Source organism: Notolepis coatsorum (genome assembly GCF_963971535.1).
Source record: "Notolepis coatsorum genome assembly, contig: SCAFFOLD_947, whole genome shotgun sequence".
Lineage (NCBI taxonomy): Eukaryota > Metazoa > Chordata > Actinopteri > Aulopiformes > Paralepididae > Notolepis > Notolepis coatsorum.
In genome coordinates this window covers 15,001-80,313 of record NW_028173095.1, presented here as the reverse complement: position 1 = coordinate 80,313, position 65,313 = coordinate 15,001, and the positions used below count along the sequence as shown (strand labels likewise).

At 46.1% G+C, this 65,313-nt stretch overlaps 1 pseudogene across 1 annotated transcript; it reads right to left on the bottom strand.

The window, feature by feature from the left end:
• Nucleotides 1-22,722: 22,722 nt before the first annotated feature.
• Nucleotides 22,723-59,367, bottom strand: LOC311247893 (short transient receptor potential channel 7-like; annotated as a pseudogene). The gene is made up of 8 exons: nucleotides 59,197-59,367; nucleotides 58,974-59,084; nucleotides 58,606-58,683; nucleotides 58,330-58,333; nucleotides 57,888-57,970; nucleotides 57,451-57,667; nucleotides 31,840-32,073; nucleotides 22,723-22,990 (listed from the first exon to the last, which is right to left on the bottom strand). The product of its transcript is annotated as a short transient receptor potential channel 7-like (transcript).
• Nucleotides 59,368-65,313: the final 5,946 nt, after the last annotated feature.

Below are 65,313 nucleotides of genomic sequence, written 5' to 3'. Positions count from 1 at the left end.
GACTAGGTACAGGAGGGTTGATGGTGGCAGAGCAAAAGCTCTTATTTGCCAGATTTACAGTTAATTTACATGTTAAAGAGAGACTGATTGTATGTTTATAGAGAGACATTTATAAAAACTATTTAATAGTTACAGTTGATATAATTGAAATAATAGTTCAGCCTGCATTTGTTAGATGTGATACACTGGTTTTGTAAAACCACTGGCTGGCTGCTCTAATGCTGTGAGCATCATAGACTGTTGCTTTACCATACTTGATGGTACAGAAGCTGAAGCACTAGTTTAACAATTTACGTTATGTGCAGAGAAACAAGTTAAAAACAATTTATGCACTTTCAATAAAGCGCTTAAAAAAAACTGTTGGGGGAACGACGACGACTTCGTAACCTAGTTACTTTCAAAGTAACTAAGTTACTCTGATAATCAAGTAATCAGTAAAGTAACTTAGATTACTTTTTAAAGGAGTAATCAGTAATCAGTAATCAGATTACTTTTACAAGTAATCTGTGGCATCACTGGTTGGGAGTGGGTGGTTTGGGGGTTTAGCATATGAGTTAGTAGTGAGAAGGATACAAAGAAGTGGTCTGATACACAGAGGGGAGTTACCGTGGTGTTAATCATGCCGGAGTCACAGGAGAATAATAAATAATAATAATAATAATGAATTGGATTTAAAGAGAGAAGAGCCTTTCTCAGACTCAAGGACACTACAGTACAAAGAGAGAGAGAAGGTGTATAAAAGAAAGGCTAAAACAAATATGAATATATATATATATGTATAGTAACAACAGGAAAAATAAAACAAATGAGATAAAAAAGGATCATAAATAATAAAAGGATAATGAGGTCCAGGGGAGTTGCCGGATTTGTGGTTGGGAGACGTGACAGTGGGAGGTCAGGTTGACCGATAGAAGCGGGCCTCCTGCCTATATGACATGACCACTACATGCCTCGACCACATTGTCATCATCCATAGCCCCAAATACATGTGATAAACTGGATCTTTAGAAAATGACCGGAAGCTTTTGTTTGGACTGTAGCAGTTGAGCCTGCCTGACTTTTCACAGGAAACCCTGCTTTTATCTCCACTCCAAAGATTTGCACTACATCCATACCTCATTAGTTTACTCAGTTTATTTGATCAGCGGACAGTGCATATCAATCAACAGTTATACATTTATAAATTAATACAAATAAAAACAAATGTAAATATGCCAAATATTAAAACAGGGTTGCTACAGTAGTTTTCAGTTGTAGTCCCTGGGCTAGATGTTTAAGCCAGAAAAGAAACAGAAACATAGAAGGACATTAAACCTATTATGAAAAAAAACACCCTATACCCTAAGTTTGTACCCTATCTCATTTCTGCATTGTACCTCACTGTTACTCATTTTACTCTGTGTTGTATATTGTATATGTATATTGACTTTACTTACTTTTACTTACTTACTTACTTTCTTTTTTACTGTATGTACTGTAGCACACTCCCAGGGGCGCTTTCAGAAATAAGCATTTCATATAAAGTATTCTGTATTTTGTTGTGACTAGGGATGCTCGATATTGGCTTTTTTACCGATACCGATATTCCGATATTGTCCAACTCTTAATTTCCGATACCGATATCAACCGATATCAACCGATACCGATATATGCAGGGTTCCCCCCCCCAAAAAAACTGAATAATTTCAGGTAACTAATAATTTCACTGGATATATATATAACAAATATTGTTATTGTTTTTTTCTTTTTTTAAACCGATATCACATTTTACTGCCGATATCGGCCGATAATATCGGTCGGCCGATAATATCGGACATCCCTAGTTGTGACATATAATAATAAACAAACTTGAACTTGAAACTTGAACTCCTTCATCCACTGCAGGCTCACTTGAGCTCCCTATCGTTGCTTAAAAGAACATCACAACAGACACAACACACATTGGCTGCTGACGGCACAGGAAGTCGCACACTGTACTGTAGCTGAGAGGAATAGAATCGATTTGACACGCACACAACTGATGCTGATGATGATGATTTGACACGCACAATTCATGATGATGACTTAAGACACGCTGTATCTAAGCAGAAATTACGTGAGCAATTGGGGGGTGAGATTTGAACTTCATGGTCAATAAAATCCCAAGCAGGGTGTCTAATGAAAAGGTGGAATATCTCCAAAGATCTGCTTTCCGGTGCTGATGGCCCCATGCCCATTTTACATTTAGTCATTTAGCTGAAACGCTTTTATCCAAAGTGACTTTCAAGTTCTGTACGACAAGTCATCAGGAAGGGCACAACTCTATCAGCTGAGTAACAATGTTCATCAAAGTGTTGAGTGCTACTTAGACTGCCCTGTCAAGGCTAACCGCAGTAACTCGAAAAAGTCAAAATTGTGTGAAATTGACCTTGTCAATAAATGTTTTATCTTGTGACCAAGTTTCAGATGTTAATGTCGCTCAGTTTTGGAGATATGGGGTTTTAAAAACTGCAGTAACTACAAAATCTCAAAACCCAGGCAGACCGCAGTAACTTCCAAACAGTGAAAAATGGCTTTAAAGTGTTTTGACTTGCCATCCAAAATGTGTTATAGGTAGATAGATGATAGTACCCAGATTTAACATGTATTAATGAAGTAATCTTTAGGCATACGAAAATATGACATAATTATTTAAATTAACCCCAAAAAAAGACGATACTGCACTCTGCTGCACGATTTCCTTAAATAATTATACAGGTAATGTACAGGCAAAGTGCAGTAACTTCAAATACAATGTTGTTTTCCCTCCAGCTTTCATAACTTAACCTAGCCATTTTGAAAATGAAATTTAACACCTGAATATATTGGAATGATGATGATCCAAATAAAATGGCTAGGTTAAGTTATGAAAGCTGGAGGGAAAACAACATTGTATTTGAAGTTACCGCACTTTGCCTGTACATTACCTGTATAATTATTTAAGGAAATCGTGCAGCAGAGTGCAGTATCTGCTTTTTTGGGGTTAATTAAAATAATTACGTCATATTTTTGTATGCCTAAAGATTACTTCATTAATACATGTTAAATCTGGGTACTATCATCTATCTACCTATAACACATTTTGGATGGCAAGTCAAAAAACTTTAAAGCCATTTTTCTCAGTTTCACTGTTTGGAAGTTACTGCGGTCTGCCTTGACAGGGCATAACAGTGTAGGTTAGTTTATTAGGACAAGTGCATGACAGTAAGGTTAGTTAGGGTTAAAAACATTTTTTATTTCAGATAAGTGCGTCTTTAGTTGACGGCGAAAGATTGGACGGGTTTCGGCTGTCCTAACTGGGGTGGGCAGTTCATTCCATTGTGGGGCAAGGACTGAGAAAAGGCGGCTTCTCCTTGATGACCCTCCCGGAGCTCGGATAGGAGTGCCTTGAAGGGCCTTGAAGCGGATTCGTGCAGCAATGGGGAGCCAGTGCAGGTCCCTAAGAAGTGGGGTGACATGGGCCGACTTCGGTAGGTTTGAGATCAGGCGGGCCGCTGCGTTCTGAATGAGTTGAAGAGGCTTAGTGGCAGTGGCCGGGAGGCCAGCGAGCAGTGCGTTGCAGTAGTCGAGGCGGGAGATGACTGTTGATTGGACGAGGAGTTGGGTGGCTTCTTTTGCCCATGGATACCTCTGTAGACTACTAATCACAGGTAGGCTCCATCTCAACAGTTATGTTATGTATTATGTTACAATGTTATGTCACGTAGCCTACAGCTTTATGATGCAGTTATGCTGTTTTGTCTCGAGGCTGGAGTACGCTGGAGGTAGAGCAGACTTCTGGTAATCGTAAAGGTTCCCTGTTCGATTTCGGCTCCTCCCGGCAGCGCGTCAAAGTGTCCTTGAGCAAGACACTTAACCCTCTAACTGCTCCTGATGAGCAGGTTGGCACCTTGCATGGTCACCTCCGCCGTCGGTGTGAATGTGTGAGTGAACGGGTGAATGATAAAAGCTGACATGCAGTCCATTTACCATTTACCACGAGTCCAGGGGAGCCAGTAGCTTTTCACCAAAACCCATTAGGTAAAAGTTGTGTCTTCTCACATTGCATATTATTTTAATTAGACATAAAACATGTAGCCTATTATTACTATTATTACCATGTGGTCAGCCTTTGTTCTATCCCACCTTTCATGTGACAACCGATAGCTGGATGCCCTGTCAGTCAGCAAGCCTTCACATCACACACACATGCACACACATACACACATGCACACACACATACACACACATGCACACACATACACACATACACACATGCACACACATGGCGTATGTGTGAGTGGTGAGTCACCATGTCTCTGTGGGAGGGACTCCAAAAGACCAATCATTGACTCTCTTTTCTGTCCGTCTCTTTGTGTCCCTTTCTGTCTGTCTCTATCTCCTTTTCTCTCTCCTTTTTCTCTCTCTCTCTCTCTCTCTCTCTCTCTCTCTCTCTCTCTCTCTCTCTCTCTGGCACCATTTTTGATTACGAGGTTACCTGGAACATTTTGGCCCTGGGACTACATTACAGGGAACGTTATGTTCTCTCAGCCCACTGCCGGTGTAAAGACGACGGGCGAGGATTAGGCAGATGAGTCATTGTGACGTGTGAGAAGGGTCTCCGGGCATGCCGGCGTCTAGAACGCGAAGGACAATTCTCTCTGCTCAGATCTTCGGGATCACAGCTACATGAAGAGACCAATGTTTCCTGCATACTCCTTTTGCCGTGTATAAATGGTAAATAAATGGTAAATGATGCATTTATATAACAGCATTTATCCAAAGCGCTTTACAATTTGTTCCTCACATTTTTCACCCGTTCACTCACACGTTCACACGCCGACGGCGGGGGGCGATCACGCGCAGGGTGCCGACCTGCTCATCGGGTGCAGTTAGGGGTCAAGTGTCTTGCCCAAGGACACTTCGACACGCTGCATGGAAAGCAGATGACATTGACAAAATGGGTGTCCAATGTCTCTACCCTGGTCCCTCAAAAGGTCCCTGCTGTTGAAAAGGGTCTCTCTCTCTCTCTCTCTCTCTCTCTCTCTCCTCTCTCTCTCTCTTCTCTCTCTCCTCTCTCTCTCTCTCTCTCATTGGCATGAAACGCCTCAGTATTTGTAGCTAAATCAAAATGGTGGCAAACCATCTTGACAATAAAACAGCAAAAAACATGTCTCTCCTTTCCTTTCTTTAACACTATCATAAAAAACCCACCCACCCTCCATATCCCTCTCTCTCTCTCTCTCTTCTCTCTCTCTCGTCTCTCTCTCTCGTCATCTCTCTCCATCTCTCTCTCTCTCTCTTCGCTCTCTTTCTCCCTCCATATCTCTCTCTCCCTCCATGTCTCTCTGCCTTCCTCCATCTCTCTCCCGCCCCCACTGTGTCATAACCTCCGTGGCTTTCTCTCAATCTATTCGTTTCATCATCTGCCATTTCTCACTAGATTCTCCTCCTCTCAGCCGCTCCGTCCGGCGCTCTGCGGCTAGCGCTCTCCCACGGGCCGGGAGGAAGGACCTCTCTGCCCCCCTCTCATCAGGAATACATTAAATCTATCCTCGCCTCTCTCTCTCTCTCTCTCTCTCTCCTCTCTCCTCTCCTCTCGGTCTCTCTCTCTCTTCTCTCTCTCTCTCTCTCTCTCCTCTCTCTCTCTCTCTCTCTCTCTCTCTCGCCCTTCCCTCTCTCTCCCCTCCCCTCTCTCTCTCACTCTCTCCCACTGTTTCCCCCCCTCTCTTCCTCTCCTTCCCTTTCTCCCTCTCCCCCTCCTCTATTTCTCTCTCCCCCCTCTCTCACTGCCCCCTCTCTCTCTTTCTCTCCCTCTCTCCTTATTTCCCTATCTCTCTCCATCTCTCTCTCTCTCTCTCTCTCTCTCTCTCTCTCTCTCTCTCTCTCTCTCTCTCTCTCTCTCTCTCTCTCTCTCTCCTCTCTCTCTCTCTCTCTCACTGTCTAAATACATGATAAATACAATACAAAATACAATATACAATAAGTGCAATCATAATATAACAACATTCTCTCGTAATTTCTTCCGCACGTCATTAGGTCAGTTCAGTATAAGATTTAGAGGTCCTACTATTTGGAATTCAAAACCCTCCAATAAAAATTTGCTCATCTATTTCATCACTCAAATCCAAGCTTAAATATACATTATTAAATGAATAGTTTCAATCTCATAAAACCATTCATGTCACTTTGTTTTACAGTTTCATGTTAATTTGTTTAGACTCATTATTAATGTTGTTGTTTTTGTTATTATTATTATTACTTTGATTATTATTGTTATCATTATTATTATCTTATTATTATCTTACCGATTCGCGGCCAACCACGTATTGAAGGCCAACCACATATATATACGTGGTAAACTCGGTTTTGCTTTTATTCCATTTTAATATCCTACTCAATGTTCCAGAGCTGTATTTTCACTGGAAACGGCATATCGGGACTCCGAAAGTGCAGTACCGGCCAGATCCTGGTATTGGCGCTGTCTCGAGAATGCAGTTTCCCCTGTTGCAGACCGGGTGTCACTTCTTTTTCGCTCCAGGTTAGCGTTTCTGTTAGCCTGAAGCGAGGGCTTCACCCGATCGCCTGGAATACTTTTTGCGACGCCGAATTCAGTATGCAGTAAAGGAATATAGCATCAGCCAATGGACATATCGATCTACCAGATGGCGATCAAATAACTGGGAAATTCTTTTTGGAATCCAACCGGCCACAGGTAAGAGCGATTTGACGTCAATTTCAGTCTGATCGGGCTTTGTTCTCATAGCCATCCACCCGGTCAGCGTATGATGTTGCAATAACGAATGCCGTTATTGGTAATCAATAATCAGAAACAACTTCCCCCGCCCCCCCCCCTTTCATGCATTCATGGTGGAACATGATACAGATCATATGCATTTTGATTTTTAACTCTAGCTTGTGTAGGGCTGAAACGATTTAACGTTATTAGCTTAGTGCCCTATAACTAGCTTTGCAGGAATTACCCCAGAACATTGCGGTATATAGTTCATATTCACAACGCTATAAAACGGGAACATATACCCACACCCACACAGTAGTGCATGTGACAGAGATTAGGGCTCACACACTGACCAAACCGGTTTACCTAGTAGGGATAACGGATCACATCACAACATTTAGATTGGATTTGAGCACATATAAACCACTCATCTGGACATTAGAGGACACACACGACAGGACAAGCTGTGTGGCAGAGAGATTTTGATATCCTGTGAATGCTTTGGAGAATTACATTGCTGCTGTTTGCCAATAAAACAAACTTTGACTCTCGGACCATTGCTCCACAAACCACTTGTTTCCAGCCTTTTCTTCTCCTCCGAACGGATCCAGAACCTAGTGTGCCAAATTAAGTCACGTTATCTTCTCTCACGTCTCATGTCTACCCTCATGCCTCCCCCCCTCATGCCTCCCCCCCTCATGCCTCCCCCCCTCATGTCTTCTCTCACATCTCCCCCCCTCATGTCTTCCCCCAAGCGTATACATTTTCTATTTTTCCACCTAAAACTCACCAAAAATGTGTTTCATCCAAACACAAACACAATCTTGTTATAACTAAGATATTTGCTGAAACGACTGTAGAACTAACTGTAGAAATGTCTTTGAGTGGAGGGGACCTTTAAACGGTCCTGAAATTGCATAGATCGGGTATTGGCTGTAAATCAGAGACTCTTCCAATGTGCCCAACTATATTAATGTGTGATGATGCATGAAACAGCAGTTAGCATAACATGCTAGCAGGATAACATCATGCATGCTGACTATAACAATATGCTTACAATAAGAACATACTAATTACTTAGCACAACTCTGGAACTCCCTCCCCGCAGAACTCTGCAACGCCCCAACTCTGGACTCATTCAAAAAACTCCTCAAAACCCACCTCTTCAACTTGGCCTTCAACCCCTAATTTCTCACTTTGTATGTTGTGTCTGTCCACTGTGTTTGTTACTTTTGTTGTTTTTTCCCCCTATGTAAAGCGACCTTGGGTCTTCTGAAAGGCGCTATATGAAACTAAGTTATTATTATTATTATTATTATTAGAATGCTAACCCGCTAATATGCTATGCTAATATGCTAACATCTGACAACTGATGACTGACACCATACAAATACAATATCAAGCTCACATAGTATATTCTACACTGACAAGTTAACATGTCGGTTTTTTTTTTTATCCATCCATCACTTTTTTAAATATACAGTCATGAACCAAATAACCTTTCCTCTGCAGGTCCTACACATTATGCAAAAACAAAAATCGCTCGCAGATAGGATAGTATTATTGTTCTCACGCAACATGGAAATGTTGTTGACACAGCAGGGAATCATATGCTTATAATTACTTCTACTAGATATGAAACTCTTTGAATTTAAATCATTTCGAGGAACCAATGCTTCAGAGAATGTCATCGGAGCGTTTACAGAGAGGAGCGTCCCCTCAGCCGACAAACAAGACATTTGCATATGGAGTCACGGGTGGTAGAGTTGCAGGGAATTGCCACCGCGTGTCACAAGCTGAGGCGAAGCATCACGGCGGATGAACGATTCCTTGTGTCTGAACAACGCCTCTCGCACACAAGGGGAACCGCGGTAAACAAAAGTGAACGCAACACTGCGCGCGTGCCAAGGCTTTCAGCGACGTGAGTTCAGCAGAGACACCACTCTCACTCTGCCTCTTGTCTCCCCTCACGTCTCCCCCCTCATGTCTTCCCTCATGTCTTCCCTCACGTCTTCCCTCACGCGCGCAATGTTGCGTTCACTTTTGTTTACCGCGGTTCCTCTTGTGTGCGAGAGGCGTTGTTCAGAAACAAGGAATCGTTCATCCGCCGTGATGCTTCGCCTCAGCTTGTGACACGCGGTGGCAATTCCCTGCAACTCTACCACCCGTGACTCCATATGCAAATGTCTTGTTTGTCGGCTGAGGGGACGCTCCTCTCTGTAAACGCTCCGATGACATTCTCTGAAATTATTTAAATTCAAAGAGTTTCATATCTAGTAGGAGTAATTATACCCATACTATTCCCTGCTGTGTCAACAACATTTCCATGTTGCGCATGAGAACAAGAATACTATCCTATCTGCGAGCGATTTTAGTTTTTTGCATAATGTGTAGGACCTGCAGAGGAAAGGTTCTTTGGCTCTTTGGGTCATGGCTGTACATTTGATGGTAAACAGGCCATTACTTTGTGAGATATCCTATTCTCGGTTTTGCCTGATGGTGGCGCTAGAGGAAAAAGTGATGGATGGATTTTAAAAACATGTCAGTGTAGAATGTACTATGTGAGCTTGATATTGTATTTGTTTGGTTTCAGTCATCCACCTCATCCTCCCTTTGTGCTGCTAACTGGGAGTTCCGTTCAATCAAGAGAGTAGGAGGGTTTCTCTCTAGGAATCATTTCATGCTTGATGCATGCCTGTCTCTCTCACTTCATTTTCTCTTTGTGTTCCCTGCCTCTGGCTGGTTTCCTTCATTGTACAATACAATACAAACCCCTCACACACAATAACCCCCTCCTGTCACACCACACACAGAGAGAGAGAGAGAGAGAGAGAGAGAGAGAGAGAGAGAGAGAGAGAGAGAGAGAGAGAGAGAGAGAGAGAGAGAGAGAGAGAGAGAGAGAGAGAGAGAGAGAGAGAGAGAGAGAGAGAGAGAGAGAGAGAGAGATGAGAGAGAGAGAGAGACAGACAGACAGACAGACAGACAGACAGACAGACAGACAGACAGACAGACAGACAGACAGACAGACAGACAGACAGACAGACAGACAGACAGACAGACAGACAGACAGACAGACAGACAGACAGACAGACAGACAGACAGACAGACAGACAGACAGACAGACAGACAGACAGACAGACAGACAGACAGACAGACAGACAGACAGACAGACAGACAGACAGACAGACAGACAGACAGACAGACAGACAGACAGACAGACAGACAGACAGACAGTGTTGTAGTACTAGAGTCAGTCCGAGTCCTGGATTCTGATTTTCAGGACTCGTGACTCGACTTGGACTTGGGACTCGAGCATTGATTGCATTCGGACTCGGAAGGTGCGGACGAGGACTCGGACTTGTTAATTGATAAATGATAAATAAACGTTTTTTTGTTGTTGTAATATGCCATAATCATTTTGCATACGATATTGATGCATTTTTTTGGCTATTTGTTTGGCTATTGCTAAGTAAATAAACTCCCTTTGAAACGGTGACCGCTGTGTAATTTATGTTTAACGTAGACCGTGTTTTATTTTTGACTGGAGTGGAGTGGACTCTACCTTGATGACTCGGACTCGGACCATTTGTAGATGTATTTTTAAGATTAATTCATGCTGACGGTCAATCGGTGTCTAATGTTGGGGGTTTAGCGGGGGCTCGTTTACCATTTTCATGGGTGGATGGGCTGAGGCCTAGGGCTGGTGTGCTTTTTGTGAATCTATGAATTGTGTGCGGGACTGGTGTTTTTCTCTGGTCTGCATTCCCTTAACATTTGTGTGTATGGGCTAGCCCATTCTTCAGTGTGTTGGTGGAGTTTTAGTTCATTTATTCATTTACCCCTTCATGGGTGCACACCACAGGTTGTTGCATTCCTACTAGTGAGGCAGTGCTTCACTAGTAGTAGTCTTTTGTCTGCAGCCACCAGTGGTGCTCCGTGCTTGTGAAGCAGGTGGCATCAGTCCTTTGCCTCTGACATGGTGGAACGGTGTCCCGCACAGCCGACGCCATGAGGCGAGTGGTGGGCCAGCCGACGTCGAAACATCGCGTGAGGTTTTGAGGTTATTAGCTTTTGACCTAGCCGCAAGCTATAACCGCAGGGAGGGCTAGGATGTTGTCAACGCTTGTTTACAGACATCTTTGGTTGGATCAGTCTCCCCTTGAGGAGGAGAGAAGGGGTTTCCCTCCTCAGGGCTCCCCTCTCCGCAGAGGGACTTTGGTCTTTCCGCAGGAGCGCGGGCGGTATTTGACCTAGGTCCCACACCGCGCAGCCAGAGGTGAGGGCGCCTCCTCGCCAGCGGCTGTGGCGAGGCCCCCAGCCAGCGGCCATGTTTCCCCCGCCTGAGGTACCCTGGACACAAAAAAAACAGGCGATCGCAAGGCCGACAGCCTTGGCGGCCGAGGGATCGGCTACATTAGATGAGCACGCCCTAAAAAAACGTTGCCATCTAGCTGTGTCTAGCTTGCTCTCCGGTCACCCCCCCCAACACCAGCGGGATACGGGCTCTGATTTGTTCCCTTCGGCTGCGGGCCGCGTGCTTTCAGTGAAGCACGAGCGGCCCCACGTTTCGCTTCTCATGGGGACAGGGGCTGACACCCAGTTTCTGGCTAGGCCTGGGTCTGTCCGTGAGAATGCTATGCTGTCAAGCGGCTCCCACGCCACACGTTCTGCGTCTGTGTTTGGTGAGCCTGGTGTTGTGTCTGTCAACAACAAAGGTTGTCAGCGGGGGGAACTCGAGGCCCAGGGGGTCGCAGCGCGAGTTCCACCAGCCCCGCCCTCGCCAGGCCGGGTATCACGAAGACCGGCGGTGGTCAGGCAGGCGCGTGTGATTTGGGTGGTAGTAATATCACTGCAGGGCTACGGTGTGTAGGAACCCACCCTATCGGGCAGTGTGGGGACCTCACGCCTTGCATGTCCAGCTGTAGAACAGTTCCTCAGCAATCCATGCCGGAGAGGTGCTCAGTGGGGGAGCTTTTGTCGTCCAGTGTGATGTCAGCTTCCCCCGTATCAACCCGGCCCTTTCTGTCGGGGTCCCCCCTTGGGTGCGATTGCCTCGTTGGTAGTGTCAGGGTGCGATGTCCCAGCTCCACGAGACGCCCTGCTCGCGCGGTTGGCGAGTCCAGGGTTGGCAACGCACAGCGGGTGGGACCGGGCCGCCTATCTACGGTTCCTGGCGGACCAGCGGCAAGTGGCGGCGGGTGCGCTTGGGATTATCATCACATATGGCTACAGCAGTGCCATATATCGAGGTGGATGGGGAGAACGCTGAGGCGGGGACTTGTGTTTGCACAACCCCACCTGTTTTCAGGTTTGGTACAGACCCTATTGTCAGGGTCAACAGCAGTGACAGCTCTGGCCGACGAGATCCAATCTCTGTGGGCGAAGCAAGCCATCGTCGTGGTCCCAAAGGAGGACACGATGCGTGGCGTTTCCTCCCGGTATTCTCTGGTGCACGAGAAATCGGGGGGGGGGGGGGGTATCAGACCCATACTGGACCTGTCCCATGGAAGGTTCAGAATGTTGACCGTCTCCCACCTGTTAGACGCTGTCAGGTGGGGGCCTGGTTCTCCTCCATAAACCTGTAGGATGCGTATTCGCATCCCGATCTTCCATCCTAGGGCTTACCTACGCTTCCTTTGCAGGGCTTAGCGTACGGGTACCAGAGGCTGCCGTTCGGCTACTCTCTGGCTCCCCGCATCTTCACCAAGTGCGTGAAGACCGCGCTGGGGCCTCTGCGTCGTCGGGGGTTACGAATTCTGCCCTGGACGACGTTCTGGTCCTTGGCCGGTCAGGGTAGATCGCCAGGTCTCATACCAGGCTGGTGGTGTCTCACCAGCCTGGGTTTTGCTGTAGACTGGAAGTAGAGTTCTCCTCTTCCCAGTCAACGGGTGAAGTACTTGGGCTTTTTCTAAGCTCAAGGTCTATATGGGCATCCCTCTCGGAGCGGCGGCGAGTGGTTGGGTTCTCGGCGCGCTCGGGAGGTTCCATCCTAGGACAGTTACGGCGCTGTCCGTGATGCGCCTGCTGCTGGGGTCCCTCTTGGCCTCCTCTTCATGAGGAGGATGCAGAGGTGTTTTTTTCCAGTATGGAAATGGACCCGGTGTGAGACATATGGAAGCGGCTGAAGGTTCCCATGTCAGTACTGGGGGACCTCATCTTCTGGCGAGGGTCTGGTGCCCTCACCTGCGGGGTCCCTTTGGGCAGCAGGCTGTCACACGTCACGGTCTTCACCGACGCCTCCCTCATGGGATGGGGGGGGGACGTGTCGAACCAACGCAGTAGGGGGCAGCTGCCATGCTGCCCGGTCTGCACTACATTCAATGTGTTGGGATTGAAGGCAGTCCTTCTGGTCCTCAAACGGCTCGACCACCTTGTGGTGGGCAAGCATGTTGTGGTCAGGACGGACAACACGACGTCAGCGTCGTATATTGTCAGACAGGGAGGAGTGCGCTCCCCCCGTCTGCACCGGGCGGCGGTCGGGCTCTGGCTATGGGCTTCTCCATCTGCTCTGCCTGAGGGCTCTCCACATCCCCGGCAGGGTGAATGTGCAGGTGTGATGTCGCGGGGTGGTCCTCACCCTGATGAGTGGGGACTACGTCCAGACATAGTCGGGCAGGTCTGGGACCGATTCCGTGGCCGTCCGGGATTCTGTACACTTTCCCTCCCTTACACCTATGTATGTCGGGAGCGCGGGACTTGGTCCTGGTCATGCCGGGCCGGGGCTCAGCTGTGTGGTCCCCGGCCCTGATTCAGCTCTGTGTGGCCCCGCCGTGGCCTGTTCCGTGGTCACCGCGGGCCCTCTCTCAGGCACGCGGAACTCTGTTCTGCCTCCTGTTCTGGGGCAGCCTCTGGGCTTAGCTGCTGACTCTGTGAATCTGGTGGGGATGCGTCTTGACTATTCTGTGGTTAACGCTATCCGGTACGCGCGCGCTCCGTTCCTCTACCGCGGCTTACGCTGGGGAGTGGCGTATGGTCGAGTGTGGGGGCGGAACATTGTTCAGCCACCCTCTCGTGGAACATTCCTGCTTGGCGCTCTGCGTCTCAAGCCTGTGGAACGTTCTGTCTCCGAGTGGGTCCTCCAACTGGTCCTGGGCCGGTTGTCGGAGGCCCCGTTTGAGCTTCTTGAGCAGGCGCCATTGGATCTGCTGTCTTGAAGACCGCATTCTTTTTGGCCATCACCTCCGCTAAACGCGTGGGTGAGCTGTGTGCTCTCTCGGTGCGGCCTGAGTGCCTGTCTATTCGGCCGATAGCGGTGCGACTCTGAGGCCTAATCCAGTCTTTGTGCCAAAGAATATCCGGAGCTCTTTCGCTCCAGGGATATTGTGGTTCAGGCGTTCGTCCGCCTCTTCACGCTAGTGAGTTGGAGGCGGGCCTTCACGTGTCCTGTCCGTGCACTGGGGGTTTACCTCAGGACTCTGGCTCTCAGGGCTTCCGTTCAACTGTTTGTTTGTTACAGTGGCTCTTGCGAGGGTGAGGCGCTGTACAAGCAGCACCTGTCACATTGGTTGTGCGGGGGCGTTGCCTTTTGCTGCACGTTGGCTGAACAGGTCCCCCCTCGGGCTGCTGCCCTGTTAGGGGGTCCTCGGTGGACGACATCTGTGCTGCGGTCTCCTGGTCCTTCCCGGGTCCCTTTGTTAAGTTTTCCCTTGTGGACATGACTGGGGGTTCTGTCTACCAGGCGGTTCTGAGGTCTGAGACCTCCCCTGCGTCCCGCCTTTGGTGGGCTAGCAGGGGTGTGTAGGTGTGTGCCACGGGGTGATGTGTCACACGTGGTCTCGCCTGTGCTGTGCGTTTTTCAGGGGTGTCTGGTTCCCCCTTTTTCACACTTTGGTGGAGTTGACTGCCTCCCCCCCTTCGTTAGGACGGGCGGGTGGACGGGACTCCCCTCCTCCCTGGTAGTGGGGTTTACGGGTCCTCAGGGGGTACACTTGTCGGGTCACGCGTCCGCTCTGCCCCATATCTCATAATGGCAAGAGCGAGAGGCAATGACCAGTATGATATATAACGAAAGGTTATCCTATAACCTAGTTATATGAATACTGGCAGAGCGTCTCGCTCTTAGCGCCCTGAGGTCCCTTGGTTGGGTTTTCAATGTTGGAAACTTTTTTTCCCGAGGAAGGTAGAGTGTGACCATGTCCGGCGTCTTATAGCAGGACGCGGGGGCGTGGCCTGGTCACGTGCATGAGTGAAAATTGTTTGTTCATGAGCACAGTAGGTGCTAGGAGATAAGAGTTATCTCATAATGGCAAGAGCGAGACGCTCTGCCAGTATTCATATAACTAGGTTATAGGATAACCTTTCGTTCATTGAATAATAATATTCTCTTTAATGGAATTATCTGGAGTGCAGGGCTTCAGGGGTGAACATGTACCTACTGGGTTAGTCTGGTTCTGATGGAGGATCAGGAGTCAGTCTGGTTCTGATGGAGGATCAGGAGTCTGTCTGGTTCTGATGAGGATCAGGAGTCAGTCTGGTTCTGAAGAGGATCAGGAGTCAGTCTGGTTCTGATGGAGGATCAGGAGTCAGTCTGGTTCTGATGAGGATCAGGGCTGCACTACTATTGCTGTCTCTATGTTTTGCTTTTCTTTTCATTTATTTTTCAGTTCATCAGTTGAATCTGATAACATTTGAGCACTTTTAGATGTTTGTATGGAGCACAACATGACACTGATTTAGCAAAGTCACATCGCAGTCCAGCTGCCCATCTGTCCTGTCCTGATTGTGATTTATGATTATTAGGGATGTTCAATATTGGCTTTTTTACCGATACTCTTAATTTCCGATACCGATATCAACCGATACCGATATATATGCTGGGTCCCCCCCCCCCCCCCTAAAAACGGAATAATTTCAGGTAATTAACATTGCATTTTTCTCTTGTCGTGGAATTAACACAACATTATGCATACTTTTGACAATAAAAAAAATCAGAATGTGTTCTTACTTGCTTGCCTGTGTAAATAGAGGTTAAATAACAACCGATACCGATAATTTCCGATATCACATTTTAATGCCAATATTGACCGATAATATCAGTAGGCCTATAATATCGGTAGGCCGATAATATCGGACATCCCTAATGATTATGTATATGTGTGCCTGCCATATGTGTGCCTGCCTATACAGTGTTTATACATGTATAGCTTTGATTTGTCCCTGTACACTGTTTTTTTTTTTATAGATGCACGAATGCCTAGTGACTGAATGTACAGAATATGTTTTAAACTGTTTTTATATTAGCTTTAATGTCCTTCTATTTTTCTGTTTCTTTTCTGGCTTAAACATCTGGCCCAGGGACTACAACTGAAAACTAGCAACCCTGCTATATTTACAGTTCTTTTTTTATTTGTATTAATTTATAAATGTATAAACTGTTGATTGATATGCACTGTCCCTGACCAATAAACTGAGTAAACTGAAACTAAATTTGATCATCCATGTCTCTTATGGAGGGTTGAAATGAGCCTCAAGTTTTCACTCTACCACACACACACACACGCGCGCACACGCGCACGCACGCGCACACGCACGCACACAAAAAAAGCAGACCCATATAATCCCCGTCCATTGTTCATCCAGGAATTCTACCCTGTCGAGACCTGGAACCACACTGACCCCTAGCGGCGAGACAGAGAACAGCAACCCCCATTCAGCAGATCCGAGGTGATAGGCGAGAAGCCTCTCTCACTGCGGCCCCCACCTCCAGACAGGACTATTGAACATCTGTCTTGAAACGCAGCAAAGTGGTCTGGCTCTCTCTAAACACCCAGGTCCAGTCATATCCATGAACAAAATAAAAACATCATTCTGTTGGAAGAAGTACGGACAGGAATTTCTGTCTTGTCTTGGTCTGTTTTATCTGTCTGTCTGTTTGATTGATTGATTGAAAACTTTATTAACAGATTGCAGAATGGGTACAATACAGTACAGCTCAATACACACAATTGTTAAGGGGATGCAGACCAGAGAAAGACTTTCGTCTTGTTTACATCAGGGTCCCCCATTTTCAATTCATCAGGACATATATGACATACTTGACATACAGATAGTCAGTACTGCTACATCTATACATTTATGACATACCAGATTTGCAAATACAGTACTGTTTGTGATAAAGAAGGAGTCAAGAAAAGGGAGTATATACATTTGACGTAGAAACTGTACATTGGAGGAGGTTGGGTGGGGGGGGTTGGGTACATTGGGATATTGACAACCATACTGGGTAATTTACATTGGAGGTGGTTGGGGGGGGGGGGGGGGGGAGAAATACTGTATAAACAAGCAAAACTGTACAATTGAGGGGGGGGGGGGGGGGAGACACTGTACAAACAAGCAAAATTGTACATTGGACTATTGACAAAACCATACTAGGTAAATGACTGTACATTGGAGGGGGTTGGATTAGGATATTTACAGGGGCCAGTTTTGAATTGCAGTCTCCCGTAGGTGTCCCTTGAGAGAGGTTTTGAAAGTGGGTAGTGTGTTGTTATTATAATACTTAAGATTGGTCCCGCCCTGTTGTGGGAGTACCCGGACCGAGGACCGGGGGTACAGGAAGGGTGCTTGATGTACGGATGCACAAGAGAGACAGTGCCTTGATGTACGGATAGACAACGTAAATAAAAGCCAGTAAAGAAACCCTAGCCTAGCCTGTTTATTCCTAGTTAGGAATACTGGAAACAACAAACATAACATGGTGTCAGATAATGGAACTGGCGACGCAGAGTTGAATCGACGTCAAGAAGGAATGTGCTGGATTCCGAAGGCACAAATGTGCGCACTGCTAGCGAGAGGATCAGCATGCGAGCATGTCTAGTGAAAGTGAAAGTGATCAAGCTAACAACGTGAGTGAAAACGTTTCAACCAATCAAGAAGGAGACCAAGAAAATCCTGCACCCGTAGTGTTTCCCGTCATGGATAAGCTCAGTCCTCCCACACCCATGCAGTTCAGTGGCAATCTTGCTGATAATTGGAAGAGATTTAAGCAGAGATTTAGTATTTACTTGGCTGCAAGTGGGGCGGGGGGAGGAGATGAGAACAGAAAAGCGGCTATATTTTTGCATGTAATAGGAGAAGATGCATTGGATATTTACAACAGCTTTCAGATAGATGAGGGAAATATAACATTGACTGAGCTAGTGACAAAGTTTGAGGAGTACTTTGTGCCCAGTAAAAATGTCACTTTTGAGAGATATAAGTTTTTCTCTGCCAGTCAGAAAACAGGTGACAGTTTTGATCAGTACTTAACTGAACTACTTACGTTGAGCAAGTCATGTGAATTTGAAGATTTAAGAAACTCATTAGTCAGAGATAGAATAATATGTGGAATTCCTGATAATGGGCTCAGAGAAAGATTACTACGTGAACATGATTTAACGCTAGAGAAAACAGTTCACATGTGCAGAGCAGCAGAAACCACTCGTGCACAAGCAAAGGAGCTGCGCACGGATGAGTCGGCAGCAGTGCATGCCGTGAAAAGAGAGGGACAGCGCCCAAAACAGTTTGTAAAACAAAAGCCTACAGAGCAAAGTCCCAGGAGTCCAAACAGTAGATGTGGAAGATGTGGAGGCAAGCATATGTCTAGGGCATGCCCTGCTTATGGGAAAGTCTGCCACAAGTGTGGGAAGGATAACCACTTTGCGAAGTATTGCAGAGCTGAGGCTTCAGGGATGAAAGTGAACACAGTGGAAGAAGAGCCAGAGGAGTTCTTTGTGGACTCAGTAGTACAGTCTAGCATGGCAGAGGCGGCAGAATGGATAGTCCCATTAACTGTGAATGAGACCATAATTCCATTTAAGATAGACACTGGTGCACAGGTCAACCTGTTGTCCATAGACGATTACAGGACCCTCACAGTTAAGAGCAAAATACACCCTGTGAAAGTAAAAGTGACTGGTTATACAGGAGAGACTGTTCCAGTTAAGGGGTGTTGTGTAGTGACTCTAAAGCACAAGGGACAGCAGTTAAGGGCACAGGTGCTCATAGTAGAGAAGAGCGTACAGCCAATCCTAGGTCTGAGTACTTGTGAAAAGCTTGACTTAGTGAGGAGGGTGTTTGTAGTGAATTCCCAGACTAGCACAGACCACAAAGCAGTCATGCAGGAGTACAGCGATGTCTTTGAAGGACTAGGATGCTTGCCTGGTGAGCACAAGATATGTGTGGATGACACAGTGACTCCTGTAGTGCATGCGTGCAGAAAGATTCCATTTGCACTGAGAGACAAACTAAAAAAGGAGTTAGCCCGCATGGAGAAGATGGGCGTCATAAAGAAAATAGATGAGCCAACAGATTGGGTGAGCTCACTAGTAGTATTGACGAAGACAAATGGATCTCTACGCACCTGTCTCGATCCACGGGATCTAAACAGGGCTATAAAGCGTGAGCATTTCAAGCTTCCAACAAGAGAAGAGATCATGTCACAGTTTGCCGGTGCTAAATGGTTTAGCAAGCTGGATGCGTCAACAGGCTTCTGGCAGATGAAGCTGGATGAGGCAAGCTCAAAACTGTGCACGTTCAATACACCAGAAGGAAGGTTTCGCTTTCTGCGTTTACCTTACGGTATTCTGTCTGCGCCCGAAGTTTACCACAAGACAATCCATATGATCTATGAGCACATAGAGGGAGTGGAGACCATGATGGATGACATCATCGTGTGGGGATCCACAAGAGAAGAACATGATGCACGGCTGAGGGAAGTACTGAATCTGACACGCAAGTCCAATCTGAAATTAAACCGAGACAAGTGTGAGTTTGCAGTGAAAAGCCTTACCTTTGTGGGAGATGTGATTTCAGAGCAAGGTGTCAAGCCGGATCCAAGGAAGATGTCAGCCATAGTGAACATGGAACGTCCACAGAGCAAAGAAGATGTGAGGAGATTTCTGGGAATGGTCACATACTTGGCTAAGTTTATCCCCCAGTTGTCTGCCCAGTCAGCACCACTCAGAGGGCTTCTAGAGCAGAAGAACGAGTGGGAATGGTCTCATGAGCAGGAAGAATGCTTCAAAATGCCACAGGTGACAGTCCCAGAGACAGACTCTCAACAACGAAGCACTGCAGAGGTGTTAGATGCTCCCAGGAGTGAGCAGTTTTGTCAGAGTTCCCCAGACCGCAGTGACTCTGTCATGCCAAAAGGGGGCAGCACGCCCTCTGAGACCTGCTGCAGGCCTAAAAGGAATGTTAAACCTCCTGAGAGACTTATTGCACAGTGCTGAAAGGCATGTGGACTGGGGATGTGGATAGGGTAAAGAAAAGAGGACACTTGATGATGAAGGTTAAATAATAATAAAAAAAAAAGAGGATTGTAAAGAAAGATTTGATGCATATGCTTATTGTTTGAATGCATACGTTCATGTTTAAAATGTATGTTTATTATTGGAATGTACAGGTTTAAGAACAGTCGGAAACGAACGTTTTGTTATAGACGACTACAGGAAAAGAACAAGTTGTTTCTGTTTAAAAGAAGGGAAGATGTGTTGTTATTATAATACTTAAGATTGGTTCCGCCCTGTTGTGGGAGTACCCGGACCGAGGACCGGGGGTACAGGAAGGGTGCTTGAGGTACGGATGCACAAGAGAGACAGTGCCTTGATGTACGGATAGACAACGTAAATAAAAGCCAGTAAAGAAACCCTAGCCTAGCCTGTTTATTCCTAGTTAGGAATACTGGAAACAACAAACATAACAGGTAGTGATCCACATTCCTTTACAGCTTTGGGTAGGGCGTTCCACATTGATGTGGCATAATTGCGAAACGTGTTTAGTCCCTTATTTGAGCCGAATCTGGGTTTAACATGATTTGTGGAGCTCCCTCTGGTGTTGTGATCGTGGTATTCACTGACCTTTGGGAAGTATTTTGACATGTACATGGGTACCTTGGTCGTGTAGTGTATCTTGTAGACCAGGCCCATTGCAAGTTGCTGTACTCTGTCGTCTACTCTAAGCCATCCTAGGTTGTCAAAGTGGGCAGGGGTGAGGTGGGTTCTAGGAGTAAGGTCAAGCAGTAGTCTGACCAGTTTGTTTTGAGATGTTTGTAATTTTGTTTTTAGCGCCTTTGAGGTGCTTTGGTACCATGAGGTGCAAGCATAGTCGTAGTACCCTTGAATGCGTGCTCCTGCCAGAGTCTTCAGGGTATTCTTGTTTACCAGAGAGGAGATCCGGTACAAGAATCGAGTTCGTTGGTTGACTTTTTTTATTACATTGGATGCCATTTTGTCACAGGAGAGATTAGCCTCTAGGATGGAACCCAGGTAGGTAATTTCATCTTTCCTTGTGACAATATTGTCACCCACTGTAACTGAGAAGCCGTCGGTCTTGCTGAGTTTGTTATTTGAACCGAAGAGAATGGACTCTGTTTTGCCCATGTGTAATGATAGTTTGTTATCAGCGAGCCATATGCAGATTCTGCCTAGTTCCGAGCTGAGGGTTTTTTCAACCTGACACCAGCAGGGCTGAGTCGTCCGCAAACAGGAACAAGTTGCAGTCACAAGCTGACGACATGTCATTTGCATAAATTAGGAACAGTAGCGGTCCTAGTATGCTTCCTTGTGGAACACCACAGCTCACTGTGAGGGGGGGGGGATAGGGTACCGTTTACCTCCACCATCTGTTCCCTCCCCTCAAGGTAGGATTGCATCCAGCTCACTGATAGACTATCAAAACCAATTGCTTTTAGCTTGTCAATCAGAATGGAGTGATTGACTGTGTCAAAGGCCTTTTGTAGGTCCAGCATGACCATGCCGCAGTATTTGCCCGCGTCCACCTCTTGTTTGATGTGGTCATTCAAATAGAGAAGGCATGTGTCAGTGGAGTGGGATGTTCTGAAGCCAGATTGGAATTTGTAGATTAGATTTTTTTCCGCTAGGTACTTTTCGACCTGTTCGTAGACAATTTTTTCCATGACTTTCGAGATGGAGGTGAGAATAGAAACAGGGCGGTAGTTGCCTGGGTCTAATTTGCTGCCCTTTTTGTGCAGAGGGGTCACCCTCGCAATTTTGAAGTCCTTGGGGACGTGTCCCTGTTTTATGGAGAGGTTTATTATGTGTGTGATGATTGGGGTGATAGTGGCTGCTGAGTCTCTGAGGAATTTGGAGGGGATGTTGTCATGGCCAGTGGCCTTGTTAGGTTGGAGGGCGCTCAGTTTATTGAGTACCTCATCTGTTGTTACCATTTCCAGCTTGTCTGTCTGTCTGTCTGTCTGTCTGTCTGTCTGTCTGTCTGTCTGTCTGTCTGTCTGTCTGTCTGTCTGTCTGTCTGTCTGTCTGTCTGTCTGTCTGTCTGTCTGTCTGTCTGTCTGTCTGTCTGTCTGTCTGTCTGTCTGTCCGTCCGTCCGTCCGTCCGTCCGTCCGTCCGTCCGTCCGTCCGTCCGTCCGTCCGTCCGTCCGTCCGTCCGTCCGTCCGTCCGTCCGTCCGTCCGTCCGTCCGTCTGTCTGTTGCCTGGTTCTATCTGGGTATATGTGAGCAGCCAAGGAGAGCCAAGGGCTGGCTGTTAAATCACTTCTGCCTCATTACACAGCAAGGAGAGAGAAGCCTTAATCAACTGGAAAGACAGACAGCCAACAGCCAGACATACAGACAGAGAGACAGATATACAGACGGACGGACGGACGGACATACAGACAGCATGTTACAGAACTGGTTAAGACTGGTTTCCTACTGTGGCACAGATCAGCATGTTACAGAACCGGGTTAAGACTGGTACCTATGTAACGGTTGTGACAACGTCACCTCAAACTTCGATGCCCCCGAGGGAGTTTTCGAACCCGGGTCTCCCCACGCCGCGGGCAACAACAACAACACAGACCGCTGTACCAAGAAGTGAACTCACTGCTTTGTATCGTGTCTATGTGTCTTTTGAGGATGAGAGTGAGTTTAACCCATAAAGCACCGGCCACTTCACATCCATTACACCTATGCTGTTTCTAGTGTGCCGAGTACACGTGTCCACAGCCAATCACACGCACAGATATACCCCCGCCCCCTCCCTGGACTCACGTGGTGAAGGCCGGGTTGTACTTGGCTCCCAGGTAGTAGGAGTACAGGTTGAACATGCCAATCATGAAGGCCACGAACACCATGATGAAGATCACCATGAACTTGAAGATGTCCTTCACCGTGCGGCCCAGGCTGATCTGCAGCGGGCCGAAGCTCTCGTTGGCCGGCAGGATGTAGGCGATGCGGGAGAAGCTCAGGACCACGGCGATGGCGTACAGGCCCTCCGAGATGATCTGAGGTCCGACGGACGCCATTTGATCCTGGCTATTGGGTTGGTGGAGAGGGTGGGAGTGGGGGGGGGGGGGGGGGGGGGGGGGTTGGAGAAGTTATTTAGTTAATCAATCAATCAATCAGTCAAGTCAAGTTAAGTCAAGTAATTTATTTATAAAGCACAGTCAGTCAGTCAGTCAGTCAGTCAGTCAGTCAGTCAGTCAGTCAGTCAGTCAGTCAGTCAGGGTGTGTAGGGTTGGGTACCAGCCGAATGACATCGGTACTACCGTGTACCATTTCACGTTGGATCAATCTGAACCACATTTCGGTACCTTACCTGTTTAGTATAAGAGTGTAATATACTAGACAAGAGGGAGCCTTTTCCCACGCACTGTATATACTGTATTACCCGTCTCTTGGGTCTTTGTAAAGACCAGACGAGGTCAGAGGAGTTTGATAATATTTACTGAGGATGGCGAGATAATGTTGGTATTTAAACATTTCAAATGGAAATTAATTTAATGTAGCCGCACTGCTAGACATGACAGTATGTCTGTCTGTCTGTCTGTCTGTCTGTCTGTCTGTCTATCTGTCTGTCTGTCTGTCTGTCTGTCTGTCTGTCTGTCTGTCTGTCTGTCTGTCTGTCTGTCTGTCTGTCTGTCTGTCTGTCTGTCTATCTGTCTGTCTGAAGCACTGTCTGTCTGTCTGTCTGTCTGTCTGTCTGTCTGTCTGTCTGTCTGTCTGTCTGTCTGTCTGTCTGTCTGTCTGTCTGTCTGTCTGTCTGTCTGTCTGTCTGTCCATCTGTCTGTCTGTCTGTAGAGAGAGATGGATGGCGAGAGGGAGAGTAGGAGAGGAGAACCAGACGGCAGAAGGGGTTATTGGCGAGACAGAGAGGATTTGGGAAGAGATTGCACAAGGAGAAGGAAGGACAGAGGGAGGGAGGGATGGAAGGAGGGAGGGATGGAGGGAGGGATGGAGGGAGGGATGGAGAGAGGGACAGGCTGGTGAATTAGAAGGAGATGAAGGCAACAGAGGAATGAGGGAAAGTCAGCCAGAGACAAAATAGGTCGATAGGAGAGTGACAGACAAAAGGAAGAAACAAATGAGAGAAAGAGAATCAAAGAACTCTCTCTCTCTCTCTCTCCTCTCTCTCTCTCTCTCTCTCTCTCTCTCTCTCTCTCTCTCTCTCTCTCTCTCTCTCTCTCTTGCTGTCTCTCTCTCTCTCTCTCTCTCTCTCTCTCTCTCTCTCTCTCTTCTCTCTCTCTCTCTCTCTCTCTATAAATACAACTATGTCCCCTACTGAGCTATGTACCAACATTAGAGGTTAGTGTAAAGATAATGTAGCACTACAATATGAAACAGTCACTGAGCTCTGTACCATCATTATACTGTAGATTAGTGTAAAGACAGCACTACAATGTGAAACAGTCACTGAGATATGTATATAACATCATTATAGATCAGTGTATAGATACTGTAATACTACAATGTGAAACAGTCACTGAGATATGTATATAACATCATTATAGATCAGTGTATATATACTGTAATACTACAATGTGAAACAGTCACTGAGATATGTATATAACATCATTATAGATCAGTGTATAGATACTGTAATACTACAATGTGAAACAGTCACTGAGATATGTAACATCATTATAGATCAGTGTATATATACTGTAATACTACAATGTGAAACAGTCACTGCGATATGTAACATCATTATAGATCAGTGTATAGATACTGTAATACTACAATGTGAAACAGTCACTGAGATATGTATATAACATCATTATAGATCAGTGTATAGATACTGTAGCACTACAATGTGAAACAGTCAGTGAGATATGTATATAACATCATTATAGATCAGTGTATATATACTGTAATACTACAATGTGAAACAGTCACTGAGATATGTATGTAACATCATTATAGATCAGTGTATAGATACTGTAATACTACAATATGAAACAGTCACAGAGATATGTATATAACATCATTATAGATCAGTGTATATATACTGTAATACTACAATGTGAAACAGTCACTGCGATATGTAACATCATTATAGATCAGTGTATAGATACTGTAGCACTACAATGTGAAACAGTCATTGAGATATGTATATAACATCATTATAGATCAGTGTATAGATACTGTAATACTACAATGTGAAACAGTCACTGAGATATGTAACATCATTATAGATCAGTGTATAGATACTGTAATACTACAATGTGAAACAGTCACTGAGATATGTAACATCATTATAGATCAGTGTATAGATACTGTAATACTACAATGTGAAACAGTCACTGAGATATGTAACATCATTATAGATCAGTGTATAGATACTGTAATACTACAATGTGAAACAGTCACTGAGATATGTATATAGCATCATTATAGATCAGTGTATAGATACTGTAATACTACTATGTGAAACAGTCACTATGTATATAACATCATTATAGATCAGTGTATAGATACTGTAATACTACAATGTGAAACAGACACTGCGATATGTAACATCATTATAGATCAGTGTATAGATACTGTAATACTACAATGTGAAACAGTCACTGCAATAACTCTAGAGTTTAAGGGAGACTGGGTGGCTGGAGAAACTCTTCACCAACAGAAGACGAGATAATTTGAGAGAAGAGGAGATAAGTTGAGAAAAGAGGAGAGGAGCTGAGAGAAGAGGAGAGGAGAGCAGAGGAGAGGGGAGGAAAGTTGAGAGAAGAGGAGAGGAGAAGAGTTGAGGAGAGGAGAGGAGTTGAGAGGAGAGTAGAGGAGAGGAGTTGAGAGAAGAGGAGAGGAGAGGAGAGCAGAGAAGAGGAGAGGAGGAGGAGAGGAGAGGAGTTGAGAGGAGAGAAGAGGAGTTGAGAGTTGAGTGGAGAGGAGAGGAGTTGAGAGTTGAGAGAAGAGGAGAGGAGAGTTGAGAGAAGAGGAGAGGAGAGGAGAAGAGAGGAGCTGAGAGTTTAGAGAAGATGAGAGGAGAGGAGATGAGAGGAGAGGAGTTGAGAGGAGAGGAGAGGAGTTGAGAGGAGAGAGAAGAGGAGAGAAGAGGAGAGGAGAGTTGAGAAAAGAGGATTGGAGAGAGGAGAGGAGGAGAGGAGAGTTGAGAGAAGAGGAGAGGAGAGGAGAGGAGAGGAGAGGAGAGGAGCTGAGAGTTGAGAGAAGAGGAGAGGAGCTGAGAGAAGAGGAGAGGAGTTGGGAGTTGAGAGAAGAGGAGAGGAGCTGAGTGTTGAGAGAAGAGGAGAGAAGAGGAGAGGAGGAGGAGAGGAGGGGAGCTGAGAGTTGAGAGAAGAGGAGAGGAGAGGAGAGGAGAGGAGAGGAGAGGAGAGGAGATGAGAGGAGATGATAGGAGGAGAGGAGAGGAGAGGAGAGGAGAGCAGTTGAGAGAAGAGGAGATGAGAGTTGAGAGGAGAGGAGCGCAGAGGAGAGGAGATGAGAGGAGAGGAGACAAGAGGAGAGGAGATAAGAGGAGCTGAGAGTTGAGAGAAGAGGAGAGGAGAGGAGAGGAGAGGAGGAGGAGAGGAGTTGAGAGTTGAGAGAAGAGGAGAGGAGAGTTGAGAGAAAAGGAGAGGAGAGCAGAGGAGAGGAGAGGAGGAGGGGAGGAGAGGAGTTGAGAGGAGAGAAGAGAAGAGGAGTTGAGAGGAGAGGAGAGGAGTTGAGAGTTGAGAGAAGAGGAGAGGATAGTTGAGAGAAGAGGAGAGGAGATGAGAGGAGAGGAGTTGAGAGGAGAGGAGTTGAGAGGTGAGAGAAGAGGAGAGGAGATGAGAGGAGAGGAGAGGAGTTGAGAGGAGAGAGAAGAGGAGAGGAGAGTTGAGAAAAGAGGATTGGAGAGGAGAGGAGAGGAGCTGAGAGTTGAGAGAAGAGGAGAAGAGAGAAGAGGAGAGGAGAGGAGAGAAGAGGAGCCTGAGAGTTGAGAGAAGAGGAGAGGAGCTGAGAGAAGAGGAGGGGAGTTGGGAGTTGAGAGAAGAGGAAGAGGAGAAGAGCTGAGTGTTGAGAGAAGAGGAGAGGAGGAGAGGAGAGAAGAGGATATGATAGGATAGGAGAGGAGAGGAGAGGAGAGGAGAGGAGAGGAGATGATAGGAGGAGAGGAGAGAGGAGAGCAGTTGAGAGAAGAGGAGAGGAGAGTTGAGAGGAGAGGAGAGGAGAGAAGAGGAGAGGAGATGAGAGGAGAGGAGACAATAGGAAGAGGAGAGGAGATAAGATGAGCTGAGAGTTGAGAGAAGAGGAGAGGAGGAGGAGAGGAGAGGAGAGGAGTTGAGATTTGAGAGAAGAGGAGAGGAGAGTTGAGAGAAGAGGAGAGGAGAGGAGAGAGAAGAGGAGAGGATAGGAGAGGAGGAGGAGAGGAGAGGAGCTGAGAGTTGAGAGAAGATGAGAGGATAGGAGAGGAGGAGGAGAGGAGAGGAGCTGAGAGTTGAGAGAAGAGGAGAGGAGAGGAGCTGAGAGTTGAGAGAAGAGGAGAGGAGGGGAGGAGGAGAGGATAGGAGAGAAGAGGAGAGGAGAGGAGAGAAGATGAGAGGAGGAGAGGAGAGGAGAGAAGAGGAGCTGAGAGTTGAGAGAAGAGGAGAGGAGCCTGAGAGAAGAGGAGAGGAGTTGGGAGTTGAGAGAAGAGGAGAGGAGAAGAGCTGAGTGTTGAGAGAAGAGGAGAGAAGAGGAGAGAAGGAGGAGATGAGGGGAGCTGAGAGTTGAGAGAAGAGGAGAGGAGAGGAGCTGAGTGTTGAGAGAAGAGGAGAGGAGGAGAGGAGGAGGAGAGGATAGGGAGAGAAGAGGAGAGGAGAGGAGAGGAGAGGAGAGGAGAGGAGAGGAGAGGAGATGAGAGGATATGATAGGAGGAGAGGAGAGGAGAGCAGTTGAGAGAAGAGGAGAGGAGAGAAGAGGAGAGGAGATGAGAGGAGAGGAGACAAGAGGAGAGGAGAGGAGATAAGAGGAGCTGAGAGTTGAGAGAAGAGGAGAGGAGGAGGAGAGGAGAGGAGTTGAGAGTTGAGAGAAGAGGAGAGGAGAGTTGAGAGAAGAGGAGAGGAGAGAAGAGGAGCTGAGAGTTGAGAGAAGAGGAGAGGAGAGGAGCTGAGAGTTGAGAGAAGAGGAGAGGAGAGGAGGAGGAGAGGAGAGGAGAGGAGGAGGAGAGGATAGGAGAGGAAGAGGAGAGGAGAGGAGATGAGAGGAGGAGGAGAGGAGAGGAGTTGAGAGAAGTTGAGAGTTGAGAGAAGAGGAAAGGAGAGGAGAGGAGAGAAGAGGAGCTGAGAGTTGAGAGAAGAGGAGAGTAGATGAGAGGAGTTGGGAGTTGAGAGAAGATGAGAGGATAGGAGAGGAGGAGGAGAGGAGAGGAGCTGAGAGTTGAGAGAAGAGGAGAGGAGAGGAGCTGAGAGTTGAGAGAAGAGGAGAGAAGAGGAGGAGGAGAGGATAGGAGAGAAGAGGAGAGGAGAGGAGAGGAGATGAGAGGAGGAGGAGAGGAGAGGAGTTGAGAGAAGAGGAGAGTTGAGAGAAGAGGAGAAAAGAGGAGAGGAGAGTTGAGAGGAGAGGAGAGGAGAGAAGAGGAGAGGAGAGAGAAGAGGATAGAAGAGGAGAGGAGAGTTGAGAGAGGAGGAGAGAAGAGGAGAGGAGAGGAGAGAGAAGAGGAGAGAAGAGAAGAGGAGTTGAGTTGAGAGGAGTTGAGAGGAGTTGAGAGGAGAGGAGTTGAGAGGAGAGGAGTTGAGAGAAGAGGAGAGGAGAGGAGAGAAGATGAGAAGGAGAGAAGATGAGAGGAGTTGAGATGAGTTGAGTTGAGAGGAGTTGAGAGAAGAGGAGAGGACGTTGATGTGTTGAGAAGAGCGGAGAGGAGAGGAAGAGGAGAGGCAGAGAGAGGAGGGGGAGTTGAGAGAAGAGGAGAGGAAGAGGATAGGAGAGGCCGGGGAGAGGAGAGAAGTCGAGTAGAGAGGAGAGGAGAGGAGAGGAGTTGAGTTGAAAGAAGAGGAGAGGAGAGGAGTGGAGAGAAGAGGAGAGCAGTTGAGTTGAGAAGAGGAGTTGAGAAGAGAGGAGAGGAGTTGAGTCGAGAGGAGAGGAGAGGAGAGGAGAGGAGAGGAGAGGAGAGCAGAGGAGAGGAGATAAAAGAAAGGATATTGGAAATGAAAAAGCACACACACACCAAGGCTATAAAACGCGACAGAAGATCATCAGTGTATGTGCACAGCAGACAATAAGGATAGTATGTAAACATTGGCATTTATCCTCGGTACATAGAGGCTGTTCAAAGACCTGCATGGTGTCAATTAAATGTAAACAGCTCACTCAGGGGGGCGACAGCAGAGAGCCTGCAGCTGTAGCCATCGGCTGCACCTACTGACCCCCGTTGTCATGACGACATCTCACCACCAGATGACGGCAGTGATAAAGGTTCACCAGGAAGGGTGGTGTGAAGGTACATTACAGTAGCTTGCAGCAGCAGCAGCGTTTAACGTAGAGTCATTAGGGGACTTGTTCTGGTAATAATGTAAATGCTGTATGCGTCCTCTCTCCCTGTGTTACACAGGCTTGTTTTTTTTTAAATAACCTCAGATGGGCGTGCAGGGGAGGACAAGTGAGCCAGTTGGTCCTGTGCTGAGGCCGTTTGTCTTCATTGACTTGAATGTATTCTCAAGGTTTTCTTTGACATCACATTGAAGGAGACGGAGCGAGGGATAGAGGTGTGGACACGCCGGCCTCGATCGAGGCTCGGGTCGCGTGGAACGAGTCTCGAGTCTCGAGTCAGCATGTTGTGTCAAGTCTCGAGTCAAGTCCCAAGTTTCAATGTAGAGTCAGTCACAATGTACAGCCCCAAGTCAATTCAAGTCAGGTTTTCAGCGGCAAGTAACAGAAACTGTGTATATTGATAGTATGTAATTTATGTGGACACAAAAACATGAATTCCAGTGTGTGTGTGTGTATGTGTATGTGTATGTGTGTGTATGTATATGTATATGTATATGTGTGTACATATGTGTATGTGTATGTATCAGTGCATGTGAGCGGATCGGAGCGCGAGCGGCGCGGGGCGCGGAGCGGCCGGTTTTGACGTGAGCGAGGAGTGGGTTTTAAAATGAGTCGGCGCGACGTCCGGAGCGAGAGTTCTCCTCCGCTCCAATCCACTCCAGGCCGCTCACAGTGGTTTAACACTGATGTAATATATACATGCAGTACAATGCCAAAGCAACAGATGGCGATGTACAAACATGAAGGCCATTTTCAACCAATGAGAAGGGTGAACCTGTGATAGGCTGTTCGTTCAGGCTTTGTCACTGTAGAGACGCCCACACTCACTCTAGTTAGAAAAAGTATATCGACGCCATTGTTGTTGACGTTAGCTTACATGCTAACGTTAATGGCAGCGACCATAGCATTGTGGCTCGGCTAGCCTATCATCGCTTAATAGAGATAGTGAATGGATAAACAACGTTATTTAACATTGCAGAATGGCTACAATTACAATGCGGCTCAATACAAACAATTGTTAAGGGGCCCAGGGGGTGTAGACTGTTGTAGTTTGAGCTCATTTACACCATGCTCCAAAAAAAGAAGAAAAAAAACTGCCGAGCGATCTGGCGCGGGGAGCGGGGAGCGCTCGATTCAAGGTGAGCGGGGAGCGAGCGGAGAGCGACTTGGGGGCGGGGTCAACATGAGTGATTAGCGGAGCGGACCAAGCTTTAAAGAGCGAAGAGCGGATTTCTCGGCCGCGCCGATCCGCTCACGTGGTCTGGTATGTATATGTGTGTGTGTGTGTATGTATGTATATGTGTGTATGTATGTGCGTGTGTACTGTATGTGCGTGTGTATGTATGTGTATGTATGTACAGTATATTTGTGTATGTGTGTGTATGTATATATGTGTGTGTGTGTGCATGTTTATTTGTATATGTGTATATGTGTGTATGTATGTGTATGTATATGTGTATATGTGTATATGTGTATATGTGTATATATGTATGTGTATGTGTATATATGTGTGTATATGTTTATGTGTATATATGTATGTGTATATGTGTGTATATGTGTATGTGTATATATGTATGTATATGTGTGTATGTGTATGTATATGTGTATGTATATGTGTATATGTATGTATATGTGTGTGTATATGTGTATGTGTATATATGTATGTATTATGTGTATGTATATGTGTGTATGTGTATATGTGTGTATGTGTATATGTGTGTATAAGTGTATGTGTATATATGTATGTGTATATGTGTGTATGTGTATATATGTGTGTATATATGTATATGTATGTGTGTATATGTATGTATATGTGTGTATATATATATGTGTGTATATGTGTATATGTATGTATATGTGTGTGTATATGTGTATGTGTATATGTGTGTATATAATGTGTGTATATGTGTGTACTGTATGCTCCAGTAGGCCCCTCCCCCTCCTCTCCGTCTCACCGTAGGTGAAGTAGGCCCCTCCCCCTCCTCTCCGTCTCACCGTAGGTGAAGTAGGCCCCTCCCCCTCCTCTCCGTCTCACCGTAGGTGAAGTAGGCCCCTCCCCCTCCTCTCCGTCTCACCGTAGGTGAAGTAGGCCCCTCCCCCTCATCTGCGTCTCACCGTAGGTGAAGTAGGCCCCTCCCCCTCCTCTCCGTCTCACCGTAGGTGAAGTAGGCCCCTCCCCCTCCTCTCCGTCTCACCGAAGGTGAAGTAGGCCCCTCCCCCTCCTCTGCGTCTCACCGTAGGTGAAGTAGGCCCCTCCCCCTCCTCTCAGTCTCACCGTAGGTGAAGTAGGCCCCTCCCCCTCCTCTGCGTCTCACCGTAGGTGAAGTAGGCCCCTCCCCCTCCTCTGCGTCTCACCGTAGGTGAAGTAGGCCCCTCCCCCTCCTCTGCGTCTCACCGTAGGTGAAGTAGGCCCCTCCCCCTCCTCTGCGTCTCACCGTAGGTGAAGTAGGCCACCTCCTCCGGCAGCGCGGCGGTGCTGATGTCCTCGTCGGGGACGTGTAGGTCCACGTACAGCTGGGCCTTGGACGCCTTCAGGAAGGCCATGAAGCGCGCCGTGAAGGACGCCACGAAGATGGACAGCATGCCGAAGTCCAGGACGTTCCACAGGTGCATGACGTACTCCCTGGGGCCGTCCGTCCAGATCTCTTTGCACTCCGACCAGATCATACCTGACGACGGGGCACAGACACTTGTTATTTACGAGCGGGTAAAGGAGCGGGCGGCGCCCCCTGCTCAACAGTGTGACGCACGACTCGGTCAGAACTGAGGCAGCCCCACCCCGGCCACTCCCAGTAGTTAAGGACTTAGATGAAGCTTGTGTGTGTGAATGTGTGTATAGGGGGGTGGGTTACTGGGAGGGCTCAGTTTGTTTATTGTATTTTCATTTATCATTTATTTAATTAGTGTATCTGTATTACAAGTACCTTTACATTTATTTAAAGTCATTTTTGTTTATTACATTTTTTATTTTTTTTTAGCATTTTCGTAATCCATCAGAGATGTAAGCCTTGGGCCTCTACACAGAATACTTCAAGCCTGTTTGTATTGTTTTATATTTTTGTAATTTTTATTATTATAATTATTTTTTTGTATTCATATTTCAATGTCAATCTTTCAATTTCAATGTCTTTTTGTCATTTGTGTAAAAAGGGGAAAAAAACAATAAAAATATCTTAAAAAAAAAAATTACGGAGGCAGGGCCGGGAACAGCCTCAGCTAGCTAGCGTTAGCGCTGCTCCTAGCGGCCTGTTGATGTAGCATCAGCTAGCTAGCGTTAGCACTGCTCCTAGCGGCCTGTTGATGTAGCATCAGCTAGCTAGCGTTAGCGCTGCTCCTAGCGGCCTGTTGATGTAGCATCAGCTAGCTAGCGTTAGCACTGCTCCTAGCGGCCTGTTGATGTAGCATCAGCTAGCTAGCGTTAGCACTGCTCCTAGCGGCCTGTTGATGTAGCATCAGCTAGCTAGCGTTAGCGCTGCTCCTAGCGGCCTGTTGATGTAGCATCAGCTAGCTAGCGTTAGCGCTGCTCCTAGCGCCCTGTTGATGTAGCATCAGCTAGCTAGCGTTAGCGCTGCTCCTAGCGCCCTGTTGATGTAGCCTCAGCTAGCTAGCGTTAGCGCTGCTCATAGCGACCTGTTGATGTAGCATCAGCTAGCTAGCGTTAGCGCTGCTCATAGCGACCTGTTGATGTAGCCTCAGCTAGCTAGCGTTAGCGCTGCTCCTAGCGGCCTGTTGATGTAGCCTCAGCTAGCTAGCGTTAGCACTGGTCCTAGCGGCCTGTTGATGTAGCCTCAGCTAGCTGTGCACTGTGTGGCTGCCCAGTGCCCCACTGTTCCTGAATAGTTAGCATGGGCCAAATGTAGAGGATGCATTTCTCCAAGGGGATTAATAAAAGTATACTAAATAAGTATGTAGTGAGGTTACATGGCTGGCTGCTCATTAAGAGTGCGTGTGGGTGAGTGAGTGTTAATAGGATATGCAGATGAAACTCCTCATCATTCAAGCATAGCAAGACCAGCAGGAGCCTTTCTTAAGTAGTGTAACATCTTATTTCTGATGGGACATACTGTATAATCTTCTTTAGTGCATGCAGAATAATATTTTCTGAATTCGATTTAATATGTCTGTTTATGCAACTTCTTTCGTTGACCTCTCCTGTCTTTGACGATGAGTAGCTATTTGGTCGATTCATTTCATTTTCGCTGAGCACGGTAGGGGACGCCGAATTAATTTAACATTTAATGTGACGTCCTCTCTGAATTCATCACCACATCACCACACCTGGCTCTCATCGTCTGTCTCCGTCTCTCTGTGTCTCTTTCAGCCTCTGTCTGGTGAGGAGAGACTGAGACCAACCTGACAATGAATAACAACGTCTGTCCTCCCAAAATGCTTGCTGAATTGTTGCTACCATCAAATATTCAGTCAGATAATAATAATAATAATAATAATAATAATAATAATAATAATAATAATAATAATAATAATAATAATAATAATAATAATAATAATAATAATAATATAACCTAATTGTCTACTCTTTCTTTAGAATGGTTTATTTGGTTAATACAGCTAAAACATAGATTGCTGTCGCTAAGATAAGATAAAACAAGACAAGACAAGACAAGACAAGACAAGACAAGACAAGACAAGACAAGACAAGACAAGACAAGACAAGACAAGACAAGACAAGACAAGACAAGACAAGACAAGACAAGACAAGACAAGACAAGACAAGACAAGACAAGACAAGACAAGACAAGACAAGACAATACAATACAATATAAGGTAAGATACTCCTTTATTGATCCCTGGGGGAAATGTTAGTGTCATAGAAGCATGGGGAAGGGGAGGTACAGGTATGGGCAGGGTAATAGTAGAAGACATAAATATAGGCAATACAATTAGATCTGAATATAAAAAAGATTTACATATGAGAAGAATAGATATAAATAAACGTTATAAACAATATAATTAACTCTGAATATAAGAATATGAGAAAGTTACAGTGTAATCAACAGTGAAGATGAGCAGTGGCGTCATTTCAGTAAAAGCCAAGGTATGGTGAGGAGGGAGGGTGAGGGGGGGGTGAAGGGGGTGTTTCCCCCCCTAGGTGGATTTTTTTTGTCAAATCAGTTGTGCAATAGTCACTTTTGGTGAGTTGTTTCTATACAATTCACTTGTATGACATTTAGGTACCGTATGACACAGGACTACACAATCATTTTTAATATAGAAATGTGTCAACTACAATATTTTGCATACAAATTATGCAGAATGTAATATCATAACTGTCTTATTATTTTTCTTGCAATTGAGCCAATTTTCCTTAGGTACGGTTTTGAGGTGTGTGTTCAACAGAATATAGTATCAAAAACACATTCACAAAAAGTATGGGTTACTGAATGCTGAACTGCACTGTTATAATCACTAAGCCATTGTAAGACCTTACCTGTGTCCCTGTATCACTTGTCTCTGCTGCCCTCTGATTAAAAAACGTCTGTATGTCCATTTTCCCTTTTTTTTTGGCATATTTCAGTTAGTCACAGTAAAAGTCACCTAGTAAAAGTGAGATAATTGACAATATCAAAACATGCTAGGGCTGTACCGAATAGTTCGAAGCCTCGTTCATAATGTTGACATTCAAATTCTAAATCAACATAAAAAATTGTAATAATAAAAAATAAAAAATAAAAAAATCTACTTTTTTATTTTATTTTTTCATTTTTAATTTGCCAAGGTATGGCGAGTGCCATACCTTGCCATACCAAAATGACGCCCCTGAAGATGAGAGTCTGTATGCCCTATCGGTTATACTATACGTTACAATAAAGATGTAACGTATGGTGTGAGTGGTTTTCATTCACGTAAAAAAAAAAACCCATGTCAAGGCCTTACGGCTCAAACAGTGGAATGGGTTCACTGTTTGCTGAAACAGTGCTGGAACGCCAACATATCCCTCTAATCCAACACAGCTGTCGCCCGTATCTCTCGCCTGGATGCGTTGCCGCCTGCATAGCTAACTACACTAATCTTCTTCCCAACTCCCTCCTCTCACTGTGTCTGTCTCTGTCTCCGAGTCCGCAGGGAAGATGGAGAGCCAGGTTGATAGCGGGAGACCACCACACGTCCCCTCTGATAGATGTAAGTAAGTAAGTCAAGTTTATTTATATAGCACTTCAGAGATAACTCACAAAGTGCTTTACATACAGCAGAAATTAAATATAAAAATAAAAAGCAAGAACCATTCAAGTGATAAGAGACAGAACAAAAACACAATGCATCACAAAAAATAAAAAAAATACATATTTTATACCTGGAGGAGAAGCTCAAACATTACCCAAAGGCCTGTTTAAACAGTAATGTTTTTAGCTGCAGCCCTTAGGCCACGAGGAAGGGCCTTCCAGAGTCTAGGCGCTACAGATTGAAAGGCTCTGCCACCTTTGGTGATCAAGCTGGTGCGCGGAATGACCAACAGATCCTGGTCAGCTGACCTCAGGGTCCTGCTGGGCACATTATGGTTCCAGCAGGTCGGTTAAATATTCTGGTGCCTGGCCGTGCAGAGCTCTAAAAGCGAGCACCAGGACCTTGAAGAAATGTATTCTAAAATGTATAGGAAGCAAGGAGGAGGCTAGAACTGGAGTGATGTGAAGGCCTCTTGGTCTCATCGCCCCCCCCCCCCCCCCCCCCCCCAGCTACTTAATGGTACTTAAAAGAGACCTCCATCGCAGGCTTGATGACTTTTCGATTAGTATTCCAATAGGTCCCAGTGACTATCAAATAGTAATTTAGAGTTTTGCCCAATTCCTATTCAGAACCACGGACAGCGTGTGTTTGTAGGCCCGGGGTCTGTGTGTGTGTGCCCAAGATAGGTGGAGCTTAAATGAATTCCATCTTGTGAATTTTATGAATGGCAATGTGGCTCGTGTCGTATCCTCACAGCTCTCATTTACTCCGCCGGCATTGGGAATATCCACCCTTTGAGCCGGCAGTTTTTCTGTGACGGGCCTCTGATTACTCAGAAGAAGAAGAAGTCTTCATTTGTCATGCAGATTAACACACACATGCGAGACTTCTATAGAAGTACAGTTGAGAGTGTCCTTTACCAGCTCAATCACGGTCTGGTATGGAAACTGCACTGCTAAGGAGAGGAAGGCACTCCAGCGAGTGATTAAAACTGCTCAGTACATCTCTGGAGCAGCCTTCCGCTCACTACAGGACATTTAGGGCCCTTTCTCACTTACGTTTGGGGATCGAATCACTGCTCCCGGGAACGGGGGGAGTGTTCTCACTCACCCCTTTTGGGATGCGAAACGGCGCTGATTCGTTTTACCGGGCCGTGCGGGTGCGGGGGGCGTGACACACACAGCGTTGTTACTGTCATGCTTGCTTGAATTTTGGGCAGATAACACCACACACAGCAACAACTGGAGAATACCCACAAAAACGATATTTATGGGCAATTTGAAAGTTCAGACCTCAACCAAAAACAAGTGGATGAAAACATGAAGCCACGTTACAAACGCACAGCACTTCCCTGGCTCGCATTAGGCCTGGCAATTTTTGTTTGCCATGCTATTTTCTATACATTAGTTTCTTGTTTGAATGTATATACTCCCTTTTCCTGACTCCTTCTGTATCACAAACAGTACTGTATTTGCAAATCTGGTATGTCATAAATGTATAGATGTAGCAGTACTGACTATCTGTATGTCATGTATGTCATATATGTCCTGATGAATTGAAAATGGGGGACCCTGATGTAAACAAGACGAAAGTCTTTCTCTGGTCTGCATCCCCTTAACAATTGTGTGTATTGAGCTGTACTGTATTGTACCCATTCTGCAATCTGTTAATAAAGTTTTCAATCAATCAATCAATCAATGCATTTATTTCTATTAGACCAGTGGTGCCCAACCAGTCGGCCGTGGTCGACCAGTAGATCAATGACATGTAATATAATTGCCACGAACGATGGGATAATGTTAGCTGCTGGACAGGCTAAGCTAACTAGCATTAGCTTAGCGTTAACGTTAACCCTGCAAAACGCTCAAAAGCGGACTCTACAACAGAGTTCCATTCGTGAGAAAAGAGGCAGAACACACAGTGAATGTATCCGTTTTGTTTATTGCACGTTCTTTGCTGAAAAGAAAAAGTGCTACAGGCTATACTAGACTAGGCTAAGCTAACTAGCGTTAACCGTTAGCTTAGCGTTAGCCCTGGGAAACGCGCAAAAGCGAACTCTACAACACCATCCATTCGTGATAAAATGGGGTGGGTTATATTGACAAGGCTTGACAACAGAGGTTCAAATATAACTTCATATTTATTGCTTATTTATTCATTTTATATCAGCATCCAATCTCCAGCGCCATGTTAACACTTCCTGTGTTTACATTTTCGAACGTGACATCATCACCTACGGCAAGCGTAAACGCTCAAAAGGCAAACCGGAACGAAACAAGACTGCAGTGTGTACGCAAACTAGAGGGGGGAGAGGGGGGGGGGAGTTCGCATCAGATCTCGGAACGGGCCAGAACGGAACGAAATAGAAACGAATAGGGTGAGTGAGAAAGGGCCCTAAGCGTTATGTTGTGTGCTCTCCTGGTGGCCCTGGTAGAGGCCACCAGGAGAGCACACAACATAACTAAGGACAGCACACACCCCCAACACAGACCCTTCAACCTCCTGCCATCAGGAGACAGAACTACGTGACTGACTAAGAGTTTTCTACCCACAGGCCATCAGGCTCATACATGCCAGCTCCTCCACCTAGCCCCCCCCCCCCCCCCCCCACACCTTCTTGGCAGACACTCTGACCTGATTACTGCTGTGAACACACTGTCACCCTTCCCCCGAACTATGAATCACTAAAGACACTTTTTAACTGCTGCTGTGACCCACTGTCACCTCCAATTATATTTAAATACTGATCGGAACGTGCAATGTTACTCACTGTGCGTTGTATATATGTATTTACTCTTTTTACCTTATTTTCGAGCACTTGCATGTATTTAAATATGTTTAAGTTAAGTATTGTGTGATTTTGTGTGAAGGGCGGACTAGCAAAGTAAGATTTTCATTGTATGGCAAACTGTCTGTTTAACTGTGCACACGACAATAAACAATCTTGAATCTTGAATCTTGAATTGAATCTTGAGATGGGCGACACACAGGAACACACACACACACACCACTACACCACCGTGCCGAGGGTATGACTGAAAGCCTTGTGTTATGGTGACGCCTAGCGGCACGGTGGTGTAGTGGTTAACACTGTCGCCTCACAGCAAGAAGGTCGCCTCACAGCAAGAAGGTCCAGGGTTCGATTCCCGCTTGGGGACCAGGTTTCCATGATGCCAGGTACCCAGGTGGGGGATCTCCCAGGCCTTTCTGTGTGGAGTTTGCATGTTCTCCCCGTGCTCGCAAGGGTTTCCCCCCCGATAAGATAAAACCCAATGGAAAAACATGCACAACAACAGATCGCTAACGCTGTGGTGTCCTTGACGAAGACGGACAGGAGCACTTGGATTGGTCCCCTGGCGCGGCTCACGTTGACGCCTGTCTGCTCCCGGCTGCCCTTGGGGGGGAAGGACGACGGGATGGGTTAATCGCAGAGACAAATCGCATCTGCGATCCTAAAGAGACAATGCATGCGTGTGTGTTCCGGTGTGTGTGCTAAACTAACCGCTGTGTGTACCACTAAAACATTGAGTGTCGTTGCATGCCGAATAAAGACCTCTGCAACAGGTCCTGCATTATTATTATTATTATGCCGAATAAAGACCTCTGCAACAGGTCCTGCATTATTATTATTATTATTATTATTATTATTATTATTATTATTATTATTATTATTATTATTATTATTATTATTATTATTATTATTATTATTATTATTATTATTATTATTATTATTATTATTATTATTATTATTATTATTATTATTATTATTATTATTATTATTATTATTATTATTATTATTATTATTATTATTATTATTTTACAACGGCAATCGTTTTGTTGCAAATGAGGCGTATAGGTTTAACATAACATGATGAATGTGTATACTGTATATCAGTCCATTCTTCATTAAAGCTGCACTTATGCGTTATGCTCTTTGAGTGACAATTTTGCTCGTCTGACAAACAAAGGCTTTTCTTTCTGCAAGCGTTGCATGATAGCGTCAAAACCACTGATGATGGACAACATGACGGCTCCCCAAAAGTGAAGCCAAAAATATCTATCGCCCCCTGGTGACTGGCTGCAGCATAGGTGTTAGGAGTCTGTTCCGGTGTTGTATATGGGCCGTCACGCACGCTCGCTGACTGACACACATGTCAGTTCTCATGTCAGTTCACATATCAGTCCGTGGTCAGTTCTCATGTCAGTCTGCATATCAGTCCGTGGTTGAAGTTCGCACATTAATGAACTGACAAGGAATTCACTGGAGGAATAATGAACAAAGAAAATAATAAGGTGTTTATTTTCACGACAACAGATCAATATTTCAACCCGTACCGATCTTCAGGGATGATGTAGTACCCCCGTACAAACGGACAAACCGGGCAGGGGATCAATACAAATTGACAAATGGTAATATTGACGAGGATGTGGATGAATAATCCTTGCTATAATGTATTGAGCAGTCATGAAAAGACCCAATAATATACACAGACAGACAGACAGACAGACAGACAGACAGACAGACAGACAGACAGACAGACAGACAGACAGACAGACAGACAGAAACACACACACACACACACACACACACACACACACACACACACACACACACACACACACACACACACACACACACACACACACACACACACACACACACACACACACACACACAGAGGGAGAGAAAATTGCTTATTGAAAGACATCAGTAATCAGTATCATCTCATCTCATCTCATATCAAACAATTACAATGGCCCTTCAGAACTCACTAGTGGAATTACAATGAGCCTTCAGAACTCACTAGTGTAATTACAATAAGCCTTCAGAACTCACTAGTGGAATTACAATGAGCCTTCAGAACTCACTAGTGGAATTACAATGAGCCTTCAGAACTCACTAGTGGAATTACAATAAGCCTTCAGAACTCACTAGTGGAATTACAATAAGCCTTCAGAACTCACTAGTGGAATTACAATAAGCCTTCAGAACTCACTAGTGGAATTACAATGAGCCTTCAGAACTCACTAGTGGAATTACAATGAGCCTTCAGAACTCACTAGTGGAATTACAATGAGCCTTCAGAACTCACTAGTGAAATTACAATAAGCCTTCAGAACTCACTAGTGGAATTACAACCTTCAGAACTCACTAGTGGAATTACAATGAGCCTTCAGAACTCACTAGTGGAATTACAATAAGCCTTCAGAACTCACTAGTGGAATTACAACCTTCAGAACTCACTAGTGGAATTACAATAAGCCTTCAGAACTCACGCACGCACGCACACACGCACGCACGCACGCACGCACGCACGCACGCACGCACGCACGCACGCACGCACGCACGCACGCACGCACGCACGCACGCACGCACACACACACACACACACACACACACACACACACACACACACACACACACACACACACACACACGCACACACACACACACAAAATAATAACAATGATGCATAGTGCAGAGTGGATGGGGCTGCTATGTGATTGCTAAGGGTTATTTGTATGGTTTTGTTTATCTCCCTCTATCATTCTCCATCTCGCTCTCTCCTCTCTCGTCTCTCTCTCCCTCTCTCTCTGTCTCCCTCTCTCTCTGACTCCCTCTCTCTATTTCTCTCTCTTGTCTCTTTCTCCTCTCTATCTCTCTCCATCTATTCTATTCTCACATGCATGTATTTTATTTATTGTTATTATTATTGTAATTATTATAATAATAATAATAATAATAATAATTATTATTATTATTATTATTATTATTATTATTATTATTATTATTATTATTATTATTATTATTATTATTATTATTATTATTATTATTATTATTATTATTATTATTATTATTATTATTATTATTATTATTATTATTATTATTATTATTATTATTATTATTATTATTATTATTATTATTATTATTTTCATCTTGTATAGACCACTACTTGACTTGACTAATTCACTTCTGGGTTGATCACCTGGATCCAGAAACACATGTAGTTTGTCCATCCTGGTTATCCTGAGTGCATAGGTGTAGTATTCGGGGGGGGGGGGGGGGGGGGTTGCAGGGGACCCCCTCAATATTGAGAAGAGGTACATTTACATTTCCAAAGCCCTCTTCTCCACCATCACCAAACTTCTCCAGCCCCCTGACAACCCCCTCCAGACCACCTCCTCTGATCTCTGCAACAGATTCACAGAATTCTTCCAAACCAAGATCGATGCCATCTACCAGCAGCTCCAGTCTACTCCTGTGTCCCCCACACCTCCGGTTGTTAAACATGACCCCCTGCCCCATCCCACCTACTCCTTTTCATCCTTCTCCCTGGTGGACACCGACTCCATTATGAAGCTGGTGTCTGGCTCTAAGGCCATGGTTAGACTAGGTGTTTTTGTGTTAGTTTTGAATACGTTTTGAATACGTTTGCTGTCCCTGTTAGATAGAAATGCCGTTTTGGCAGGAAACGTTTTGGCCCTACTGAAAACGCTAAATTGTGTTTCCGTTTTGGAAAAACGTCAAAAACTCGCCGACAACGGGCGGCCACGTGGCGTAGTGGGCAAGGCGCTCGCCACGAATGCAGAGACGCTGGGATCGCCTGTTCGATCCCAGCGCTCCACATTGCTTTCAGTTTAGCTGGTCGTCCACAGTAATACACATTGGCCGTATTACGGGGAGGGAAACTGAAGGGTGGGGATCGGGCGTTGTGGGCGACTCCTACAGGTTGGTTGGTGCGCCTGCGCAGTAGAATCAGGAAGTGTCGGGGGCAGCGTGAGCCTCCCACGCGTTACTCCTTGCCACTGAGAGATCGAGCTGCGCAGGTGAAAAGATGCGACTGCTGTTACCTCAAGTACCGGAGGGGACTTGTGCTATGTATGACTTAGGCTATGTTTAGACGGAGAGAGTCTGAACAGAAACCGCAAAAGTCGTCTTGCGGTTTCACTTTTAATTTTGCGTTTAGACGAGCGTTTTGGGGTGGAATTCTCCGTGCAGACGAGGCTGTAACGACGGAGCCCCGCTGTCACACGATTGGCGCATATGTCACATGACGTGCTGTGAAGACCCGCCCTACTCTGCCTCTGATTCGCAGACTGTGGATGGGGAATGTGATTGGACCAAAGCAGAGTCACTCACAGACAGATGGGTCCAGTCACGCCGCGGGACAGATTCTTGTGTATTTAACCCTTTCACTGCCACACGACAGCCGGTTGTGTGATAGTAAAGGGTTAACCTTCTGTCGTGTGGCAGTGAAAGGGTTAAAAGTACTGCCAATGTAGCCTTCAGGTGATCGCCATGGATAGAATCAGACATGCTTTGTTTATGCTTCTAGGCTACTGGCGGCGCTGGCGCATGCCTGTGATGTAAGCAGTACGCGCGACCAGAGCCGTGACAACCATAGACAACCCTTTCGTCATCGTTTTATGCGGTTTGACAGTTTAGATGAGAGCGCGAAGGTTTACCGTTTCTAGGAATTCCACCCTGGAAGGTAGTCTCACTTTTTTGCGGTTTCACCCCGTAAAAACTCTGTTTCCGTATAAACGAAAGGCACATCCGAAAAAATATTTTTGCGGATTCGCCTGCTAGCGTTTCCGTCTAAACAGGGCCTTAGTCCACATTGCAGCCGGCTTGTGGGAGGCAAGAAACAGCGTTTGTGACAGGGGAGGGTTGAATTGGATGATACGAAATTGGGATGGGAGAAAATATATAGAAAATGGGAGAAAAAGTGGATAAAAAAAAAAAAACTCACCGACAACGTGCCGTGTAATCTGCACAGAGCCGTTGTTGCTCAACGCCCATGCGCAGTAGATACCCACATCTGCGTGCCCTCACCAACGTCCGGTGACAACAGAGCTATAGCTGCAGCTACCATGTGTTGTCAAGTTATTGTTATAAGGACCCCAGTCCAAGCTACAACAGTCTGCATTCCCTTAACAATTGTTTGTATTGAGCCGTATTGTATTGTACCCATTCTGCGATATGTTAAATAAAGTTTACATCCATTCATTTTGCTAGCATTAACGATTGCATGAGCAGCTGGCTAACGTTAGCTACCTACCGTAGCTACCAGACCCTGTTAGCTCAGAGCTCATCTTTCAACATAACAAGCATTAAACAAAATGGCCCAGTCATCTATTCACCTTTGTTTAATACACAAGGCGTTGTCTCTAATGTTATCTAGCTACTGATAGCTCCCGATATCATCAGTTTGTTGCTGGCTGACTAACGTTAGCTTCTAGCCACAATGCTATACTGTTATAATGGCATATTCCTATCGCGTTAGCATGTAAGCTAACAAAATCAGCGCTGATGAGATTAAACTCCGCTCTTGGTGGTCAATTGTGTTGATGATAGTTTTGTTTCATCAACAAATGAGGCAGAACACACAGTGAATGTATCCGTTTTGTTTATTGCACTTTTATTACACTTTGCTGAAAAATAAGTGCTTCCAAGAAGGTTCTGGATCGCTTACAGTACGTCCAAAACTCTGCTGCGAGGGTCCTCACGCGCACCAAACCCTGGCAGCACATCACCCCCACCCTGCAAAAACTCAACTGGCTCCCCATCAACTACCGAATCTCCTACAAGATCCTCCTCCTCACCAACAAATCCCTGCACGGGTTGGCCCCTTCCTACCTGACCAACCTACTCCACCCCTACACTCCAGCATGAGGCCTCCGCTCCTCCAACTCCGACCTCCTCACCATCCCCCGCACCAGATGTTCCACACGGGGAGACCGAGCTTTCGCTGTAGCTGCCCCCAGGCTGTGGAACTCCCTCTCCCCCTCCATCCGAGGCTCTGACACCATCAACCTCTTCAAAACACACCTAAAAACCCACCTGTTCACACTTGCCTTCACGCAACACCCGCCCTGCTCCCAAGTAGCCCACCCCTGACTCTTTTCTTTTAACACTTTGGCGACCGATGGGACCCATCTAATATAGTAGTTGAGGACCAGGGTTTGTCAACAGACCGGTGTCTTTTTGTACAACTATATCTATACTTTATAGTATTGCTATCTGTCCATTCTCATTGTCAATTGAGTTCATAAACCGTCCCTTCAAAATGGCTTAAAGAAAAAAAAAATGCATCGATAGGTTGTCATTTTATAGCGTCGTGAATATAAGCAATATAGCAGATTTTGTCTCATATATTTTCTGGGAGGCTAGATAAATGGCTAATCGCTGCTAACGTTATATTCAACGGCATTTCCGTTTTATATATGCTAAAGAAATAACTCAAACTGCATATGATCCGGGCTGTCTCAAAGCATGTATGCATGAAAGGGGGGGGCGGGGGACGTCGTTTAGTATTATTGATTACCAATAACAGTGTCCATGTAACTAGCCACATTCACTGATCGGCTGCTTGCGTGTCACAGCAAGCTCCGATCCGGCTGTAATTTAGGTGAAAAAGGTCTTACCGTGAGCCCGTGGGATACCCCCCAGCATTTCCTCGTTATCGATCGGCATCTGGTAGATCGATATGTCCATTGGCTGATGATAAATCCCATTATTCCATGGTGGAATCTGCGATTCGAAACGTGATCCACAGTACATTGTGCTGGTTCAGGATTTTTTTACATTCGCCCACAGGGCATACTGCAGTGGAGCGATTGCGCCCCTAAGAGGATCTGGCCGGTATTGCATGTTCTCGATTTCACAGACGAGGGTAGATCTGCAGAGCCGGTCGGGGACCTTGAGCCGGTTATTAAAATGGAATAACAGCAATAACAAATGCCACGGCTATATACGTGCCTCTGGTCCACAACGCATGGCACCGAAACCCGTATAAACTTGTGGCTGGTCCTTAACACTTTGAGTGCCGGGACCCGTCTTTAGACGTCTTTCCTGGCCATGCTAAAGTTGCCGGGGGACGCTGTACAGCGTCCTTATATCAATATTTCAAAAATCTGCGATCGGATTCATATCTCCCCTCCGCTGGCCTGAGATCCACCAGCAGGACCCACTGAGCTCTCTGGCGGTTCAGGAGCGCCATCTGGTGGCCGATCGGCGCAATCGCCAAACAGGATGTTGAATAGAGTTTGTCCTAGACGACCGTAGTACTTCCGGCGCTCGCTATAGGTCCCGCGACTCTGGCTCGTCACACTACACAGTGATCGATTGCCAATAACTCGATAAACAACATGATTTGGACGTATATACCATTATACAAGCTGGAGATGGACCGGGTAAATTTACATCCCATAATGATAAGATTTCAACTCGACGATGATCGCCCAACGGCGCGCGGAGACTGGGGTGAGTTTCAGCGTGTAACGTTACCCTCTTCGATACTAACTGCTATTATCAACATTTGACCCACATTAGATGATTGGTATAACGCTGCCCACGGAATTATAAACGCCCCCTAGCCCATCCGGTCAACATCAGATGACGTGTAGTAACTTCTAGAAGTACGTCTAGTTGGAATTTTTTATATCGCGCTGATTGCCATAAAACTGTATTGCATCATCAATATAATGCATTTGGGGCTATAGATCACGTTCTGGAGAAAGCTGCAGAAAGAGATGAAAACATACTTATACATTAGACCATACTTTACTATGAATATGTGAATGAAAAAGTTTAACGTTGCTACACAATGAACAATACATATAGGACTTTGAATGGGCCCTAATAATGGCAATGTAGCAATAGAATTTAAAAAGTTATAGCCATGCAAAGAAGGGGTACTTCTCCATAGACAAATAGAGCCGGCAACCTATGGTATATCATTAATTTAACCCAAGGCAACCAAAGTGTTAAAGTGTTAAGCCACAGATCCCGTTGTTTTGTTTTGTTGTTTGTTTGTTTTTGTTTTGTTTTCTGTTTTTTGTTTGTTAATTTCAACCACTTCATCCAATTGGACAGCACCTTGCTTCCTTTTTTATATATTTTTTACCCTTTCCTTGCACAGTGTCCTTGAGTCTGAGAAAGGCGCTTCTCTCTTAACACATTCGGGACGGGCCACGGATAAATCCGTGTTTCGAATCCATGCTTAAAGGACCAACCACGGACATGTCTGTGGCAAGGTTGTTTTGGCTTTTATTCCATTTTAATAACCTACTCAAGGTCACCGAGCGGCACTGCAGAAGTACCCTACTCTTTGAATTCTGAAAAGTGCATTACCGGCCAGATCCTCTTAGGGGTGCTGTCTCGATAATGCAGTGTGCCCTGTGGCAGAACGGTGCATTATTTTTTTTTACTTTCAATGTAGTTTCCAGTAGCTGGATTCTGGATGTGCAGCATAGTAGCTTGGAATACCTTTTGGGATGCGGATTTCACTATGCAGTAAAGGAATATATCATCAGCCAATGGACATATCGATCTACCAGATGGCGATCGATAACTGGGAAATGCTCTGGGGGATCCAACCGGCCCAGAAGGTCAGAGTATATGAAGCCTCTGGGGCGCTGATTAGAACACACATCAGGTGCGTGATGGTAATTGATACTTGACTTAGAAGTGTGCGTTCGGCAACGGACGAATCATCACAGAATCCTCACAGTACCTTAAAGGAACGGAGCGTGTGGCGGGGAACGGACCAATCATCACAGTACTTTAAGAAGCCTGTGGTGGGGAAAGAACCAATCCTCACAGAATCTCCTACAAGATCCTCCTCCTCACCAACAAATCCCTGCACGGGTTGGCCCCTTCCTACCTGACCAACCTACTCCACCCCTACACTCCAGCACGAGGCCTCCGCTCCTCCAACTCCGACCTCCTCACCATCCCCCGCACCAGGTGTTCCACACGGGGAGACCGAGCTTTCGCTGTAGCTGCCCCCAGGCTGTGGAACTCCCTCTCCCCCTCCATCCGAGGCTCTGACACAATCAACCTCTTCAAAACACACCTAAAAACCCACCTGTTCACACTTGCCTTAACGCAACACCCGCCCTGCTCCCAAGTAGCCCACCCCTGACTCTTTTCTTTTAACACTTTGGCGACCGATGGGACCCATCTAATATAATGGTTGAGGACCAGGGTTTGTCAACATACCGGTGTCTTTTTGTACAACTATATCTATACTTTATAGTATTGCTATCTGTCCATTCTCATTGTCAATTGAGTTCATAAACCGTCCCTTCAAAATGGCTTAAAGAAAAAAAAAATTATCGATAAGTTGTCATTTTATAGCGTCGTGAATATAAGCAATATAGCAGATTTTGTCTCATATATTTTCTGGGAGGCTAGATAAATGGCTAATCGGTGCTAACGTTATATTCAACGGCATTTCCGTTTTATATATGCTAAAGAAATAACTCAAACTGCATATGATCCGGGCTGTCTCAAAGCATGTATGCATGAAAGGGGGGGGGCGGGGGACGTCGTTTAGTATTATTGATTACCAATAACAGTGTCCGTGTAACTAGCCACATTCACTGATCGGCTGCTTGCGTGTCACAGCAAGCTCCGATCCGGCTGTAATTTAGGTGAAAAAGGTCTTACCGTGAGCCCGTGGGATACCCCCCAGCATTTCCCCGTTATCGTTCGGCATCTGGTAGATCGATATGTCCATTGGCTGATGATAAATCCCATTATTCCATGGTGGAATCTGCGATTCGAAACGTGATCCACAGTACATTGTGCTGGTTCAGGATCCGGCTACAATGATACTCCATTGGAACGGAAGACATTTTTTTTTTTACATTCGCCCACAGGGCATACTGCAGTGGAGCGATGGCGCCCCTAAGAGGATCTGGCCGGTATTGCATGTTCTCGATTTCACAGACGAGGGTAGATCTGCAGAGCCGGTCGGGGACCTTGAGCCGGTTATTAAAATGGAATAACAGCAATAACAAATGCCACGGCTATATACGTGCCTCTGGTCCACAACGCATGGCACCGAAACCCGTATAAACTCGTGGCTGGTCCTTAAAGTGTTAAGCCACAGATCCCGTTGTTTTGTTTTGTTGTTTGTTTGTTTTTGTTTTGTTTTCTGTTTTTTGTTTGTTAATTTCAACCACTTCATCCAATTGGACAGCACCTTGCTTCCTTTTTTATATATTTTTTACCCTTTCCTTGCACAGTGTCCTTGAGTCTGAGAAAGGCGCTTCTCTCTTAACACATTCGGGACGGGCCACGAATAAATCCGTGTTTCGAATCCATGCTTAAAGGACCAACCACGGACATGTCTGTGGCAAGGTTGTTTTGGCTTTTATTCCATTTTAATAACCTACTCAAGGTCACCGAGCGGCACTGCAGAAGTACCCTACTCTTTGAATTCTGAAAAGTGCATTACCGGCCAGATCCTCTTAGGGGCGCTGTCTCGATAATGCAGTGTGCCCTGTGGCAGAACGGTGCATTATTTTTTTTTACTTTCAATGTAGTTTCCAGTAGCTGGATTCTGGATGTGCAGCATAGTAGCTTGGAATACCTTTTGGGATGCGGATTTCACTATGCAGTAAAGGAATATATCATCAGCCAATGGACATATCGATCTACCAGATGGCGATCGATAACTGAAAAATGCTCTGGGGGATCCAACCGGCCCACGGTAAGATCTTTTTCACGCAAATTACACGCTGATCAGGCATTGTTTTGATAGCCATCCACCCGGTCAACGAATGTGGCTACTGAGGCTAACACGGTTATTGGTAATCAATAATCAGAAACAACGTCCCCCGCCCCCCCCCCCCCCCCCCCCCCCCCTTCATGCATTCATGGTGGACCATCAATACTGATCATATGCAGTTTGAGTTTTAACTGTAGCTTCTGTATATCCGAAATGCCATTGGATTTAACGTTAGTAGCTTAGCGGCCTGTATCTCGCCTTCCAGGAAATATCCCAGCCGAAATCCCTTATAACGCTTATATTCAAGACGCTATAAAATGAGAACGTATTGCTGATTTTTTTTGTTCTTTAAGCCATTTTGAAGGGACGGTTTATGGTCTCAATTGACAATGAGAATGGACAGATAGCAATACTATAAAGTATAGATTTACAAACAGCCCCACGGACTGTGCAAGTCTATTATGAAATGCTGGCCGTTTAGCGTGAGATTAGACGCATCCAAGTGGCCGGGAAAGTGTTAAAATCCAATTTATTATTATTATTATTATTATTATTTATTTATCCCCCTCAAAAAATATAGCTAATATGAAAGACAACCCCCTTCCAAAAATAGGTACAAAATAAGGGGTCAAAACATTAAAATATCCTTCTTACCTGTAACTATATATTAACCAACCATTTGCCTTCCTGCATTATGTTCGATTATATTCGTCAGTGGGTACCTGAATTGATTGGTAGAAGAGGGATGACGTGTACATTATGTATGTTTAAATTGAGACACATTCTATTTTTTTTTTTTTACACACAAAATCAATTCTGCAGGCAAATCATCGCGACTTTGGCTGCACAAGAGAAAACCCTCCCAGCAGTGAAACTGTCAACAGGAGCTCTTCTGGTCGGGTTACGACTAGTGCCGTGACATTGAGGAGGTCAGAGAGGTAGAGGTGATGGAGGAGGAGGTCAGAGAGGTAGAGGTGATGGAGGAGGAGGTCAGAGAGGTAGAGGTGGAGGAGGAGGAGGTCAGAGAGGTGGAGGTGGAGGAGGAGGAGGAGGAGGTCAGATAGGTAGAGGTAGAGGTGGAGGAGGAGGAGGTCAGAGAGGTAGAGGTGATGGAGGAGGTCAGAGAGGTAGAGGTGATGGAGGAGGAGGTCAGAGAGGTAGAGGTGGAGGAGGAGGAGGTCAGAGAGGTAGAGGTGATGGAGGAGGAGGTCAGAGAGGTAGAGGTGATGGAGGAGGTCAGAGAGGTAGAGGTGATGGAGGAGGAGGTCAGAGAGGTAGAGGTGGAGGAGGAGGTCAGAGAGGTAGAGGTGATGGAGGAGGAGGTCAGAGAGGTGGAGGTGATGGAGGAGGAGGTCAGAGAGGTAGAGGTGGAGGAGGAGGTCAGAGAGGTAGAGGTGATGGAGGAGGAGGTCAGAGAGGTAGAGGTGATGGAGGAGGTCAGAGAGGTAGAGGTGATGGAGGAGGAGGTCAGAGAGGTAGAGGTGATGGAGGAGGAGGTCAGAGAGGTCGAGGTGGAGGAGGAGGTCAGAGAGGTAGAGGTGGAGGAGGAGGAGGTCAGAGAGGTAGAGGTGGTGGAGGAGGAGGTCAGAGAGGTAGAGGTGATGGAGGAGGAGGTCAGAGAGGTAGAGGTGATGGAGGAGGAGGTCAGAGAGGTAGAGGTGATGGAGGAGGAGGTCAGAGAGGTAGAGGTGATGGAGGAGGTCAGAGAGGTAGAGGTGATGGAGGAGGTCAGAGAGGTAGAGGTGATGGAGGAGGTCAGAGAGGTAGAGGTGATGGAGGAGGTCAGAGAGGTAGAGGTGATGGAGGAGGAGGTCAGAGAGGTAGAGGTGGAGGAGGAGGTCAGAGAGGTAGAGGTGGAGGAGGAGGTCAGAGAGGTAGAGGTGATGGAGGAGGTCAGAGAGGTAGAGGTGATGGAGGAGGAGGTCAGAGAGGTAGAGGTGGTGGAGGAGGAGGTCAGAGACGTAGAGGTGATGGAGGAGGAGGTCAGAGAGGTAGAGGTGATGGAGGAGGAGGTCAGAGAGGTAGAGGTGATGGAGGAGGAGGTCAGAGAGGTAGAGGTGGAGGAGGTGGAGGTCAGAGAGGTAGAGGTGGAGGAGGAGGAGGTCAGAGAGGTAGAGGTGGAGGAGGAGGAGGTCAGAGAGGTAGAGGTGGAGGAGGAGGAGGTCAGAGAGGTAGAGGTGGAGGAGGAGGTCAGAGAGGTAGAGGTGGAGGAGGAGGAGGTCAGAGAGGTAGAGGTGGAGGAGGTCAGAGAGGTAGAGGTGATGGAGGAGGAGGTCAGAGAGGTAGAGGTGATGGAGGAGGTCAGAGAGGTAGAGGTGGAGGAGGAGGAGGTCAGAGAGGTGGAGGTGGTGGAGGAGGAGGTCAGAGAGGTAGAGGTGGAGGAGGAGGAGGTCAGAGAGGTAGAGGTGGAGGAGGAGGAGGTCAGAGAGGTAGAGGTGGAGGAGGAGGTCAGAGAGGTAGAGGTGGAGGAGGAGGAGGTCAGAGAGGTAGAGGTGATGGAGGAGGAGGTCAGAGAGGTAGAGGAGATGGAGGAGGAGGTCAGAGAGGTAGAGGTGGAGGAGGAGGAGGTCAGAGAGGTAGAGGTGGTGGAGGAGGAGGTCAGAGAGGTAGAGGTGATGGAGGAGGAGGTCAGAGAGGTAGAGGTGATGGAGGAGGAGGTCAGAGAGGTAGAGGTGATGGAGGAGGAGGTCAGAGAGGTAGAGGTGGAGGAGGAGGAGGTCAGAGAGGTAGAGGTGATGGAGGAGGAGGTCAGAGAGGTAGAGGTGGAGGAGGAGGTGGTCAGAGAGGTAGAGGTGGAGGAGGAGGAGGTCAGAGAGGTAGAGGTGATGGAGGAGGAGGTCAGAGAGGTAGAGGTGATGGAGGAGGAGGTCAGAGAGGTAGAGGTGATGGAGGAGGAGGTCAGAGAGGTAGAGGTGGAGGAGGAGGAGGTCAGAGAGGTAGAGGTGGAGGAGGAGGTCAGAGAGGTAGAGGTGGAGGAGGAGGAGGTCAGAGAGGTAGAGGTGGAGGAGGAGGAGGTCAGAGAGGTAGAGGTGGAGGAGGAGGAGGTCAGAGAGGTGGAGGTGGAGGAGGAGGAGGTCAGAGAGGTAGAGGTGGAGGAGGAGGAGGTCAGAGAGGTAGAGGTGATGGAGGAGGAGGTCAGAGAGGTGGAGGTGATGGAGGAGGAGGTCAGAGAGGTAGAGGTGATGGAGGAGGAGGTCAGAGAGGTAGAGGTGATGGAGGAGGAGGTCAGAGAGGTAGAGGTGGAGGAGGAGGAGGTCAGAGAGGTAGAGGTGATGGAGGAGGAGGTCAGAGAGGTAGAGGTGATGGAGGAGGAGGTCAGAGAGGTAGAGGTGGAGGAGGAGGAGGTGGTCAGAGAGGTAGAGGTGGAGGAGGAGGTCAGAGAGGTAGAGGTGATGGAGGAGGTCAGAGAGGTAGAGGAGATGGAGGAGGTCAGAGAGGTAGAGGTGGAGGAGGAGGAGGTCAGAGAGGTAGAGGTGATGGAGATGGAGGAGGAGGTCAGAGAGGTAGAGGTGATGGAGGAGGAGGTCAGAGAGGTAGAGGTGGAGGAGGAGGAGGTCAGAGAGGTAGAGGTGGAGGAGGAGGTCAGAGAGGTAGAGGTGGAGGAGGAGGAGGTCAGAGAGGTAGAGGTGGAGGAGGTGGAGGAGGTCAGAGAGGTAGAGGTGATGGAGGAGGAGGTCAGAGAGGTAGAGGTGGAGGAGGAGGTCAGAGAGGTAGAGGTGATGGAGGAGGTCAGAGAGGTAGAGGTGATGGAGGAGGAGGTCAGAGAGGTAGAGGTGGTGGAGGAGGAGGTCAGAGAGGTAGAGGTGATGGAGGAGGAGGTCAGAGAGGTAGAGGTGGTGGAGGAGGAGGAGGTCAGAGAGGTAGAGGTGATGGAGGAGGAGGTCAGAGAGGTAGAGGTGATGGAGGAGGAGGTCAGAGAGGTAGAGGTGGTGGAGGAGGTGGTCAGAGAGGTAGAGGTGATGGAGGAGGAGGTCAGAGAGGTAGAGGTGGTGGAGGAGGAGGTCAGAGAGGTAGAGGTGGTGGAGGAGGAGGTCAGAGAGGTAGAGGTGGAGGACAGGGGTGACGTGGTCAGAGCGGTGGGTGAGGTGAGCATGCGGGCAGGCGAGTTTGGGAGCTCACATATTGGAGCTTACCGAGGATCACTGTTGATCTCTAATCTATCTAAACTGCACTCCAGGCTTAGGTGCAAATTGAAAGAAAATCCTGTGTCAAGAGTTGTGGCTCTCCGAGCTCTGAGAGGACGAAACAGCCGCTGCGTCTTCTTCAGCATGTATTTCACGGAGTCCTCCGCCCCGACGGGGTATAATTAAAGTTTAATTCTGTATAGGGTCGAGGATTCTATTAATATATTTCAGAGTAAACCATCAGCGGCGTCTCATCCTTTTGGAGAGACGAGCCCGGACTTCTCCCCCGACTTTCCACGTAGAGAAACACCACCTCGAATCTCTCGTGAAACACCCGCTATATCCTGCAACAGCTCAGCGGCGGGTTGATTAAAAAGATTGTCCTTCGTCAATTCAAGCCAGCTGTGCTTTCGATAACGCCTGAAGTAGCCAAACTGCTGTGGGGAATAAAAAAAAGCGGCTGATTTTCAGTGAGTTTTCCCACCAGAGACGCAGTGAGCATCGCATCTGGCTCCTGTGTGGAAGACAATGATGTAGCTCAGCACAGCTCTGTCTCTGTCTGCTCTGAAAGACCCTTGAGGTCAGGGCCGTTTCTAGCTTTTTGGGGGCCCTCTGCAAATATTGTTGTTTGGGGGCCCCTATTTTGTGAAACTTATTTAATGCCTTCTGTGGAATTTGTATTTCTTATTTGTTACATATCTGTTTTAATAACAAGATAGATAGAAACTGTATTGCCATTTCAACACTGTTGATTGGGATTTGTCTTGGTGCCACGTACAGTACAGACAATGTTAAAAACATACAATATAAAAACACAAGAATACAATATAAAAACATAAGAGTACAATATAAAAACACAAGAATACAATATAAAAACACAAGAGTACAATCCCCACAATAAAGAGTTTTACACAAACAATTAAAAAGAAAAAAATGCTACAGTACCTAAAATAAATTGCTCAGTGTTCCAGTTTTAAAGTGCATATTGCCTTAAAGTGCATGTTGGCTGGTGCTAGCCCTTGTTGTGCAAAGTGCCTGTACATTTGTACTCGAGTTCAGGTGACGGACAGCCTCGGGATATGTACTGTTTTTAAAACGGGATGTCCTGCACCTGAGTGGTATACAATGGGACAGGCCTTTGTTTGATATAGCTATAAACCTGCATTCCTTCAAATATATCATTAATCAATTAAACGTATATTGAAATACACTATAGCCTATACACCAACACTGAAATGACAGTGGATAAATAAATAAATAAATAAGAACTAAAGCTAATCGGTGGAAATAGACTGCATTAATATTCCATAACAAGTCTTGTGTGCGCCAGTATGGCCTACGTGTCTAATGAATGACCAGTATAAGCTTTATATATTCTAGTTACTTGTTTCATTAGGATTGAGCAGATACTATATATATGCTCTGCCCTACGTACAGTATGAGTACAGACTGTACCTATACTGTACGTAGGGCAGAGCATATATATAGTATCTACTAAATCCTAATGAAACAAGTCATTAATGGAATAATAAGCCTATACTGCATTCATTCATTACGCTGTAGGCGATATATATATAAATAATATATATATTATGTAAACAAGACAAATGTCTTTCTCTGGTCTGCATCCCCTTAACAATTGTGTGTATTGAGCCGTACTGTATTGTACCCATTCTGCAATCTGTTAAATAAAGTTTTCATTCATTCATTCATATACAGTACTTTGCGCGCGCGCGCGCGTGTGCGCGCGTGCTGCCGCAGGTGTACCACGAGCTGTACTATATATGATGCCAATACATTAATCTAATCTAATTTTGATGGGTCGCAAGACTCGCAAAGCGCTTCCGCCATTCCATTTTCACGCGGCTGCGTCATTAGTTGCCTTATAAGGAGCTCTGTAGGCGTTGTTTTGTATGCAAATGACATGAACGGGGACGCGCTTTCGCGTTTGAGACATATGCCGTTCCCCAACGCAGATATCAGATCACATCACAGGTGCGAACGTTTGAGCCACTTAAGACATATTACCCGCGTGTTGAGGACTCAGAGTGAACTTGTCATTGATTATGTCTCAGTCGGTTGGGTGTTTGTTTAAAGCCAATGTTTAAAGTGAGCAATGACCTGTGTTGGCTGTGGTGGTTCTACCCTCCCATCACATTTAGACTACAAACACGTCACTTTGTTTCAAAAGCAATTTTTTGGGGCGATTCATGTTGAGATCAGAAACAAGCTCACACACACACACACACACACACACACACACACACACACACACACACACACACACACACACACACACACACACACACACACACACACACACACACACACACACACACACACACACACACACACACACACACACACACACACACACACACACACACACACACACACACACATTTAGAATATTTTATTTATGTCCACATAAAAACAAGGTTTAAAGGACACAAATATTAACAGTGCGCTTGTACATTGTGGGATTATTCGGATACAATCGTGCCACAGTGGCAATCAAAGTTACAGACTCACACGGATGACCTGACAATCTACACACAGCTCATGGGTACAGATAGCAGCGTCTTCTCCAAATTGCCCGGCTGCCAATAATTGCTGACACTGAGCAATATTTAGCTAATTGTTTGGCTCTTCTCTTCTCACACACACACACACACACACACACACACACACACACACACACACACACACACACACACACACACACACACACACACACACACACACACACACACACACACACACACACACACACACACACACACACACACACACACACACACACACACACACACACACACACACACACACACACACACACACACACACACACACACACACACAGAATACACATGCACTCACACACATATAAAACATGCACACATAAAACACACAGGCATACTAAACACACACACATAAAACACACACATAGGTCTACACACACACACATATATATAACACATATATATATAAAACACACATGCACACACCACACACACAGTCTATCTTAGTCCAATGGGTCCTAACACTGGCCAGGAGCAGACTCCTGAAACGCCACTCTTGCTATACATGTTTTATATAACATGTACTTGAGCCATATTCTTGTTTGTTTGTCTCTTGTCATGTCTGTGTTAATGCCTTTTTAGTCTATATCCTGTTTTTATTATTTTCACTGTCATCACTGTTGTTATTATTGCTAACGTTGTTATTGTTAGTGTTAATATTGTTAATGTTATTGTTGCGGCAGTAGACTGTCATAGACAAGCCGTGCCGAGGGGCTGAGTAGAGGAGTACAAACAATTGACGCACCTAGTGAAATAATTCCGTTCCACGTCCAGAAAGTACTGTTCAAGCTTTTATTCATTCGCTTCATGAAGCAACACAATACACTTAATTACATAAACTAATATTCTGATACTGATGCGTTCTAATGATACTATAGAGTTAATGTTCACGCTCACGTTCCTATAACTATCATGCGTGTGGCTTGCGCTATTGCGTGCTTTCAATATTGCGTTCTTGCGGTCAAAAGAAATGATGCGCTCCTACTCTCACCCCCTCTCTCCGTGAACTGTCAACAACGTGAAAAGGTGAATGAAACTCCACAAGAACACGCCCATTACCGCCGCATCCCTGTGAACACGCCCACCACCTAAAGTGACAGTACAACTAATAATACAACATAAATATAATACTGAATGAGAATACTGAGACCTCCATTACGGCGCCTACAGTTATTGTATTGTGATTAGGGATGTTCGATATTGGCTTTTTTACCGATATCCGATATACCGATATTGTCCAACTCTTAATTTCCGATAGATATATGCAGGGTTCCCCCCCCCCCCCCCCCCCAAAACACAACATTATGCATACTTTTCACAATAAATAAAATAAGAATTTGTTCTTACTCGCTTGCCTGGTTAAATAAAGGTTAAATAAATGTAAAAAAACCGATACCGATAATTTACGATATTACATTTTAATACCAATATCGGCTGATAATATCGGACATCCCTAATTTGTTGTCTAGATTCTGTTTTTATTATTTTCACTGTCATTACTGTTGTTATTATTGCTATTGTTGTTATTGTTGTTAATGTTATTGTATTGTGATGTCTTGTTCTGTGTGTGAAAGAAAAAGAAAAGAAAAACATTTATACACATATATATTTTTTTTAAAAGCTCACCCACTCACCCAGCACCCACTTCATGATGAGCATCTCGGTCCAGGAGAACTGCGTGGTCTTGACGCGGAACACCTGCCGGGGGTGGTCCGTGATGGTCTCGTTGGGCAGGTTCTTTACGCCCTCGAAGCGGTCCGAGGCGTTGATGACCAGGAGGCCCAGGAAGATGGTGAAGGAGACGGCGTGGGCCGTGAACTTCATGAAGGGGCTGCGGAGGATCTGACCCAGCTGAGGGGGGACAGAGGAGAGAACCAGAGGGTCAGGGTCTGAGGGGGACAGAGGAGAACCAGAGAGTCAGGGTCTGAGGGGGACAGAGGAGAACCAGAGAGTCAGGGTCTGAGGGGGACAGAGGAGAACCAGAGAGTCAGGGTCTGAGGGGGACAGAGGAGAACCAGAGAGTCAGGGTCTGAGGGGGACAGAGGAGAGAACCAGAGGGTCAGGGTCTGACCCAGCTGAGGGGGACAGAGGAGAACCAGAGAGTCAGGGTCTGACCCAGCTGAGGGGGACAGAGGAGAACCAGAGGGTCAGGGTCTGAGGGGGACAGAGGAGAACCAGAGAGTCAGGGTCTGAGGGGGACAGAGGAGAACCAGAGGGTCAGGGTCTGAGGGGGACAGAGGAGAGAACCAGAGGGTCAGGGTCTGAGGGGGACAGAGGAGAGAACCAGAGGGTCAGGGTCTGAGGGGGACAGAGGAGAACCAGAGAGTCAGGGTCTGAGGGGGACAGAGGAGAACCAGAGGGTCAGGGTCTGAGGGGGACAGAGGAGAACCAGAGAGTCAGGGTCTGAGGGGGACAGAGGAGAACCAGAGGGTCAGGGTCTGAGGGGGACAGAGGAGAACCAGAGAGTCAGGGTCTGAGGGGGACAGAGGAGAACCAGAGAGTCAGGGTCTGACCCAGCTGAGGGGGACAGAGGAGAGAACCAGAGAGTCAGGGTCTGAGGGGGACAGAGGAGAACCAGAGAGTCAGGGTCTGAGGGGGACAGAGGAGAGAACCAGAGAGTCAGGGTCTGAGGGGGACAGAGGAGAGAACCAGAGGGTCAGGGTCTGAGGGGGACAGAGGAGAGAACCAGAGGGTCAGGGTCTGACCCAGCTGAGGGGGGACAGAGGAGAGAACCAGAGGGTCAGGGTCTGAGGGGGACAGAGGAGAGAACCAGAGAGTCAGGGTCTGACCCAGCTGAGGGGGACAGAGGAGAGAACCAGAGGGTCAGGGTCTGAGGGGGACAGAGGAGAGAACCAGAGAGTCAGGGTCTGAGGGGGACAGAGGAGAACCAGAGAGTCAGGGTCTGAGGGGGACAGAGGAGAACCAGAGGGTCAGGGTCTGAGGGGGACAGAGGAGAACCAGAGAGTCAGGGTCTGAGGGGGGACAGAGGAGAGAACCAGAGGGTCAGGGTCTGAGGGGGACAGAGGAGAACCAGAGAGTCAGGGTCTGAGGGGGACAGAGGAGAACCAGAGGGTCAGGGTCTGAGGGGGACAGAGGAGAGAACCAGAGAGTCAGGGTCTGAGGGGGACAGAGGAGAACCAGAGAGTCAGGGTCTGACCCAGCTGAGGGGGACAGAGGAGAACCAGAGAGTCAGGGTCTGAGGGGGACAGAGGAGAACCAGAGAGTCAGGGTCTGAGGGGGACAGAGGAGAGAACCAGAGAGTCAGGGTCTGAGGGGGACAGAGGAGAACCAGAGAGTCAGGGTCTGAGGGGGACAGAGGAGAACCAGAGAGTCAGGGTCTGAGGGGGACAGAGGAGAGAACCAGAGGGTCAGGGTCTGACCCAGCTGAGGGGGACAGAGGAGAGAACCAGAGGGTCAGGGTCTGAGGGGGACAGAGGAGAGAACCAGAGGGTCAGGGTCTGACCCAGCTGAGGGGGGACAGAGGAGAGAACCAGAGGGTCAGGGTCTGAGGGGGACAGAGGAGAGAACCAGAGGGTCAGGGTCTGACCCAGCTGAGGGGGACAGAGGAGAGAACCAGAGGGTCAGGGTCTGAGGGGGACAGAGGAGAGAACCAGAGAGTCAGGGTCTGAGGGGGACAGAGGAGAACCAGAGAGTCAGGGTCTGAGGGGGACAGAGGAGAACCAGAGGGTCAGGGTCTGAGGGGGACAGAGGAGAACCAGAGGGTCAGGGTCTGAGGGGGACAGAGGAGAACCAGAGAGTCAGGGTCTGAGGGGGACAGAGGAGAGAACCAGAGAGTCAGGGTCTGACCCAGCTGAGGGGGACAGAGGAGAACCAGAGAGTCAGGGTCTGACCCAGCTGAGGGGGACAGAGGAGAGAACCAGAGTAACTTCAGTCGCTAGAATCAGGGGTGTAAAGTACTTGAGTAATTGTACTTTGTTACAAGTACTGTTTTTTGGGGATTTGTACTTTACTCAAGTATTTGTATAGGTTTGTATACTTGTACTTTTACTCAATTACATTTCAGAGAAAAAAAAACATACTTTTTACTCCTTGCATTTAAAATGCAGACCTACGCGGCCGGGTAGCGCAGCGGACTAAGCGTCTGTCTACCACCACAGAGCCAGTGGGATCGAATCCGGCTGTGGTGCCTCCGGCTTGGCCGACCGCCCACACTGACACAATTGGCAGTGTCAGCGGGTGGGAAACCCGGCGAGGGTGGGCCCTGGTCGTTGTAAACAGCGACTCCTACAGTTCGGTCGGGGCGCCTGCACAGCAAGGGAAGCATCTGGGAGAGGTAGTGTGACCTTCCACACGTTACACTCTCCCAGTGAGAGTCCGCGCTGCCAGGTGAAAAGAAGCGGTGGGCTGGCTACACATGTGTCGGAGGAAGCATGTGATAGTCTCCGCCCTCCCGGACCGACGGTAGGGGGTAGAGTGCGCAACGACCAGGTAGGGGATTGGGAATTGGCATAACGACTAACATTGGGATGGGAGAAAAACGGAAAAAGAAGGGGAAAAAGATCATTAAAAAATATATATAAAATGCAGACCTACAAAGTACAAATCTCGCAGGTCCAACCATTTTAATTAGTATATTTGTTTCTCTGGCCGAACTAATGTTAACGTTATTAATCCTGCGGCCGCACTTTTTTTTTTTTAAACAGCCAATCAAATCCCCATCAATGGAAAATGAACCCGCCCATAGCCATGCTGATGGTATACATAACACAAACACACTATGATAGACGATATGATCGCACTATGATCGATGGTATCCATAACACACTATGATAGATGGTATACATAACACACTATGATAGATGGTATACATAACACACTATGATCGATGGTATACATAACACACTATGATCGATGGTATACATAACACACTATTATATATGCTATCCATAACACACTATGATAGATGGTATACATAACACACTATTATATATGCTATACATAACACAATATGATAGATGGTATACATAACACACTATTATATATGCTATACATAACACAATATGATAGATGGTATACATAACACACTATGATAGATGGTATACATAACACACTATGATAGATGGTATACTACATAACACACTATGATAGATGGTATACATAACACACTATGATAGATGGTATACTACATAACACACTATGATAGATGGTATACATAACACACTATGATCGATGGTATACTACATAACACACTATGATCGATGGTATACTACATAACACACTATGATAGATGGTATACTACATAACACACTATGATAGATGGTATACTACATAACACACTATGATCGATGGTATACATAACACACTATGATCGATGGTATACATAACACACTATGATAGATGGTATACATAACACAATATGATAGATGGTATACATAACACACTATGATAGATGGTATACATAACACAATATGATAGATGGTATACATAACACACTATGATAGATGGTATACATAACACACTATGATCGATGGTATACTACATAACACACTATGATAGATGGTATACTACATAACACACTATGATAGATGGTATACTACATAACACACTATGATAGATGGTATACTACATAACACACTATGATAGATGGTATACATAACACACTATGATAGATGGTATACTGCATAACACACTATGATAGATGGTATACATAACACACTATGATAGATGGTATACATAACACACTATGATCGATGGTATACTACATAACACACTATGATAGATGGTATACTACATAACACACTATGATAGATGGTATACATAACACACTATGATAGATGGTATACTACATAACACACTATGATAGATGGTATACTACATAACACACTATGATAGATGGTATACATAACACACTGATAGATGGTATACTACATAACACACTATGATAGATGGTATACATAACACACTATGATCGATGGTATACTACATAACACACTATGATCGATGGTATACTACATAACACACTATGATAGATGGTATACATAACACACTATGATAGATGGTATACTACATAACACACTATGATCGATGGTATACTACATAACACACTATGATAGATGGTATACTACATAACACACTATGATCGATGGTATACTACATAACACACTATGATAGATGGTATACTACATAACACACTATGATAGATGGTATACTACATAACACACTATGATCGATGGTATACTACATAACACACTATGATAGATGGTATACTACATAACACACTATGATCGATGGTATACTACATAACACACTATGATAGATGGTATACTACATAACACACTATGATAGATGGTATACATAACACACTATGATCGATGGTATACTACATAACACACTATGATAGATGGTATACTACATAACACACTATGATAGATGGTATACATACTACAGTAACACAATATTCCATCTACATCAGTAAATTTTAGCGTCACAGCAGCAGTTCTCAAACTGGGGTCAAGGCGCCCCATGGGTCCGGCAGCAGGTTCCAGGGTGTCACCAGCAAAAGGAGGAATATATTAATGTCACCATCATCTCATCCACTAGAGGTTAACGTGATTTTTCTGAGCCGTGACCAGAGACTTGAGCCAACAGCCATCGTTATATCTCTCTCTCCCTCTATCTCTCTCCCTCTCTCACTCCATTCTAGCCAAGCCATTACTCACAACCCACCATGTATTTCTTTCCAGCTGTGACCAGGTTTAAAACCTCTTCCTGTAACTGAAGGGGATATGTCTCTGATGTATTCCAGTGGTGCTACGGTAATGCTAGCTATTAAGACGTCTTTCTTTCCGGTCTCTTTGGTCAAATGTACCAGGGGTAGCTATAGAACATTATTTTGATTTGTCTTTTCGCATATCCCTCCTAGTTACACACACACACACACACACACACACACACACACACACACACACACACACACACACACACACACACACACACACACACACACACACACACACACACACACACACACACACACACACACACACACAGTCCTCATATCCCTCCTAGTTACACACACAGTCGTCATATCCCTCTTAGTTACACATACACACAGTCCTCATATCCCTCCTAGTTACACGTACACACAGTCCTCATATCCCTCCTAGTTACACACACAGTCCTCATATCCCTCCTAGTTACACATACACACAGTCCTCATATCCCTCCTAGTTACACATACACACAGTCCTCATATCCCTCCTAGTTACACATACACACAGTCCTCATATCCCTCCTAGTTACACACACACACAGCAGTGGCGTCGCGTGGGTAAAATAACAGGGGAAGCAAAAAAAAAATTATTAAAAAAAAAATTATTAAATATTTTTATTAACATTATTTTATTTTTTTTTTAAGTCAAGCAGTCACCATGTACACTACAGTATGGCTCGGCGGCCAGTCAAACTTTCTTTTTATTTATTTAACAGATTGCAGAATGGGTACAATACAGTACGGCTCAATACACACAATTGTATAAGGGGATGCAGACCAGAGAAAGACGTTTGTCTTGTTTACATCAGGGTCATTAAACTGCTGGAGCATTGGTTCATTTTTGGTCCGATCTTTCCTTGCACGATTTCGCGCGCCGCGTGGGAGCAAATTCGAGACACATATTCGGTTGCAAAAAGGTGTCCCACGGTCTCCTCTATGGCCGTGAATATTTTCACGCGGATCGGAATCACGGCGCGCCCGTGGGACACTTTTCCGTTTCGGCGAGTTTATTCCACGCTTTCGGTTTTCCTTTTTTAAGCATTTTCGGGGCTACATGTGAATGAGTAAAAGTTGCGGGACGCCCAGATGTTTCCACGATAGAAAGCTTGCGTGGATCCCATAATAGGCTCACTTAATACAGCGTTTTTAAAATCACGCGACATTTTCAGGGTCGCGAGCCGACCTTTTCCCCTCGTTTTCGATGATGGAAGTGATTTAGGAAAAGCTTCGGCACGCCGAGAGGTACCCATGGATTTAATCTCGCGAGGATCGGGGCAATATTCGGCCCGTGGGAGCAGTCACAGGTTAATACAATGTTCAGAGTGCAGAGGGGAGGTGTGCAGAGGGGAGGCCACACTCAGGATTCTTCTCACAGCCCCGTTTTAAACTTTTAGGGTGTGGCAGTCAGCTCGAATCTGATTGGCTAGGATCGGATTTGGACTCTAGATACATGAATCACATGGTTGAGGCTGAAGAAAGAGACCTACCCCCTGCCTCCTCTCCTCTATAGCTGCAGTGAGCACAGTGAGTCTGACAGTGTGTTAGAGGGAGTGAGAAGGAGAAGAGGGAGACATTTAAAAAAAAAATAAAAAAAATTATAACACATATGAAAAAGAATGTAAACTATATTATTATTATTTTTTATTTTTTTCATATTTCATATTTGATATTAATTCATATTTTAATAGGGAGGCATGGCTTCCGTTGGCTTCCATAAGGATTCGCCACTGACACACAGTCCTCATATCCCTCCTAGTTACACACATACACACAGTCCGCATATCCCTCCTAGTTACACATACACACAGTCCTCATATCCCTCCTAGTTACACATACACACAGTCCTCATATCCCTCCTAGTTACACATACACACAGTCCTCATATCCCTCCTAGTTACACATACACACAGTCCTCATATCCCTCCTAGTTACACATACACACAGTCCTCATATCCCTCATTCAAGGGTACTACGACTATGCTTGCACCTCATGGTACCGAAGCACCTCAAAGGCACTAAAAAACAAGATTACAAACATCACAAAACAAACTGGTCAGACTACTACTTGACCTTACTCCTAAAGCCCACCTCACCCCTGCCCACTTTACTACCTAGGATGGCTTAGATTAGACGACAGAGTACAGCAACTTGCAATGGGCCTGGTCTACAAGATACACTACATGACTAAGGTACCCATGTACATGTCGAAATACTTCCCAAAGGTCAGTGAATACCACGCTCACAACACCAGAGGGAGCTCCACATATCATGTGCAACCCAGATTCGGCACAAACAAGGGATTAAACACGTTTCCCAATTATGCCCCAACAATGTGGAATGCCCTACCCACAGCCGTAAAAAAAAAATTGAATCCCTACCCACATTCAAAACCACTCTCAAAGAACACCTACGGGAGGCTGCAATTCTAAACTGGCCACCGTAAATGTCCAACCCCCCCCCACCCCCTCCTAATGTACAGTATCCTCCCCATCATATGTATATATTTTCTGTTAGGATCTATGGGTAACAGTACTGTATATTTGCATATCTTCATATGTCACAAATGTAACTACTATAAACCTGTATGTCATGTATGTCCCTATGTCATGATGTCATGTATGTTGTGTATGTCATAAATGTCACTATGAATTGAAAATGGGGGACCCTGATGTAAACAAGACAAACGTCTTTCTCTGGTCTGCATCCCCTTAACAATTGTGTGTATTGAGCCGTACTGTATTGTACCCATTCTGCAATCTGTTAA